Source organism: Triticum aestivum, chromosome 3A (genome assembly GCF_018294505.1).
Source record: "Triticum aestivum cultivar Chinese Spring chromosome 3A, IWGSC CS RefSeq v2.1, whole genome shotgun sequence".
Classification (NCBI taxonomy): Eukaryota; Viridiplantae; Streptophyta; class Magnoliopsida; order Poales; family Poaceae; genus Triticum; species Triticum aestivum.
In genome coordinates, this window is record NC_057800.1 from 750,363,743 (window position 1) to 750,435,831 (window position 72,089).

Consider the following 72,089-nt stretch of genomic DNA (forward strand, 5'->3'; position numbering starts at 1 on the left):
AGCAGTAGACCCCGAACATCTCGTCGTTGGGGTGTGGGTGACCCGAGTCTCCGTGCGCTCCTGCACAGAGTCGATGGTCGCCAGCATCATGGTCGGAGCGTGGTCCGCCATATGCGTCATTCCCGCGCCAACTTGCGCGACATCGTCGGGTCTCGAGGTTGTCGGGGACACCGTCACCGGGTGTGGCTCCCCCACACCCAGGTCTTCATCGCCTCCCAGTCGACAGGCCCCGAGAACGTCATTGTCGCCTGTCACTGGAGTGATGGTTCCCATGGACGGGATCCATGCCTCTCGCACGGAATGGGTGGATGTCGGGGCCGTGGTTGCGAGAGACACTGAGCTTTCCTGCACGGGCTCGACTCTTGACAGCATCATTGCCGGCCCGCCGTCCACGTCAGCATGGACGTGGTTTGCCGTTGCCGCGGCTGCCTCGTCGGCTTTCCTGCTGTGGCAATCCCGGATCCAGTGACCCGGCATGTTATAGTAGCGACACTTGCCACCGTTTCTAGTGCCTCGCCCTGCCTGGTTTGGCTTGCGACCGCGGTTGCCGCCGCCACTCTGGGCGGGCCTCCGCCTCTGTCACGACCCTCTTCTTCCCGTGGGGGCGCCTCCCCCACTGCCGGAAGAGCTGTCGAGGCCATGCTGCTGAAGCTGCGCCTCCCACTGCTCCCTGGTGAGCAGTAGTTCACCGCCAGCACGGTTGTCAGCTTCATCGCCACGCTCCTCGACGACCTTGAGCCTCCCTACCAGCTCCTTGATCGTCGTGGTGGAGAGATCCACCAAGCTCTAAATGGACCAGGCCAGTTGCTTATACTGCCTGGGGGCGACACGGAGGAACATGAGAATCACCATCTTGTTGTCAATGTGATCTCCGAGCATTGCGAGCTTGTTGACGAGACCTTGCAGCCGCAAGGCGAAGTCGTCGACTTGTTCACCGGCTTTGAACCGGATCTCCTCGTACTGGAGGCGCAAGGTCTAGGCCTTCGACTCCCGTACGCGCTCCACGCCGATGCGTAGAGTCTTGATGATGTCCCATGCTTCCTTGGCCGTCTCCTTGGCGCCAACGGTGAGCACCATCTCCGGTGGGACGGAGCACAAGATTGCCTCCATCGCCAACCGGTCCTCCTCGTACTCGACATCGCCGGTATCCACGGCTTTCCACATGTGCCGCGCCTCCATGATGACTTTCATCATGACCGACCAACTGGGGTAGTTGGTCCGCGTGAGGAGAGGGAAGGATGTGCTGGACATGCCCACGTCTCGCATGGAGCGTGGTGCACCCAACTTCTCTCCTAGCCTGCCTCGCAGTGCAAGCGCGTCCGCCGCACGCGCCTCCTCAGCCGAGCTCTCCCCGACGGTCATGGAGCCGTCGCCGGCGACGCCTTCTTTCAGCATATGCTTCGGCCTAACCAAAGGCTCTGATACCAATTGTTGGCCCGAACTAGCGAGTAGCTAGTTGTCTGAAGATCAACCAAGTCTAAACTATAGCTAGAGTAAACTAGCAGAGCACACGGCGCTGCTCACACACACACTAGTAGTGAAGCTGGTACACTCACGAGTAGAGGAGGAAACTAAAGTGGCTTGTTTCCATGTATTTGATCGGAATGGAATGCTTACAACCGGCCGGGGTGAAGCTCCTTTTATAGCTAAGTGAACCGACCTAGTACTGGGATATTTTTGTAGCTGTGACGTGAGCACATATGTCACAGCCTACTACCTACAATAGTAAGCTAGCTATTACCTTAGATAGTAAGGCACGCAAGTATTGCTGCCGACCTGCCCATTACTACCTTGCTAAGTAACAGCTGATGCTTCTGCCGGCATGCAACTATGCATGCATCTGTGTAAATGCTGCTGACCAAGGTTGACTCAACAAAAGCATGGTCAGCATGCTCGTGGTGGCCTTGCTGAACAGCCCCCGCTTGTGCTTGGAAAAACACACATGCCGGGCGTCCTTCTTGAGGATCGAGCGGAGGGCGGTCTTCTTCCAGTCGTTGCCACCCATCCTCATGGCCAACATTGCTCGGTCGCTCAGTGTCGGGGATGAAGGAAGAGGAAAGAGGAGGTGGAGGAAGATCTCTCAGGGTCACCGAGGTTTATATAGAAGCGGCCGGAGAGGAAATTCCTTGGCTGAGCTGGGTACTGCACTGAGAATCATTATTTAGTATGACATTAAAACACATGAGCTGGGTTATGGTTTCATGTTCGACTACCATGGCTCCATCCAAATACATTGGCCCTTGATATCCTGTCAGATTAATTGTACACGAATAACCAGCAATAAAAAATTATTACCATCGTGTAGTCTATTTGGAACTACTAGAATAGTTAGACACCTTCTTGAGAAAGAGTAGCTTGATCGGGTAAACTCAATCAAACTCCCAAAAGAAGCACTTTTACTTCTGGACATCCCTTGCAAGAAACGCTATATTTGGTTAGGCCGTGGATGGCGGTCTCGACAAGACGATATCATTATGTTAAACATGGATATAGCTGTAAGCTTTAACAATTCCATTGAAGGAGATGGATTTGTTGTTTGATATTTAACTAGGTTTATGGGAGCCAGGAGCAAACTGCTCTTTGGAGTTACTGTTCAACTTATATTAAAACAAAGTCGTTGGAGAGGGCATCAATTTTGCTAACATCAGAGGCTTCCCAAAAGTGTTAGTCTAGACTGATTGCCTGGCAGTTCTTAATCTTTGGAATACTTGTGACAATTATTGTTCAGTTGTGGCTCCAATCATTGCAGAAATAGGTCAGCTAGGTCCTGATATTACTACATTTGATTCAATATGTAGTCCGTGCTTCGGCACTCCATCTCATCTTTGTGCCAAGAATCTCTGCACATGTATCTATTTTAACTGAGAGTTGGCTGGCCGAACCATCCAGATTCAGGGTCAGTAGTCTCTTGCATGATGGTCCAGAGAGCATTTGGTCGAATAAATTTCTCTATGTTCCCCGAAAAATATATATATACGGCGCCACTGAGTTTCAGACTTACTAGAGTTTTCGTCTCATTTACTTAATTAAGAGATGTGCTAATCCGATCGTACATACGTATCCAAACTGTAATTTACGTTTCAGAAATTCTTCAAATTTTCATCCATTTTTTTCGTAAATACTGAGTTACACTTTTCTGCCTAGACCTCACAATTCGGCAGAGAGTAGAACAAATCTCAATGCCAATCTGGATTTTTAATGTAGATAGCTCATCTTAGTGATTCATCTCCTATCGCTTGTTATCTACCCACCCCCTACCTCGAGATGTAGTAACGCACTCATCTGCATTGACCTTCTCTATTATTGCTTTCTTTCTGTATGCCAGTCACTGTGCGAGCAATGGTGGCCCCTAATCAGGGGGTGGCTGTCGTCGGAAGAAGACGATCAAGAGGATGCCTAACATACCTGATTCCCCAAGCGCTTGCAGGTGCTCTTCAATAAGTAGTAGAAATCAGTGGCTGGAATTTAATAGATTTGAAAGACTAAATGTTAATAACATATTTTTAAATAAAATAAAAAAACAATTTATGTATAAATGTTCGTGCCATATTTATGAGATGGGTACCCCAAATTCAAAAAACGTGGGCTGCTTATGGGAAAACTATTCAGCGTGTGCGATAAAAGAATTAATTGTGCGGCGAGATGAGTAAGAGGGACGAGAGAATGCGGGGGTGCGATCTAGATGTCCCTTGTTTTGCCTGTCAGGCGACGCGGGGTTCCTGGCAATTTTTTGTGGGTGATTTGAGGTGCGTATATATATTTCATGTGTTGTATCAAATGTGTGCCCAGGAAAAAGATAAATTTTCGCCGGAATACGCTCATTGTTAGGAACGCTAGCTTTTGTGTGAAAAAAATATATACATGTACATTTTTTTATCACGTCCATATCGATTTAACATGTGGGAACGAATAGACTACTTAGGTTTAATGTATAAATGGACGCGGAGTTCCTGACATTATTCTGAGGTGACACGAGGTCCGACGCGGGCTCAGGTACCGGGGTGACGGCGAGCATGAAATGGCGAAGGTCGCCGTAGGGCAAGCAAGGATGCTTGACGGCTCACGCAAGGTTGAAATTATAGGACCAGTTTTTCATGGTCCAAAGCACACCCATCGAGGATGGGCTGTCAAGGAGGAATGTGTTATGTGTGCCTCCTAGTATGGGGGCTAATCGGTCCTCTTTTTTCTGCCCTATCCCCTAAAAATTTCCTTGGGCCCTATTCCGAGGGGACCTCTAGATACGCCTTTACTTATCATCGAAGTCTTGTAGAGTATTCCACCGTACCCTACCCACCAAACCCCCACTCATCAACTTAACTTGTTTGTAGAAGCTAACCACACTATGTGGTTGGGTAACGGAATCCCCGTAGGTTAAGAAGGTAGGGTTGGTTCCCTTGTTGAATAAAAAAAAAACCAATCCATCCATGGTTGCCAAGAGACCAAACGAGAACATACTCTGCCCATTCGTCTCTCGGAAATCTAGATCGTCTATCGCCTCCACCGTATCTCTGCTCCCCTCCTCCGGTATAATATCCCTCCACCCTTCCCCACTCACCTCCCTCCCCATGTCGGAAGTCCAGGACTGCCGGCGCCCTAGAGCGCGCTTCCCCCCTCCATGCCCTGGAGCTTCAGTGGCGCTGCCTTCTCAATTTTTGGCATTGGTCTCCAAGGGACAAGAAGCTTCCGCTTCGGTGCTTGCTTGCTCAGTGCCGGACCAAACTCCTTGAGCCCCACCCACCGTCTAGATCCGGCCCCGGCGGCTGCCCCGGTCCGCTGCCCTTCTCTATTTTCAAAAAAAAATCTGGGATGCACCCGACTAACAGTTTCTCAAAAAACGGAAGCACGTCGTTGTTGCGCGATAAAGTATGTAGTTATCCTTTGACATATAGCTTAGCAAATACCGAATCGAATCTCATGGCCTATCACCACACTTAACGCACGTAGCTCAGTCCTGATTGCTATATAAAGTCCTCTCCTTCCCTTTCTTTGAGCTTAGCCACAGAGCGAGCAAGTAATGGCAGGGCCCAATGGGGGGGGGGGCAGCGGCCGGAAGAAGACCTTCATCCGACGGATCGAGCAGGATGATGCCCCGCACGTCTGATTCTCCAAGGGCCACGTGGGGTTCTTCAGCAAGGCGAGCAATCTGGCGGTCCTGACCGGCACCCAGGTGGCCGCTCTCACCTTCTCGGCCGGCGGCAATGCCTTCTCCTTAAGCCACCCCTCCGTCGACACCGTCGTGGAACGCTTCCTGGTGGGGGAGGGTGCAGGGGAGGAGGGTGCTGCCAGTGAAGATCAGAAGATGGAGAAGCTGCACCAGGAGTTCGACGAGCTGCGCACGGACCTGGTCGAGGTGAAGAAGCAGACCGAGCGCGAGGAGGTCACAGCGAAGGAGTGTGACGCGGGGGAGCCAATAGCGGCTTAGGTCGACCCGAACGTGCGCAACATAGGGGACGAGGACTTGGTAGCCTTCTTTGCCGCGCTAATGCGGGTGAAGGACGTCGTCTCCGAATGCGCAACCTGATTCTCTTGCCCGTCGACGTGAGCCGCATGGAGGAGGTGACCCCACCGCTGCCGCTGCAGCTCTTCATGATCAGTGGCAGTACTTTGGGGCTCGGTATCAGCAGGAGCATCAGATGTTGATGGCGACGCTGCCTCCGCCTGAGATGTTCGCCACCGAGATAAATATGTAGCAGCAGATGTTGATGGAGCTGCCTCTGGCATAGGCAGTCACCACCGGGATGGATATGCAGGAGATGCCTCCACCGCTGGTGTTCGCCGCGGGGATGGATATGGAGGAGATGCAGATGGTGATTCCTCACCTGCCAGGGTTTGACGATGAGATGGGGATGCCTCCGTCACCTGAGATCCCTGCTGGGCTGGAGACGAACGCCGGCTTCCCGTTCCTGTACTGAGATGATGAGCTCTGTCGATCCGTTCAAGTGAAAGCATTAAACAATGGACGATAGTTCATCGATCTACTGTCATCTAGTTACATCTGGATGCAATCTTTTGTCAAATTTTTTGTCGTTTCTTTATTATCAATAATTGATGGCTAAATCTGTATTGTCCTGTCTCTAGCTGCTGGCATTTAATGAAGTACAGGCATCTTCCCGAATGTACTACACACATTAGCTGGCTACAGGATTTTGAGTCAGCAATGTACAAGTGTTGACTTCTTTTCTCAATGGACACACACGTTCAATACTAGGGATGACTTAACATGGTAACAAGCGGACATACAATTCTCTTCAATAAAACGAAGCTTCATTTTATCCATCATAATACGGACTTGACAAGCCTTGAATATATATTAGAATGGGATATAGTAGACCCAAACACTTTTTTTAAAAGAAGGATAACCTCCGGCCTCTACATCAATAGACCCAAACACATGCACCAAAGAGAATGCTTAATACATGCCTGTAGATACCCCTCAAACCAGACTGCGGTGCATCCACAACAACATATCCAATTGTTTCGATTATGTGCCATGGATCAAACACACGAGCTTGTGATACGTCCTCGCGACGTCTTGGGTGGGTGAGTGGGTTATTTCTCTTTTCTCTCGTTAGTACCGCTGATGCCAGATATGCTTCCGTGGATCACAGGTTTTCTATACTGGCTTGGCGATATATAATCGGTCATTGTGTCAAAAGGTATAAGTCGTGCAGAACCAGACAAGGGCACCATTGTGTCAAATAGGCTACATCTTGTTTAAGTGCAAGGGAATATTGGAGAAGAATTCTTATGAATATACAAGGATGAATATATTTGTTGAAAGAAAGAGATAAACATATCATGGCATTATGAAAAATAATGAACAAAATTTTTATTTATGATCGAGGATTTGATCCAAAATGAATAAATTGTAAACCCACTATCTAACTAATGTGAGCCCGGAAACTTCCTCACTGATAATTTCACTCCCATAAAAGAATGCGTTAGAGGCGACAACATGCATATGAGGTGAAAGGACAAGCTAGGTTGTGACTGACCAATAGAGAATGTTGTAGCAAAGATGTTTTCAGCCATAAAAAGGCAATGAAAAATAGCTACAGTCTATGATCTTTTTGGGAGTGAAAATTAATGTCTCAAAAAAATTAAATAACAGAAAGCTAGAATTGCATCAGATCAAGTGATACTCTGACAAAGACAATCATAGTAATTAAGATGAGGATATGACGATAATACAATATTAATCAAATAGACAGTTGTAATACAACCTGGGCTAAGAGGTCATTTGATTCATCAATGAGTTAACAATAATTATAAGCAATTTCATAAAAAATGATTGATCTGAAGATAGGGAAACATATGGATGAGGGCAAATCGAAGAGGAAAAGTGGGTAAAACATATGAAAACCAATGGATTCCACATCGATCCAAAACACCAATTTTATCTAGAGGTTTTTTAATGATCCCTTCTTGAACATTTAAAAGTAGGGTTAGAGGAGAGAAGTCCTATCATAGAATTTCTTGGAGTTGTTCAAAACAAAGGTCTGGTCATATTAGACCTGTGGGAATTTCCAATGGAATGCAACATGCTATAGTACTTTTAGAGGAAAACACACACGATGTATAATCTCCTACTTTATTTACTTATTTCTTGCATTAACATGACCTTAGTAAGTTTCACCTTGTTTCTACAAAATGTCCGTTTTATTTGCCAGACTATTGATGATAGTTAACTTCCAGACCAATATCACGAGGACTACATAATATTAAATATAGCAATATGTTTTACATCTAGCCGCGCAAACGAGCGGGTCACCCTCCTAGTAGGTACTGATATCGTTAACACATTTTTAGGAAAATGTAATTAACACTTTTTAGGATAAATGTAATTAACACTTTTTAGCATAAATGTAATTAACACTTGGCAAATGAAGCTTCATGAGCTATTACTTGGAGGGTCGTAAAGAATTAACTGTGATGGACCAAGAGTGTTCTAATTATGGAGGCTAGGGCCCAGAGAGATAAGCTCTTAATGAACTGTGGATCATGCTCCGCTTTCAAACACAAAACCATCCAGTGCATGCATGGACACTAATTTCGTGAATTTATTGTCAATCTGTAACATATGCATCTTCTAAGTCATGCCATCAATCTTATGTTATATATTACAATGCATCTACCTAGATCTGGATGAAACCTTTCCTCAATCATTAGGTTGTCTCCTTATCATAGTAATAATTAATCAATGGCTTCTCATCGTTGGAATTTAGTTGATATGTAGAAAATGCCTCCGCCAGCCGGGTTGGCCACTGCGATGGATATGGTACAGATTTACATTCCTCGGCCGCCAGGATTCAACACTGGGTGTCTCTTCAACCGCCTCCACCGGAATTTCCCGCCGGGATGGAGATGTTGTAGCAGGCGCTTGAGCCGAACGCCGGCTTCTTGTATTGACAAGAAGATAAGATCCACACCCAGTCTAAGTCATGCTGAACATTTTGTGAATACAAGGTGAACATAATTCATAATGTTGTTGATTGTTTTTTCAAAAATTTCTTGAACAATTTAAAAAATGTGGGAGAATTTTTAAGTGTTATGAACATTAATTAAAATTACACAAAGATTTTCTTCATATGTTACAAACATTTTTACAAAATTGTGCGGGAAAACATTTTATATGTTGTGAACATTTCTCCTATAAACCTCTCTACACTACCCACTGTTCGGGGCACGCATGCAATCTGGCTCACACGATCTGCCTTGCTGGCCTGATTTTACGGCGCTTACAAAAATAAAGAACCCGGGGCAGCTCTTGGAGAAGCAGACGTGATGGGCATCCTCCTGCTCGGTCCGGCAGATGACGGTCTTCTTCCTCCCTCGCTCACAGCAAGGGAGGAAGAGTGTGTGTAACTACGTCTCGGTGTCGGTGGGTTTATATAGCAAGCGGCCGGTGAGAATCGCTTCACTGAACTACGTACATTAGAAGTCATGATAGGCCATGAGATTCAATTCGGTATTCGCTGAGTTGTGTACATTAAAACTCACGGGTCAAAGGATGACAACATGCACCAACTAAAAATTGCTATATCTGAACAACTAGAAAACATAAACTTAAGCATGAAAAAATTGCAAGATATGACCAACTAAAAATCATGAACCCGGGCATTAAAGAAAGCAAGACCCAAACAGCTAAAAATCATGAACTTGTGCATGAAAAACATGCATCTGAACAACTAAAAAGTCACGAAATTAAGCATGAAAAAATTGCAAGATCTGAACAATTGCAGCACTTTAGCCACAAAGCGAGCAAGTAATGGCAGCGCCCAACCGGTGGGGGGGCGGTGGCAGCGGCTGGAAGAAGACCGTCATCCGCCGGATCGAGCAGGACAATGCCCTGCACGTCTGCTTCTCCAAGGGCCGCGTGGGGTTTTTCAGCAAGGCGAGCGATCTAGCGGTCCTGACCGGCATCCAGGTGGCCGCTCTCACCTTCTCGCCCGACGACAATGCCTTCTCCTTCGGCCACCCCTCCGCCGACACCGTCGTGGAACGCTTCCTGGTGGGGGAGGGTGTGGGGGCTGGCGCGAGGGAGGAGGTGTTGCCATCGAAGATTAGAAGATGGAGAAGCATCACAAGGAGTTCCACGAGTGTAGCGACCAGACCTCAAACAGTCTGATCTCTGTGCTCCGGTGTCATCCCTGGATCAGTAATGCTGAGACCACACAGTACTCGGAGGATTTATAGCAGAGTAGCAATCACACACTTATTACATCGAGTGTCTCAAAAGAGAACTTATTACAATAAGTACGGCTTAAGGCCATCTAATAACGATAACAGCGAAAGGCTTGGAAGATAAGTGAGTCCATCAACTCCAACGGCATCACTGAGTATAGAACCACGACCTAAAAACTCCTTAATCGTCGTCTGAAAAGTCTGCAACATTAACATTGTAGCCCGAAACGGGTCAGCACATGGAATATGCTGGCAATGTAACATATAGAGGGTAATGGAATGAAACAGCTATACTATATGCATATTTGGCTGGTGGAAAGCTCTATGGTTACAGTTTTGCGTAAAGCCAATTTTTCCCTACTTCAAAGGAATAAAATTTAATTACTATCATGGTGGTTGTTAAACATTGAGAATGGTTGACAGCATTCTCAATCCCAATTAAGCATCATCATTAACAAAACCCAACAAAATTAATTTAGAGTAACATGTTGAGATTCACATGAAAATCCAAGTACTAGATACTCAAGATGTCCATAACCGGGGACACGGCTAACCATGATTAGTTTATTACACTCTGCAGAGGTTTGCACACTTTTCCCCACAAGACTCGATCGCCTCCGTTTGGTTTCTCGCACTACATGGTGTTTGAGAAGACGGATGACCGAGACATAGTCTTTCAGAAGCGCTAGCACCTTCGATCGGGTAGACCGTACCACCTACATCCCCTACATCTGCTAGTATACCACTGTAAGAGTTCGCACGACTTAGTCAACTATGCTAGAGCCCATAATAGCTTGTGGCTGCACACGGAAGTTTTTAGTATGAATAGTCTCATGATCCCTTTGAGCCTGGGTGGCGGTCCAAAAGAAAACAGGCAAGTCCCGGAATACCCAGGTGCCTCAATCCACCCAGATGTGTGCTTAAGTTGCCACCTTAGATAAACCATTAATTAACAATCTCACATCTGTCATGGATTTCACTCACCCAATCCACGTCTACTAACATAGCATGGCATAATAAGCAAACCTACAAGTAACTCCCAAAGGTTTGATAATAACAGGTAATAGGTACTACCTCATCTACTTCCCATCCCACAATTTAATTAGATCCTAATCATGCAATGTGTGAGGATTGATCTAATGCAATAAAACTGGGAAGTACAAAAGGTATGATCAACGTGTTACTTGCCTTGCTGATGATCCGTGAAACCTAACGATTCGAAGTAACAGGCGGCGCACTCCGGATATTCTATCACAGACAAACAAACAAGCGTACAATAAGTACTCATCTAATGCATAAGTAAAACTCAAATAATAGATCTAACCAGAAGGTTCAACTTAAGAACTCCGGTTGGCAAAAAGAATCAAATCGAACGAAGCAACGAAAATCAAACTGCAAAAGAAAACAACTTCGTTCTAGTAATCTGGATCTAGGGCAAATTTTACAGTAGCAAAATCTTGTTTAAGTTGGTTAAATGGATAGAGGGTTTCGAGACGAAACTCTAGGCGCTTGAATCGCCTGATTCCGATAAACGAGCGAAAAGTTAAACTAAAATGAAAATCGGATCAGGAATCGCGATCATAAAAATCGCGGATTTAATCTGAGAAAAAGAAAAACGACGAACGCCGATTTTTTCTCTCTCTTTTTTTTGGCACGGAAACACAAGGCGCGATGAACCTCAGGCGGGGGGATCGTCGGCGTCGGCGGCGGCGGCTCCGGCGGCGCGCGCGGATCGAGGCGGGGCTGATGGGCTGGGGCGGCTCGGGGCGGCGCTATTTAAAGGTCGCCCCCGGGCGGTGTCCCGCTCGGGTACGGCCCGAAGTCGGTTCGTTTCTTTTTAATTATTCTGCTTGGAAGAAAAATAAAAAGAAATACTAAGTGGACTTCAAAAATTCCGAAAAAAAATTTCATGGGCTTCTAAATCAAGCCGCACAAGGTGAACATTTATTTGGGCCCTAAATTCAATTTCGAAAAACGCACTTTTTCCTAAATTCAAATAAAACACCGAAAAACTCCGAAATAAAATCTTATTTGATTATATTATTAAATCCTCAATATTTCTTTATTTTGGGGAAGTCATTTTATTCCATCTCTCATATTTTTGTAATAGAAATAATTGATGATAAAATAAATAAAATCAAATGATCCTATTCTCAAAATTTGAGAGAACTCAAATATGACAATAACGAAATCCCCAACTCTCTCCGTGGGTCATTGAGTTGCGTAGAATTTCTAGGATCAAACAAAATGCAAAATAAAATATGATATGCATGATGATCTAATGTATAACATTCCAAATTGAAAATTTGGGATGTTACAACGAGCTGCGCACGGACCTAGTCAAGGTGAAGAAGCGGACAGAGCGCGAGGAAGTCACAGCGAAGCAGCATGACGCGGGGGAGCCGATAGCGGCTTGGGTTGACCCAAACGTGCGCGACATGGGGAACGAGGACTTGGTGGCCTTCTTTGCCGCGCTGATGCAGGTGAATGACGTCGTCTCCGAACGCCCCAACTAGGTTCTCTTTCGCGTCGACGTGAGCCGCACGGAGGAGGTGGCCCCGCCGCTCCCGATGCAGCTCTTCGGTGGTAGTACTTTGGAGCTCGGTAGCAGCAGGAGCATCAGATGCTAATGCCGAAGCTGCCTCCGCATGAGGTGTTCGCCTCCGAGATTAATATGTAGCAGCAGATGTTGATGGGGCTGCCTCCCGCACAGGCGTTCACCGCCAGGATGGATAGGCAGGAGATGCCTCCACCGTTGGTGTTCGCCGCGGGTATGGAAATGGAGGAGATGCAGATGGTGATACCTCAGCCGCTAGGATTCGATGATGAGATGGGGATGCCTCCGCCACTAGAGATCACTGCTGGGCTGGAGACGAATGTCAGCTTCCCGTTCCCGTACTGAGAAGGTGAGCTATGTCGATCCGTTCAAGTAAAAGCATTAAACAATGGACGATAGTTCGTCAATCTGTTGTCATCTAGTTACATCTGGATGCAATCTTTCGTCAAATTTTATGCCGTTTCTTTATTATCAATAATTAATGGCTAAATCTGTATTGTCCTGTCGCTGCTGCTGGCATTTAATGAAATACAAACATCTTCTCAAATGTACTACAAACATTCGCTGGCTACAGGATTTTGAGTCAGCAATGTACTAGTGTTGACTTCTTTTCTCAGTGGACACACACGTTCAATACAAGGGATGACTTAACATGGTAACAAGCGGACATACAATTCTCTTCAATAAAATGAAGCTTCATTGTATCCATCGTAATACGGACTTGACAAAGCTCGAATATATAATAGAATGTGATATAGTAGACCCAAGCACATGCACCAAAGAGAATGCTTAATACATGCTTGTAGATACCCCTCAAATCAGACTGCGGTGCATCCACAACAACATATCCAATTGTTTCGATGTTGTGCCATGGATCAAAGACATGAGCTTGTGATACGTTCTCGCGGCGTCTTGGCTAGGTGGGTGGGTTATTTCTCTTTTCTCTCGTCAGTACCGCTGATGCCAGATATGCTTCCGTGGATCACTGGTTTTCTATACTAGCTTCGCAATATATAATCGGTCATTGTGTTAAAAGGTACAAGTCGGGCAGAACCAGACAAGGGCACCATTGTGTCAAACAGGCTACATCATGTTTAAGTGCGAGGGAATATTGCGGAAGAATTCTGATGAGTATACAAGGATGAATATATTTGTTGAAAGAAAGAGATAAACATATCACGGCATTATGAAAAATAATGAATAAAAATGTTATTTCTGATCGACGATTTGATCCAAAATGAAGAAATTGTACACCCACTATCTAACTAATGTGAGCCTGAAAACTTCCTCATTGATTATTTCACTACCATAAAAGAGCGCGTTAGAGGCGGCAACATGCATATGAGGTGAAAGGACAAGCTAGGTTGTGACTGACCAGTAGAGAATGTTGTAGCAAAAATGTTTTCAGCAATAAGGCAATGAAAATAGCTACAATCTATGATCTTTTGGGGAGTCAAAAATAACATCTCAAAAAAATTCAATAACAGAAAGCTAGAATTGCATCAAATCGAGTGATACTCTGACAAAGACAATCATAGTAATTAAGATGAGGATATGACGATAATACAATATAAATCAAATAGACAACTGTAATACAACCTGGGCTAAGAGGTCATTTGATTCACCAATGAGTTAACAATAATTATAAGAAACTTCTTAAAAAATGATTGATCTGAAGATAGAGAAACATATGGGTGAGGGCAAACCGAAGAGGAAAAGTGGGTAAAACATATGAAAAATCAATGGATTCCACATCGATCCAAAACACCAACTTTATCCAGTGGATTTTTAATGATCCCTTCTTGAACATTGAAAAGTAGGGTTAGAGGCGAGAAGTCCTATGATAGAATATCTTGGTGTTGTTCAAAACAAAGGTATAGTCATATTAGGCATGTGGAAATTTCCAGTGGAATGCAACATGCTATAGTACTTCTAGAGGAAAACAAACATGATTTATAATCTCCTACTTTATTCACTTATTTCTTGCATTAACATGACCTTCGTAAGTTTCACCATGTTTCTAGAAAATTTCTATTTTATTTGCTAGACTATTGATGATAGTTAACTTCCAGACCAAAATCACGAGGACTACATAATATTAAATATAGCAATATGTGTTACATCTAGCCGCGCAAGTGAGCGGGTCACGCTGCTACTTGGTACTAATATCGTTAACACATTTTTAGAAAAATGTAATTAACCCTTTTTAGCATAAATGCAATTAACACTTGGCAAATGAAGCTTCATGAGCTATTACTTGGAGGGTCGTAAAGAATTAACTGTGATGGGCCAAGAGTATTCTAATTATAAAGGCTAGGGCCCAAAGAGATAAGATGTTAATGAACTCTGGATGCATGCTCCGCTTTCAAACACAAAACCATCCAGTGCATGCATGGACAATAATTTCGTGAATTTATTGTCAATCGGTAACATATGCATCTTCTAAGTCATCCCATCAATCTTATGTTATACTAGATCATATAGGCGCGCGTTGCCGCGCCCGTCCATTTAAAGAGTTTCAATAGAATTGTTTGAGAAATGTTGAGTTGAACATATCATAAAATTCATATGGTTCAAAATATCATATACCAGAACCTCCAAAAGGGAGAAATAAACTATCCTGCACAATGTAATATACAAAAAATAAATCAATCCTAATGTTTATGTTCCCTAAAGAGAATCTCATTTCTATATACGGGCTATATTTATGTACAATGCACACATGCAATAATATTAGGGATGGGCAAGAGAGGCTCAAATTACCAACAATCTAGGGAGTCGGCTATAAAGGGATTGCCTCCTTTTGAATCTGTAAAATGATGCACGCATACCTTGCTGGAGCTTGCCAACATCATGGTATGCCCACATGACACTAATCTTTTTCAATGTGTAAAAATGAACAATAGTGAAATGCCAATACCAGCACATGGTGAATACTAAGATGAACTAATTGGTTGATGTCTTAAGGATAAAAACCACCTATGCCCTATGTCGCTACAATGCTACCTCTGATCATCCCTGTGGCAGCTACAAAAGGTCCCAATCAAATTGTATAAGGAAAGATAAGATAAACATCATAGAAGTAGAAAGAAAATGAAGTACATACATTCAAAACACAGGTTACCAAGCCTATGAGTGAATATACGCACCATATCTTCCTGTCTTGGCAAGGAAATAGAAAACAAACACTTGAAACAAAGGAAATAGAAAATATTCATTATGAGTAAAAACAGGTAGGGTTCATACTTCATACCTCACGATATATAGGGCAATACATGACATTGATTTTCTCAAAATTGCGCTAGGAGATTTGTGTTATTTCTTCCATGTTAAGTCACGTAGCTGCAAATAAAGTACTCCCCCATTCTAAATTAGTGGTCGCTCAAACGGATGTATCTACCATTAAAATATGTCTAGATACAATTAATATGGATTGGAGGGAGTAACATAATTACCCTCCTTGCTAACAATTTTGTCAGTTTGTGAATGTCAAACTATTGGTTGAATAAAGAATAGCTGAAAATCTGGAATGAATAATTTACCATTGAGAATTGTATTAATCAATAGCATATACATGATATTTTACGACTATGTCTTAGAAGTTAGAATAAATACCACAGAAAATAAAAATACAACAGCAGATCTTAGTTTCTGTAGGTTGCTTAAAAGTTAAAATATGAGATGCAGAGCTGTAACTCTTTTTCCAAACATAATTTTTGAAATAAAAATTACCATACAAATAATGAATTGGTCACTTCTTGAGACAAATATATCTTCCCGCCACTAGGATACCAAGATACAAATGTATATTCTCTCCATCGACTTGTGTGCTGGTCTCACATTTTCAACCAATAGTGTATATGTAACTCCAGAATCATGAGTACAAGATGACGTCTAAACAGCAGATCAGAAGTATTGGATGGTCACTTATCCATGCATTTTGATTACTCTAGGTACCTAAACCTTAATTAATCAAGCACAGTTGATAGCCTAAACAAAAAGATAGGGAAGATGATCTCATTATTTCTTGCAAAAAAAATGAATCAAGGGTGAAGCAGATGCAGTAAATGTAGTCATGTAGATCTACGGCAGTTGGAATATGATACAAGTGCTCACCTAGATCTCAACAGAGAACGGAGAAGAGCAGCACAGTCACTAACATCCCTCATCGCCTGTATCGTCTTGCCATCACAGCAAAACTGTCATGCATGGGAAGGTGAGAAAACATCCCGCCGTTCCCCATTTGTGTCGCTGTATTTGGAGAGAGGGCGCCGACGGCGCCAGCGGCCACCGCAGCTGCCATGGACGAACGCTGCAAGACACGAAATTAAAACCAGTAACGAAGGGCTACGGATGAAGAGTAGGGGGTGCATGGGGGTGCGTAACTGGCGTGGAGGCGTTCACGCAGAAGAACACGGCTGAACGGCGACGCATCAAGGTGGAAAGAGCGACGGCGCATTGAGGAGGGGAACTGCTAGCTCGGTTGGGGAGGATAGCGATGGAGGTGCACAACCTGGGCTGTTAGCGTTAGCATCCAAATGAAAGGACGTGGGCCTTCGAAAGGCCCGGTTACGGAGAGGAGAACCAACTCGGTATATGGAGCAGCAGCCCGTGAGATGTTGCGTGCAGCGCGTGAGCGACCTAGGATGACCAGACCTGATCTGAATCGTAGATTTGATGATCTGACGGTTCAAACTGTCAAATTGCTGTGGAGGCTCCTAGCTAGCTACGTTATACTGTTTCTCAATATTACAATGCATCTACCTAGATCTGGATGAAACCTTTCCTTAATCATTATTTTGTCTCCTTATCATAGTAATAATTAATCAATGGCTTCTAGTCGTTGGAATTTAGTTGATATGTAGAAAATGCCTCCGCCAGCGGGGTTGGCCACTGCGATGGATATGGTACAGATGGACATTCCTCAGCCGTTAGGGTTCAACACTGGGACGGAGATGTAGATACGGCACTTGTTTATGTCTGTACCATCGCCTCCACCGGAATTTCCCGCCGGGATGGAGATGTTGTAGCAGGCGCTTGAGCCGAACGCCGCCTTCTTTTATTGACAAGAAGATAAGATCCACACCCAGCCTGAGTCATGCTGAACATTCTGTAAATTCAAGGTGAACATAACTCATAAAGCTGTTGATTTTTTTTCAAAAATGTCTTGAACAATTTAAAAAACTAGTCGTCAACCCGTTCAACTGCACGGGCTAGCACAAAATAATTTAGAATGCAAGACTATGACAACATATGAAAGTAGTCCTTTGTGACGTACATGGGAAAACAAACAACATTACTGCTGGAATTTCATGAATTACTAATTCACTATGAAAAACATTCAATCTTTAGCAATAAAAAAATGCAGAATAACCGAGAACATGCTATGGGAACACAAATGAGGAGAATAACATTAAATCAGCTACATATAGAGATACTATTTTGCATTGTATTGTTAGGAAGAAACCAAATATAATTGTAACATGATTAATTTCATGAACAAATCTACTTTGTTCTAACCATGGGTTAAGCATATTGAGTAACATATAAGCAACTCGCAGACCAGGAAACTCATCTCTAAAAATAAAGAGTATCGTGAGAGTACTGCTATGATTGATTGTTAGTTTTGAGGATAAGAAATTAGTTCAAAAGTATATATGAAATCTACTTTTTTTCTGATACTCGATATGGTTAAAGGTGTTATTAGAGGAATATTATATACAAATTATTCTATTGATAACCAAATATTAAAAAAAACTAATCAGAACTTGAAATAATTATTTTCTAAGTCTCATATTGAAAGAAATTTGTGTCAAGTGTGAGACGCTTATGTACAATATCATGATAAATATTTGGGCTTGATGCCACTTGTCAACAATAAATGTTTGATGCTTGTCCAAATTGCATAGGAGACGCATATTAGACAAAAAGGACCAAACATTCAGCTACTGAATTCTAAAAAGCCATCTGTTTCTCAATGTATGCAATTAGAATTGGAATCCGGGCTTTGACCTTATTTCTTTAATCTTTTTTCAAGTATAAATGACAAATCTTGATATGGTCAGAAATAGACCAAAAATATTAAATCAATCTATTACTTAATCTCTAAGAGAAAAATACTAAATGAATTACATATTGGGAATAACTAAGTCAGTACATGGCATATTCTGATGCTAAGCCCCCCATGCGTCATGCCGAAACCATCTAGTTCATTTCTCGAACATATTTAATTGTTGTCTGTTTCACCTATAAATTGCTAACGGCTTTAGAGGAAGGTCAATTTACACTATATTGTAAAAAAAAATAGGACATAGGAGAACTGGACATTACCTGGCCGGGAAGTAGCTGGGAAGAAAGGTGTGTATGGACACGGCCTGCCTATATTTCAACTCCTCCATCTGTGGTTTATTAATCGAATTATCCAGATTCAGATAATAATCTGCATGAATAATTCAAATCAAAGTGTGGATATATCTCCATATATACTTTGAAGGACAGAATATCGTACCTTCCTATATGGGATATACCATTAGGACACTGGCTCAATCGTGTGTGACGCTGTGAAGTAGCTTGCTAAACAGTATCCCAATCGAAATTATTCATGACTATTGTTCGTTTTTTATCTTAGTAAATAGTCCCTCCTGCAAGGATCATTTATACACTGGTCTAAAAATTGATTATTTCTTCTCAAAGAGAATCAAAATGTTTGCTAAAAAAATATTAAAGTGATCATTAGTTCCTTTGAGAAAATAAATAAACGTATTGCTGAACCGCAGCAAAATGTCTGATCCAGTCCCAGCCGTCAAAGGAGTTAAGCCTGAAGCAACATGTTAATTTCATAGTGAATATATAGTAGTTAATATCCAATCTCCGTAGCACGTACCAGCGTAAGCATCTGTCATTAAGTTGCCTCTCATCTGCCCGTTGTCCCTACTTCCAGCATGTCCGACATGTTTTCAATTTCCATAAGCGGCTTGAAATATGACCAGTTTATCTACTGATATGATCTAGCGACCTTGAAATAAGCGGCTTGGCTTTGCGCAAATTGTACTTGTAATAATAGAAGAGATATGTGGTGTTACGTTATAGCTAGAGAAAAATCAAGCAGGATAATCAAGGAATTTACGGATATGGTGCTTGCCTATGGAGATGGACAACCCAGAACGAACTTGACTTTGGACAGGTAAATCTCTATGCCGCCAGTCCCTAGTAGGTTCTCGAACGTTCAATACACCATATTTTTTTTCCGAGAAGGTATTCAACACACCACATGCGACAGGAGGACCACATACTTAAGGACAACATCGCTACTCCTTACCCTACCTTGCATGAACCATCACCATCGTTAGATTGCAGCCAGGTGAGAACATGGAATTCAAAGAGATTAGATAGATGACGGATCTGATAGTTGGCTTGATTTAGATCCGAAGCGCTGGTGGATTTTGGAAGCTGAGGGCGGATGAGTAGAAGTAGGCGGCACGGCAGCAGACACGGCGGGTCGACCATGACCATCGAGCTGTAGCTCGTATTGTGCAGGGATAATTTCCTGGACGGCGCAGCAAGCCATATGCATCGGAAGGGGTGATAGACGGCTTCGGTGTTGGCTTGTACGCAGATATTGCAGTCCCGACATTGGAAGATCGGTGTTGGCTTGTACGCAGATTGTAGTACCGACATTGGAAGATCGAAGAGGATTGGAAGGAGAAGGCTTAGGAAGATACTTTCGTGAGTATTTTTTGAGGAAGGACCGCTCCTTTTCCATCGGGAGGAGAGAGAAAGAATAAGGATGAGGGATCGTTGGAATAGTAGATGGGTTGAGATGGCAGTTACGGTTCAATCTCTTTTTTTATTAACTGGATCCAATATTTTTTGTCACAACCTACGTACGTGAGCCTTTTAAGAAAAGTACTCCAACTAAACAACTCTTATTTTCTTTAAAAATATATTAAATATGTATATATTGAACCGCAATTACTCGGTCCCACCGAGATTAACGTTTCCTATTTACTGGTTAACGTTGCAATTTCTAGGAAGTCAAGAATTAGTATACTTAGGTATTAGGTATTAGGTATAGGTATAGGTATAGGTATTAGGTATTAGGTATTAGGTATAGGTATTAGGTATTAGGTATTAGGTATTAGGTATTAGGTATTAGGTATAGGTATTCGGTATTAGGTATAGGTATAGGTATAGATAGATAGATAGATAGATAGTAGATAGACAGATGTGGGAGCATTTTTAAGTGTTATGAACATTAATTAAAATTACACAAAGATTTTCTTCATATGTTACAAACATTTTTATAAAATTGTGTGGGAAAACATTTTATATGTTGTGAACATTTCTCCTATAAACCTCCCTACACTACCCACTGTTCTGGGGTGTTCGGGGCATGCATGCAATCTGGCTCACACGATCTGCCTTGCTGGCCTGATTTTACGATGCTTTTAAAAAAAAGAACCCGAGGCAGCTGTTGGAGAAGCAGACATGACGGGCATCCTCCTGCTCGGTCCGGGGGATGACGGTCTTGTTCCTCGCTCTCTCAGAGCAAGTGAGGAAGACTGTGAGTAACTATGTCTCAGTGTCGGTGGGTTTATATAGCAACCGGCCAGGTGAGGAATCGCTTCACTGAGCTACGTACATTAAAAGTTGTGATAGGCCATGAGATTGAATTCGGTGTTCGCTGAGCTGTGTACACTAAAACTCATGGGTCAAAGCATGACAACATGTACCAACTAAAAATTGCTAGATCTGAACAACTAAAAATCATAACTTAAGCATGAAAAAATTGCAAGATATGAACAACTAAAAATCATGAACCCGAGCAGCTAAAAATCATGAACTTGTGCATGAAAAACATGCATTTGAACAACTAAAAAGTCACAAAAGCATGAAAAAATTGCAAGATCTGAACAATTGCAGCACCTTAGCCACATAGCGAGCAAGTAATGGCAGCGCCCAACGAGGGGCGGGGGTGGCAGCGTCCGGAAGAAGACCGTCATCCGCCGGATCGAGCAGGACGATGCCCCGCATGTGTGCTTCTCCAAGGGCCGCGTGGGGTTCTTCAGCAAGGCGATGGATCTAGCGGTCCTGACCGGCACCCAGGTGGCCGCTCTCACCTTCTCGCCCGGCGGCAATGCCTTCTCCTTCGGCCACCCCTCCGTCGACACCGTCGTGGAACGCTTCCTGGTGGAGGAGGGTGCGGGGGCTGGCGCGAGGGAGGAGGGTGCTGCTAGTGAACATCAGAAGATGGAGAAGCTGCAACAGGAGTTTGACGAGCTGCGCACGAACCTGTTCGAGGTGAAGAAGCGAGGAGATCACAGCGAAGGAGCGTGGTGCAGGGGAGCCGAGAGCGGCTTGGGTTGACCCGAACGTGCGCGACATGGGGGACAAGGACTTGGTGGCCTTCTTTGTTGTGCTGATGCAGGTGAAGGACATCGTCTCCAAACGCGCCAACCAGGTTCACTTGCGCGTCGACATGAGCCGCATGGAGGAGCTGGCCCCGCCGCTACCACTACAGCTCTTCGGTGGCAGTACTTTGGAGCTAGGTAGCAGCAGGAGCATCAGATGCTGATGACGACGCTGCCTCCGCCTGAGGTGTTCGCCTCCGAGATTAATATGTAGCAGCAGATGTTGATGGAGCTGCCTCCGGCACAGGCGGTCACCGCCAGGATGGATATGCAGGATATGCCTCCACTGTTGGTGTTCGCCGCGGGGATGGAAATGGAGGAGATGCAGATGGTGATTCCTCAGCCGCCAAGATTCGACGATGAGACGGGGATGCCTCCGTCACCAGAGATCCCTGTTGGGCTGGAAATGAACGTCGGCTTCCCGTTCCCGTACCGAGAAGATGAGCTCTGTCGATCCTTTCAAGTGAAAGCATTAAACAATGGACGATAGTTCATCGATCTGTTGTCATCTAGTTACATCTGGATGCAATCTTTTGTCAAATTGTATGTCATTTCTTTATTATCAATAATTAATGGCTAAATCTGTATTGTCGTGTCGCTGGCTGCTGGCATTAAATGAAATACAGACATCTTCTCAAATGTACTACACACGTTCTCTGGCTATAGGATTTTGAGTCAGCAATGTACTAGTGTTGACTTCTTTTCTCAATGGACACACACGTTCAATAATAGGGATGACTTAACATGGTAACAAGCGGACATACAAATTCTCTACAATAAAACGAAGAAACATTTTATCCATCATAATACGGACTTGACAAAGCTGGAATATATATTTGAATGGGATATAGTAGACCCAAACACTTTTTTTTAAAGAAGGATAACCTCCGGCCTCTACATCAGCAGACCCAAACACATGCACCAAAGAAAATGCTTAATACATGCCTGTAGATACCCCTCAAATGAGACTGCGGTGCATCCACAACAACATATCCAATTGTTTCAATGATGTGCCATGGATCAAACACACGAGCTTGTGATACGTTCTCGCGGCATCTTGGGTGGGTGGGTGGGTTATTTCTCTTTTCTCTCGTCAGTACCGCTGATGCCAGATATGCTTCCGCGGATCAATGGTTTTCTATACTGGCTTGGCAATATATAATCGGTCATTCTGCTAAAAGGTATAAGTTGTGCAGAACCAGACAAGGGCACCATTGTGTCAAACCGGCTACATCATGTTTAAGGGCAAGGGAATATTGCAGAAGAATTCTGATGAATATACAAGGATGAATATATTTGTTGAAAGAAAGAGATAACCATATCATGGCATTATGAAAAATGATGAACAAAATTTTTATTTCTGATCGAGGATTTGATCCAAAATTAAGAAATTGTGCACCCACTATCTAACTAATGTGAGGCCGGAAACTTCCTCACTGATAATATCACTCCCACAAAAGAGCGTGTTAGAGGTGACAACATGCATATGAGGTGAAAGAACAAGCTAGGTTGTGACTGACCAACAAAGAATATTGTAGCAATAATGTTTTCAGCAATAAAAAGGCAATGAAAATAACTACAATCTATGATCTTTTTGGGAGTGAAAAATAATGTCTCAAGAAATTTCAATAATAGAAAGCTAGAATTGCATCAGATCGAGTGATACTCTGACAAAGACAATCATAGTAATTAAGATGAGGATATGATGATAATACAATATAAATCAATTAGACAGTTGTAATACAACCTGGGCTAATTAAGAGGTCACTTGATTCATCAATGAGTTAACAATATTTATAAGCAATTTCTTAAAAAATGATTGATCCGAAGATAGAGAAACATATGGATGAGGGCCAATCGAAGAGGAAAAGTGGGTAAACATATGAAAATCAATGGATTCCACATCGGTCCAAAACACCAATTTTATCTAGTGGTTTTTTAATAATCCCTTCTTGAACATTGAAAAGTAGGGTTAGAGGAGAGAAGTCCTATGATAGAATTTCTTGGTGTTGTTCAAAACAAATGTATAGTCATATTAGGCCTGTGGGAATTTCCAATGGAATGCAACATGCTATAGTACTTTGAGAGGAAAACAAACATGATGTATAATCTCCTACTTTATTCACTTATTTCTTGCATTTGCATGACCTTAGTAAGTTTCACCATGTTTCTACAAAATGTCCATTTAATTTGCTAGACTATTGATGATAGTTAACTTCCAGACCAAAATCACGAGGGTTACATAATATTAAATATAGCAATATGTGTTACATCTAGCCGCGGAACTAAGCGGGTAACCCTGCTACTTGGTACTAATATCTTTTAACACATTTTTAGAAAAATGTAATTAACACTTTTTAGCATAAATGTAATTAACACTTGGCAAATGAAGCTTCATGAGCTATTACTTGGAGGGTCGTAAAGAATTAACTGTGATGGTCCAAGAATATTGTAATTATAAAGGCTAGGGCCCAAAGAGATAAGCTCTTAATGAACTCTCGATGCATGCTCCGCTTTCAAACACAAAACCATCCAGTGCATGCATGGACGCTAATTTCGTGAATTTATTGTCAATCGGTAACATATGCATCTTCTAAGTCATCCTATAAATCTTATGTTATATATTACAATGCATCTACCTGGATCTGGATGAAACCTTTCCTCAATAATTAGGTTGTCTCCTTATCATAGTAATAATTAATCAAAGGCTTCTAGTCGTGGGAATTTAGTTGATATGTAGAAAATGCCTCCGCTAGCGGGGTTGGCCACTGCGATAGAGATGGTACAGATGGACATTCCTCAACCGTTAGGGTTCAACACTGGGACGGAGATGTAGATACGGCACTTGTTTATGTCTGTACCACCGCCTCCACCGGAATTTCCCGCCGGGATGGAGATACTGTAGCAGGCGCTTGAGCCGAACGCCGGCTTCTTGTATTGACAAGAAGATAAGATCAACACCCAGTCTAAGTCATGCTGAACATTCTGTAAATACAAGGTGAACATAACTCATAAAGTTGTTGATTTTTTTCAAAAATGTCTTGAACAATTTAAAAAATGTGGGAGCATTTTTAAGTGTTATGAACATTAATTAAAATTACACAAAGATTTTCTTCATATGTTACAAACATTTTTACAAAATTGTGCGGGAAAACATTTTATATATTGTGAACATTTCTCCTATAAACCTCTCTACACTACCCACTGTTCTGGGGTGTTCGGGGCACGCATGCAGTCTGGCTCACACGATATGCCTTGCTGGCTTGATTTTACGGCGCTTTCAAAATAATGAACCCGGGGCAGCTCTTGGAGAAGCAGACGTGATGGGCATCCTCCTGCTCGGTCCGGCAGATGACATTCTTCTTCCTCCCTCGCTCAGAGCAAGGGAGGAAGAGTGTGTGTAACTACGTCTCGGTGTCGGTGGGTTTATATAGCAAGCGACCGGTGAGAATCGCTTCACTGAGCTACGTACATTAAAAGTCGTGATAGGCCATGGGATTCAATTCGGTATTCGCTGAGCTGTGTATATTAAAACTCACGGGTCAAAGGATGACAACATGCACCAACTAAAAATTGCTATATCTGAACAACTAAAAAACATAAACTTAAGCATGAAAAAATTGCAAGATATGACCAACTAAAAATCATAAACCCGGGAATTAAAGAAAGCACGACCAAAACAGCTAAAAATCATGAACTTGTGCATGAAAAACATGCCTCTGAACAACTAAAAAGTCATGAACTTAAGCACGAAAAAATTGCAAGATCTGAACAATTGCAGCACCTTAGCCATAGAGCGAGCAAGTCATGGCAGCGTCCAACGGGGGGTGAAAGCGGCCGGAAGAAGACCGTCATCCGCCGGATCGAGCAAGACGATGCCAGGCACGTCTGCTTCTCCAAGAGCTGCGTGGGGTTCTTCAGCAAGGCGAGCGATCTAGCGGTCCTGACCGGCACCTAGGTGGCCGCTCTCACCTTCTCACCCGGTGGCAATGCCTTCTCCTTCGGCCACCCCTCTGTCGACACTGTCGTGGAACGCTTCCTGGGGGGGAAGGGTGCCGGGGCTGGTGCGAGGGAGGAGGGTGCTGCCGATGAAGATCAGAAGATGGAGAAGCGGCACCAGGAGTTCGACGAGATGCGCACAGACCTATCCGAGGTGAAGAAGCGGACCGAGCGCGAGGAGGTCACCGCGAATGAGCGTGACGCGGGGGAGCCAATAGCGGCTTGGGTTGACCCGAATGTGCGCGACATGGGGGACGAGGACTTGGTGGCCTTCTTTGCCGCGCTGATGCAGGTGAAGGACATCGTCTCCGAACGCGCCAACCAAGTTCTCTTGCGCGTGGACGTGAGCCGCATGAAGGAGGTGGCCCCGCCGCTGCCGCTCCAGCTCTTCGGTGGCAGTACTTTGGAGCTCGGTAGCAGCAGGAGCATCAGATGCTGATGGCGACGCTACCTCCACTTGAGCTGTTCGACACCGAGATAAATATGTAGCAGCAGATGTTGATGGAGCTGCCTCTGGCACAGGCAGTTACCGCCGGGATGGATATGTAGGAGATGCCTCCACCGCTGGTGTTCGCCGCAGGGATGGATATGGAGGAGATGCAGATGGTGATTCCTCATCTGCCAGGGTTTGACGATGAGATGGGGATGCCTCCGTCACCTGAGATCCCTGCTGGGCTGGAGACGAACGCCGGCTTCCCGTTCCCGTATTGAGAAGATGAGCTCCAAACCCCTGTCGCTCCGTTCAAGTGAAAGTGTTAAACAATGGACGATAGTTCGTCAATTTGTTGTCATCTAGTTACATTGGATGCAATTTCGTCAAATTTTATGTCATTTCTTTATTATCAATAATTAATGGCTAAATATGTATTGTCCTGTCGCTGGCTGTTGGCATTTAATGAAATACAGACATCTTCTCAAATCTCAAATGTACTACACACGTTCGCTGGCTACAGGATTTTGAGTCAGCAATGTACTAGTGTTGAGTTCTTTTCTCAATGGACACACACGTTCAATACTAGGGATGACTTAACATGGTAACAAGCGGACATACAATTCTCTTCAATAAAACGAAGAATCATTTTATCCATCATAATACGGACTTGACAAAGCTCGAATATATATTAGAACGGGATATAGTAGACACAAACACATGCACCAAAGAGAATGCTTAATACATGCATGTAGATACCCCTCAAATCAGACTGCGGTGCATCCACAACTACATATCCAATTGTTTCGATGATGTGCCATGGATCAAACACACAAGCTTGTGATACGTTCTCGCGGCGTCTTGGGTGGGTGGGTGGGTTATTTCTCTTTTCTCTCGTTAGTACCACTGATGCCAGATATGCTTCCGTGGATTACTGGTTTTCTATACTGGCTTATCCATATATAATCGGTCATTGTGTTAAAAGGTATAAGTCGTGCAGAACCAGACAAGGGCACCATTGTGTCAAACAGGCTACATCATGTTTAAGTGCAAGGAAATATTGCAGAAGAATTCTGATGAATATACAAGGATGAATATATTTGTTGAAAGAAAGAGATTAACATATCATGGCATTATGAAAAATAATGAACAAAACTTTTATTTATAATCGAGGATTTGATCCAAAATGAAGAAATTGTACACCCACTATCTAACTAATGTGAGCCCGGAAACTTCCTCACTGTTGGGGATATAACTATTAGGTCTGACCCGCCCAGGAGGGGCCGGGTTATACCTAAGGCGATTCATGAAGCCCAAGACAGCTCAGGAAGATGGCGGTTTAGTTAAGGGCCCAGGACCCAAAGGTGACTCAAGGCCCGTAGAGATAAACCACCGTATGTACATAACTTGCATTGTAAGGCAGGAATAGTTAGAGACCGAGCCGGTCAATGTTTTTGAGCCAGCCGGGGGCAGCCTCTGTATATAAAGGGACAACCCGGTCGGCGGTTCAGGGCAAGAAAGATCAGATCGAAAGCTAGGTCAAGCGGATTCGGTCCCTAGTCATCGAAACATAAGCAATACCACCTCAAACTGTATTAGGCTTTTACCTTCACCGCAAGGAGCCGAACCAGTATAACCCTCGTGTTCTTTGTCCCGTTTTAACACCTTTAAGCTTCCTAGTTGCGATGTCTCCATGATTAAGTCCTTCCACTAGGACATCTGCCATGACAATTCCATGACAGTTGGCGCCCACTGTGGGGCATGCAAATGGTGGATTTGAGTTCTTGAAGTGCAGCTTCGAAGGGCTCAAGGGATACGTTGTGGGCCGGATGACCAAGAGTCATCGCGGCAAGCTCTACATCGACGATGCAGGCTGGGGCCCCGACGCCGGCTCAATTGAGTACGTGTACCGGGTCCCCTTCGGCGGATTCCACGTCTTCATCGGCCAGATCAGCGAGCCGGGCCTTGAGCCGGACCTGCACCGACATCGCCGAGACGGCTCAGTGTGCGAGACCCACCCGGACTCAGCTTGCCATGAAGCGTGCCTTCTTGGGATGCATCCATGGAGGAGAATTTTCTGAAGGGTCTGTGTTTGGCGGTGAGACGACCGTCTATTCTAATGGCGAGTCGTCCACAGGTGAGACGGATTCATTGTATCAATTGCAAGACGGTGGGCTCGTTGGCTGTTCCAATGGCAGCAGTATTCCGAACCCCTTTGAGCCGCCAAGCAGGGCAAGGATCTTCATTACTGGCACGCAACCGGTCAAAACTCTACGGTTGCGGCAGCGGTAACTTCCGGGTCAGCGGCGGCCGGGGCAGGAGGCCCTGCGCGCCCGCGGGCTCAAGTACTGATGGACCTCATGGATAGGATGACAGCCCTGATAACTGTCGTGGTTAACCCGGCGGATTAGGCGCAACATGATGCAGGAGTGGCACGGTTACATGAGGTGGTAGCACAAGCCAAGGAAAACCTAGCAGCGGAAGACGTCGGGATGGCCGCAGAGCGGGAGGCTTTGGATGCTCGGGCTCAGCAGATTCAATCAAGGGCTTTCCAGCTTACGATGGATTTGAACGCATCAAATGAGGTCATGAGGAGAAGGCACCAGAAAACTCACGTCTGCCTCTGACTTATGATCCTAGAAACCTCATCTGCACACCCAGTGTAGGCCACAGCAACCCGCCGAAGGTAAACCGGGTTGCAACACCCGGGCAGGAACGCTGGTTCGACCACGAGTGGTGGAATCTCCTCGTATGAATACTGCTTCACCTCATTGTGTACCAACACCACCAGGTCATTATTCCAACCCTTTGGAAAACATGATCGTTGCGGCGGCACGATTGGCGGCTCTCCCGGTGGAGGGCCACTCTACGACGGCAATTGAAAACGAAGGGTCAGAGAACTTCTTCAGAAGGCTCTGGCGCAGCAGGAGGCATATTCTTAGAGTCGAGATAGGATTCATTCGACTCCTCGCACAAGCCGGAGCCCGAGTTATAGCAAGCATATAGATTCAGCAGCTATTTCAAGCAACGCCCGGCGCCATGACCAGCCGTGCAGGCATGAACCGGCGCGTGATGGAGCTCCTAATTTGGTTGACCAGGACATGATTCGCGAAGAGGTTGAGCAGGCGGCTCAACAGGCAGCTGAGTAGGCGGCTCAGTAGGCGGCTTACCAGTCTTTTCCGGTCTATCCGACGACTTCTCTTGAAGCAGGCGTGACCACGAGGACTGGAGGTGTCCCTGGCTTGGTGCCAGCGCTGCGTAATGAACGTTTGCGTAAGGATTTCAAGGGCCTCGAAAGGTGCCTAATTACACAGACGATTTACAGCCCGGGGAGTGGATTGAAAGTTATGAGATGGACATGGAATTGCTGGAGGTCAGTGATGCTGCAATGGCCAAGTACTTCACCATGATGCTGGACGGGACGACCCGCACTAGGTTAAAGGGGCTGCCGCCCAATTCCATTGGTTCATGGGCAGAGTTAAAGCCCCGGTTTATTCAGAACTTCAAAGACACATGCAAGCATCCCATGACAATTGTGGATTTGACTAATTGCAAGCAAGAGGAAGGTGAGTGCACGACCCATTGGGTGCGCCGGTTCAAAGACATAATACATTCATCTGATAAGATGGATGCCGACTCTATAGTCTTAATGTTGAGAGAAATTGCCACTTTACGCCTCTGAAACAGAAGCTGGGGCGGCTCAAGCGTGATTGTAATGACATGGGCCAGCTAATGGCGGCTCTAGTCAAGTACGCCAACTTTGATAGTAGCAAGGATCCTGAGTCTAACTATGAGAAGACAGGAAAGGGAAAGAAGAACGGCAATGGCAAGGGTCATCAGCATAACCCAGCGAATCAAGGAGGCAATAATAAGCGTAAGGCTGACGGTAACTCGGAGTTTGTGGCTAACACCAATGCACAGAGAAACAACCAATGACGTAAGGGGAGGCTTTCAAGAATTCTAACATGTTCAACAGAAATCATGGGCCAGGCAGCGGCTCAGGTGGCGGCGGTTTTCATGGCCCGGGTGGCGGTTCAAATTCCAACTTTCAAGGCTCTCACAGAAATCAAGGTGGCTATAGTCAGCAATCTGTCCAGGGAGGTCAGCAGCAGTAGTCTGGATATCAGAGCAATCCAAAGCAGTTGAATAGTGGACAGTATCATGTGTTCACCACCAGTTTGTGCAGACGGGACCAGAAGCTTCATAAGAGGGCTGTAAATGTTGTTGATCGACCGTCCCTCATTATTTGAGATGGTCTGAGCAGCATATTCTGTGGAGTAGGGAAGATCATCATCCCCGGGTTGACAATACGGGTCACCTGTCCTTAGTGGTGGCACCTCAGGTTGGTGGATATAAATTCACTAAGGTACTCATGGACGGAGACAGTAGCATCAACATCCTCTATTATGAGACTTTCCGTCGCATGGGTTTGACTGACAGAAGTCTTAAAACGTCCAATACTGTTTTGCATGGAGTGGTGCCTGCTACCTCTTAAGCACTGCATTGGATTTCCCCGAAGAGGAGAGGATGATGCAGCAAAGTAGCGTAAGTATTTCCCTCAGTTTTTGAGAACCAAGGTATCAATCCAGTAGGAGGCTATGCGCGAGTCCCTCGTACCTACACAAAAACAATAGCTCAACGCAACCAACGCGCTTAGGGGTTGTCAATCCCTTCACGGTCACTTACGAAAGTGAGATCTGATAGAGATGATAAATAATATTTTTGGTATTTTTGGTATAGAGATGCAAAGTAAAAAGTAAAAGCAAAGTAAGAGAAAAGCAATAATAAAGTGATGGAGATTGATATGATGAGAAATAGACCCGGGGGCCTTAGGTTTCACTAGTGGCTTCTCTCAAGAGCATAAGTATTCTATGGTGGGTGAACAAATTACTGTTGAGCAATTGAAAGAATTGAGCATAGTTATGAGAATACCTAGGTATGATCATGTATATAGGCATCACGTCCGAGACAAGTAGACCGACTCCTGCCTGCATCTACTACTATTACTCCACTCATCGACCGCTATCCAGCATGCATCTAGAGTATTAAGTTAAAAATAGAGTAACGCCTTAAGCAAGATGACATGATGTAGAGGGATAGTTTCATGCAATATGATAAAAAACCATCTTGTTATCCTCGATGGCAACAATACAATACGTGCCTTGCTGCCCCTTCTGTCACTGGGAAAGGACACCGCAAGATCGAACCCAAAGCTAAGCACTTCTCCCATGGCAAGAACAACCAATCTAGTAGGCCAAACCAAACTGATAAGTCGAAGAGACTTGCAAAGATAACCAATCATACATAAAAGAATTCAGAGAAGATTCAAATATTATTCATAGATAGACTTGATCATAAACCCACAATTCATCGGTCTCAACAAACACACCGCAAAAAGAAGATTACATCGAATAGATCTCCACAAGAGAGGGGGAGAACATTGTATTGCAATCCAAAAAGAGAGAAGAAGCCATCTAGCTACTAACTATGGACCCGTAGGTATGAAGTAAACTACTCACACTTCATCGGAGGGGCTTGGATGATGATGTAGAAGCCCTCCGTGATCGATGACCCCTCCAGCGGAGCTCTGGAAAAGGCCCCAAGATGGGATCTCGTGGATACAGAAAGTTGCGGTGGTGGAATTAGGTTTTTGGCTCCGTCCCTGGTCGTTTAGGGATACGTGGATATATATGGGAGGAAGAAGTACGTCGGTGGAGCTTCGAGGGGCCCACGAGGCAGGGGCGCGCCCTAGGGGGCGCCCTCCACCCTCGTGACTGCCTCAAGGCTTTCTTGATGGAGGGTCCCAGTCTCCTGGATCTTAACTGATGAGAAAATCACGTTTCCGAAGGTTTCATTACATTTGGACTCCGTTTAATATTTTGTTTCTCCGAAACACTGAAATAGGCAAAAAACAGCAATTCTGGGCTGGGCCTCCGGTTAATAGGTTCGTCCCAAAAATAATATAAAAGTGGAATATAAAGCCCAATATAGTCCAAAATAGTAGATAATATAGCATGGAGCAATCAAAAATTATAGATACGTTGGAGACGTATCAAGCATCCCCAAGCTTAATTCCTGCTCGTCCTCGAGTAGGTAAATGATAAAAACAGAATTTTTGATGCGGAGTGCTACTTGGCATAATTTTAATGTAATTCTTCTTAATTGTGGTATGAATATTCAGATCAGAAAGATTCAAGACAAAAGTTCATATTGACATAAAAATGATAATACTTCAAGCATACTAACTAAGCAATTAGGTCTTCTCGAAATAACATGGCCAAAGAAAGTTCATCCCTACAAAATCATATAGTTTAGTCATGTTTCATTTTCGTCACACAAGAATGATCTCATCATGCACAACCCCGATGAGAAGCCAAGCAATTGTTTCATATTTAGTAATCTCAAACCTATAAACTTTCACGCAATATATGAGCGTGAGACATGGAGATAGCACTATGGGTGGAATAGAAATAATGAGGGGGGTTATGTGGAGAAGACAAAAAAGGAGATAGTCTCACATCAACGAGGCTAATCAATGGGCTATGGAGATGCCCACCGATTGATGTTAATGCAAGGAGTAGGGATTGCCATGCAATGGATGCACTAGAGCTATAAATGTATGAAAGCTCAACAAAAGAAACTAAGTGGGTGTGCATCCAACTTGCTTGCTCATGAAGACCTAGGGCACTTGAGGAGGCCCATTGTTGGAATATACAAGCCAAGTTCTATAATGAAAAATTCCCACTAGTATATGAAAGTGATAACATGAGAGACTCTCTACTATGAAGATCATGGTGCTACTTTGAAGCACAAGTGTGGTAAAAGGATAGTAACATTGTCCCTTCTCTCTTTTTCTCTCATTTATTTTGCGGGCCTTCCCTTTTTTTATGGCCTTTCTCTTTTTTGGCCTTTTCTTTTTTATGGCCTTTTTCTCACTTGGGACAATGCTCTACTAATGATGATCATCACACTTATATTTATTTACATCTCAATACTAGAACAAAGATGACTCTATATGAATGCCTCCAGTGGTGTACCGGGATATGCAATGAACCAAGAGTGACATGTAAGAAAGAATTATGAACGGTGGCTTTGCCACAAATACTATGTCAACTACATGATCATGCTAAGCAATATGACAATGGTGAATGTGTCATGATGAACGGAATGATGGAAAGTTGCATGGCAATATATCTCGGAATGGCTATGGAAATGCCAAAATAGGTAGGTATGGTGGCTGTTTTGAGGAAGATATAAGGAGGTTTATTTGTGAAAGAGCATATCATATCACGGGGTTTGGATGCACCGGTGAAGTTTGCGCCAACTCTCAATGTGAGAAAGGGCAATGCACGGTACCGAAGAGGCTAGCAAGGATGGAAGGGTGAGAGTGAGTATAATCCATGGACTCAACATTAGTCATAAAGAACTCACATACTTATTGCAAAAATATACAAGTCATCAAAAACCTCGGCACTAAGCACATGCTCCTAGGGGGATAGATTGGTAGGAAAAGACCATTGCTCGTCCCCGACCGCCACTCATAAGGAAGACAATCAAATAACACCTCATGTTTCAAATTTGTTGCATAATGTTTACCATACGTGCATGCTACGGGACTTGCAAACTTCAACAGAAGTATTTCTCAATTTCACAACTACTCAACTAGCATGACTTTGATATTATTTCCTCCATATCTCAAAACAATCATCAAGCATCAAAGTTTTCTTAGTATTCAACACACTCATAAGAAAGTTTTATTATTAATCTTGCATACCAAGCATATTAGGATTTTAAGAAAATTACCATGCTATTAAGACTCTCAAAATAATCTAAGTGAAGCATGAGAGATCAATAGTTTCTATAAAACAAATCCACCACCGTGCTCTAAAAGATATAAGTGAAGCACTAGAGCAAAACTATAAAGCTCAAAAGATATAAGTGAAGCACTAGAGCAAAACTATAAAGCTCAAAAGATATAAGTGAAGCACATAGAGTATTCTATCAAATTCCAAATCATGTATGGCTCTCTCAAAAGGTGTGTACAGCAAGGATGATTGTGGTAGACTAACAAGAAAAGACTCAAATCATAAAAGACGCTCCAAGCAAAGCATATATCATGTGGTGAATAAAAATATAGCTCCAAGTAAAGTTACCGATAGAAGTAGACGAAAGAGGGGATGCCTTCCGGGGCATCCCCAAGCTTTGGCTTTTAGGTGTCCTTAGATTATCTTCGGGGTGCCATGGGCATCCACAAGCTTAGGCTCTTGCCACTCCTTGTTCCATAATCCATCAAATCTTTACCCAAAACTTGAAAACTTCACAAAACAAAACTTAAAGTAGAAAATCAAGTGAGCTCCGTTAGCGAAAGAAAACAAAATACCACTTCAAGGTACTGTAATGAACTCATTATTTATTTATATGGACGTTCAACCTACTGTATTCCAACTTCTCTATGGTTTATAAACTATTTTACTAGCCATAGATTCTTCAAAATAAGCAAACAACACACGAAAAAACAGAATCTGTCAAAAACAGAACACTCTGTAGTAATCCGTAGCTAGCGCAAGATCTGGAACCCCAAAAATTCTAAAATAAATTTCTGGACGTGAGGAATTTACCTATTAAACATCTGCAAAAATAATTAACTAAATATCACTTTCCAAATAAAAATTATAGCAGTTCTCGTGAGCGCTAAAGTTTCTGTTTTTTACAGCAAGTTCAACAAGACTTTCCCTAAGTCTTCCCAACGGTTCTACTTGGCACAAACACTAATTAAACACAAAAAACACAACCAAAACAGAGTCTAGATAAATTATTTATTACTAAACAGGATCAAAAATCAAGGAATAAAAATAAAATTCCCAACAAGCGCTATCGTTTAACGCCCCTAGGTAGGCATAACAAGCAAGAATAGATCTAGGTATTGCCATCTTTGGTAGGCAATCCATAAGTGGCTCTCATGATAGATTCATATGGTAATTTTATTTTCTTTTTAGGGAAGTGCTCCATGCCCTTTTTTAATGGAAATTGGAATCTAATATTCCATTCCTTTATATCAATAATTCCACCAACCATTCTAAGGAAAGGTATACCGAGAATAATAGGGCAAGAAGGATTCCAATCTATATCAAGAACGATAAAATCTACTGGCACATAATTCCTATTTGCAACAATAGGAACATCATTAATTCTTCCCATAGGTTTCTTAATAGTGTAATCCGCAAGATGCAAGTTTAGAGAGCAATCATCAAAATCACCGAAATCTAGCAAATCACACAAAGTTTTGGGAATAGTAGAGACACTAGCACCCAAATCACACAAAGCATAAAACTCATAATAGTTAATTTTAATTTTAATAGTAGGTTCCCAATCATCATAAAGTTTTCTAGGGATAGAAACTTTCAACTCAAGTTTTTCTTCATAAGATTGCATCAAGGCATCAACGATATGTTCGGTAAAGGCTTTATTTTGACTATAAGCATGAGGAGATTTTAGCAAGGATTGTAACAAGGAAATAAAATCAATCAAAGAGCAATTTTCATAATTAAATCTCTTGAAATATAATATAGTGGGTTTAGCATCATTTAGGGTTTTATTTCTTTTAATCCCACTTTTATCAATTTCACCATCAAGATCTAAATACTCCAAATTTTTAGAACGCCTTATAGGTAAAGGTGGATCATATTCAGTCCCATCATTATCAAGGTTAATATTGCAAAACAAAGATTTAATAGGGGACACATCAATAACTTTTAGATCTTCATCATTATTTTCATAGGAATCCGGTTTAGCTGCCATCTTATTGACTAAGGTAGCTTGCATATCCGAAATTTCAGCAGTTATTTTTCAAGACGAGCAATTTGGGATCTTATACCATCAAATTCTTTAGACATATCATCGAGCTCTTTATTCATATAACTCATAAAACATTTTTGGTCCTTAAGCTCATTTCCAAACGAATTATTATGCTAAAATTGCAAAACCATAAATTTCCTGACATTGTTTTCGATCTCCTCTAACCTTTTAAGGTGAAGATCACCGAATATAGGAAGAGCCATCGCGACAAACAAGCAATCCAACACACGAGCAAACAAAAAGCAACGGGCAAAAGAGGCAAATAGAGAAAGAGAGGGAGGATAGAGAGAGAGAGGGCGAATAAAACGGCAAGGGTGAAGTGGGGGAGAGGAAAACGAGAGGCAAATGGAAAATAATGTAATGCAGGAGATAGGGATTGTGATGGGTACTTGGTATGTTGACTTTTGCGCAGATTCCCCGGCAACGGCGCCAGAAATTCTTCTTGCTACCTCTTGAGCACTGCGTTGGATTTCCCCGAAGAGGAGAGGATGATGCAGCAAAGTAGCGTAAGTATTTCCCTCAGTTTTTGAGAACCAAGGTATCAATCCAGTAGGAGGCTACGCGCGAGTCCCTCGTACCTACACAAAAACAATAGCTCAACGCAACCAACGCGCTTAGGGGTTGTCAATCCCTTCACGGTCACTTACAAAAGTGAGATCTGATAGAGATGATAAATAATATTTTTGGTATTTTTGGTATAGAGATGCAAAGTAAATAGTAAAAGCAAAGTAAAGAAAAGCAATAATGATGGAGATTGATATGATGAGAAATAGACCCGGGGGCCATAGGTTTCACTAGTGGCTTCTCTCAAGAGCATAAGTATTCTACGGTGGGTGAACAAATTACTATTGAGCAATTGACAGAATTGAGCATAGTTATGAGAATATCTAGGTATGATCATGCATATAGGCATCACGTCCGAGACAAGTAGACCGACTCCTGCCTGCATCTACTACTATTACTCCACTCATCGACCGCTATCCAGCATGCATCTAGAGTATTAAGATAAAAACAGAGTAACGCCTTAAGCAAGATGACATGATGTAGAGGGATAGTTTCATGCAATATGATAAAAACCCATCTTGTTATCCACGATGGCAACAATACAATACGTGCGTTGCTGCCCCTTCTGTCACTGGGAAAGGACACCGCAAGATCGAACCCAAAGCTAAGCACTTCTCCCATGGCAAGAACAACCAATCTAGTAGGCCAAACCAAACTGATAATTCGAAGAGACTTGCAAACATAACCAATCATACATAAAATAATTCAGAGAAGATTCAAATATTATTCATAGATAGACTTGATCATAAACCCACAATTCATCGGTCTCAACAAACACACTACAAAAAGAAGATTACATCGAATAGATCTCCACAAGAGAGGAGGAGAACATTGTATTGAGATCCAAAAAGAGAGAAGAAGCCATCTAGCTACTAACTATGGACCCGTAGGTATGAAGTAAACTACTCACACTTCATCGGAGGGGCTTGGATGATGATGTAGAAGCCCTTCGTGATCGATGACCCCTCTGGCGGAGCTCCGGAACAGGCCCCAAGATGGGATCTCATGGATACAGAAAGTTGCGGCGGTGGAATTAGGTTTTTGGCTCCGTCCCTGATCGTTTAGGGATACGTGGATATATATGGGAGGAAGAAGTACGTCGGTGGAGCTCCGAGGGGCCCATGAGGCAGGGGGCGCACCTAGGGGGGTGCCCTCCACCCTCGTGACCGCCTCATGGCTTTCTTGATGGAGGGTCCAAGTCTCCTGGATCTTAACTGATGAGAAAATCACGTTTCCGAAGGTTTCATTCCGTTTTGACTCCATTTAATATTCTGTTTCTCCGAAACACTGAAATAGGCAAAAAACAGCAATTCTGGGCTGGGCCTCCGATTAATAGGTTTGTCCCAAAAATAATATAGAAGTGGCAAATAAAGCCCAATATAGTCCAAAACAGTAGATAATATAGCATGGAGCAATCAAAAATTATAGATATGTTGGAGACATGTCAGTGCCTGGTAAGTCGGCGTACTCAGTGGGTAAGATTGAACTGAAAGTAGCCTTTGGAGATGAGCATGATTCTAGGGCTGAGAAGTTAACTTTTGAGGTGGTCAAAATCAAGAGCCTGTATAACGCCCTGTTTGGACGACCGGCTGATGCTAATTTTATGGAACGGCTGTATTATGTTTATTTGCAGCTTGAAATGCCGGGTCATAAGGGCACCATCACAGTGCATGGGAGTTGGAAGATAGCCTTGGAATGCGAGGAAGGCGATGCTGCTTATGCTGAATCCGTTTGTGCAACAGAAGAGTTGAAGTTGTACAAGGACAATGTTGACCCGGCGGACATGACGTCTTTGAAAAAGCCGACTACAGAACATGAGTTGGTGCTGATGTTTAAATCGGCTGATGACACCAAGCTTGTCAATTTTGTTCTAGGTGACTAATCTGGATCAGTGCGAATCTGGATCCTAAATAGGAAAGCGCGCTCATCAAGTTCATCCGTGAGAACCGGGACATCTTTGCATGGAATCCTTCTAACGTGTCGGGTGTACCAAGAGTACTTGCTGAGCACACTCTCAATATTGATCCAAAATTTAAGCCGGTCAAGTAGTTTCTTCAGCGGTTCAATGAGGAGAGGTGCAAGGCCATTAGTGAGGAAGTGGCCCGGCTCTTGGCGGCCGGGTTCATTATTGAAGTTTTTCATTCAGAATGGTTGGCTAACCCGGTGCTCGTGCTTAAAAAGAACGGCACCTGGCATATGTGTGTGGATTACACGGACTTAAACAAGGCTTGTCCGGCTGATCCATTCGCTCTCCCTCGTATATATTGATCAAATCATTGATGCTACGGCGGGTTGTGAGCATTTGAGCTTTTTGGATGCTTATTCTGGTTATCATCAGATCAAGATGGCAGTTAAGGACCAGGAGAAGACAGCTTTTATTACTTCGTTTGGAGCCTTTTGCTATGCGTCTATGCCTTTTGGGCTTAAGAGTGCCCAGACAACTTATCAGCGATGTGTTCAAAATTGTCTTCACAATCAGATTGGGCGCAATGTTCATGCATATGTGGACGATATTGTGGTGAAGTCCAGAGAGAAGGAGACCTTGATAGATGATCAAATGGAAACCTTTGATAACCTCCGGGTCTACAAGATGATGCTTAACCCGGCCAAGTGTGTTTTCGGAGTACCAACAGGCAAGCTTTTGGGTTTTCTGGTTTCTAACAGAGGCATCGAGGCTAACCCGGAGAAGATCAAAGCAATCACATCTTTGGCTAAGCTGGCGTGCATCAATGATGTTCAGCGTTTGGTGGGTCGTATTGCTGCTTTAAGCCCGTTCATAAGCCGGTTAGGTGAGAAGGCCATACCGCTGTATCAAATGATGAAGACAGATGATTTTGTCTGGAGTGATGTTGCTAATGCTGCCTTTGAAGCTCTGAAGAGACAGCTCGCTGAGCCGTTGGTCCTTGCTGCTCCAATTGATAAGGAGCCATTATTGTTATATGTGGCTGCTAACACACGTGCTGTCAGTGTGGCCATGGTAGTAGAGCGCAAGGAGGTTGGCAAGGAATATCCTGTTCAACGGCCGGTTTACTACGTCGGTGAGGTGCTTATTGAGTCCAAATAGAGATATCCACATTGGCGGAAACTTGTTTATGGGGTGTTCATGGCGGGCCGGAAGCTTAAGCAATATTTTCAGGGTCATCCCATCATTGTGGTTCGTTCTGCTCCTTTAGGAGATATCACTGTGGTTCGTTCTGCTCCTTAAAGTATGTGCCACACACTGCTATCAAGTCTCAAGCACTGGTGGACTTCATCAACGATTGGACAGAGCTGCAGATGCCTGAAGAGAAGCCAGACAACACATATTGGACTATTCATTTTATGGGTCCAAGCAATTAGAAGGCTCGGCTGCTGGAGTTGTTTTAGCTTCCCCTCGAGGTGACAAATTTTTTATGTGCTATGGTTGATGTTTCCCTGTACTAACAATGCAGCTGAGTATGAGGCCTTGCTCCATGGTCTTCGGATGGCTAAGGATATGATCTTGAGCCTGGTAAGGTGCTTTGGCGACTCAGATTTGGTAGCTTAGTAAGTATCAGGCAAGTGGGATTCCAAAGATCCTCTCATGGCGGCTTATCGCTGTGAAGTTGATACCATTGCTGGACACTTCAAGGGTTACCAAGTGGAACACATTGATCGCAGAAAGAATGAAGCGGCCGATGCTTTAAGTCGGCTGGGGTCTCAGCGTAAGCCGGTGCCACCTAACATTTTCTTAGATGTTCTGCATAACCCTTCTGTCAAGTTGCCTACAGAGGAAGGCTTGGTTGTTCCAGACCCGGAAGCACAATTGGTGCAGGCTCTTCACGTCATCCCAGATTGGACAGTGCCATATTTGGCCTATATGACCCGGGGCGAGTTTCCTAAGGATGAAACCTTGGCTAGACAGATAACCCGACGTTCTAAATCAATGATAATTGCCAATGGTGAGTTGCATCATCGCAGTGTCACCGGGGTATTTCAACATTGTGTCTCTCCTGAGGAAGGTCAAGAAATTCTTCATGAAATCCATGAAGGAGATTGTGGCCATCATGTCGGTTCAAAGTCCCTTGTAGCCAAAGCTTTCCGTCATGGTTTTTACTGGCTGACGGCTCACGATGATGCGGAGGATCTGGTCAGTAGGTGTGGTGGTTGTCAGAAATTCTCACGACAGGCACATGTGCCGGCTCAACAATTGTGGATGATTCCAATTTCTTTGCCATTTGCGGTATGGGGGCTCGACATATGTTGGACCTTTCAAAAGATCCAAAGATAAAAAGACACACCTTCTGGTGGCAGTTGACAAATTCACAAAGTGGGTTGAGGCAGAGCCGGTTAGTAAGTGAGATGCCGTCACGGCGGTTCAATTCATGAAAAAGGTGATCTTTCATTTTGGTTTTCCACACAATAGTATAACTAATAATGGTACTAATCTGTGCAAGGGTGATATGGAGGAATTTTTTGCCAACGTGAGCATATCCGGCTTGATGTTTCATTAGTAGCTCACCCCCAATCCAATGGTCAAGCTGAAAGAGCCAATCAGGAAATCTTGAAAGGTCTCAAACTCCGGCTTATGGTTCCTTTACAATGGACGCCGGGTTGTTGGGTGGAGGAGTTGCCCTCTGTGATATGGAGTATCAATACTACCCCCAACAGGTCTACGGTCATACGCCTTTCTTCATGGTTTACGGAGCAGAGGCAGTCCTACCTAGTGACATCCGTCATGACTCGCCCCGCGTGGCGGCTTACGTTGAGACCGATAACGAACAAGCCCGTCAGGATCCACTTGACCTATTAGATGAAAAGCGTGACTTAGCAGCGGCCCGCTTGGTGATTTACCAATAGGACCTACACCGTTATCACAGCCGCCGAGTTAAGTCCAAAACCTTTCAAGAAGGTGACTTGGTGCTCCGGCTCATCCAGGATCAAACTGATGCACACAAGTTATCCCCACCTTGGAAAGGACCTTTTGTGGTCAGCAGGAACTTGAACAACGGGTCATACTACCTTATCGATATTTGAGAGCACAAAGACTCACGTAAGTTGGAGGAAGAGACCCGCCGGTCGTGGAATATCGCTCATCTTCGGCCCTTACTATACTTGAGCCACCGGCTCTTATTATGTACATATTTTGACAATGTATATATTATGATAAGTAATAAAGTAGGACCTCTCTTCTTTTCATCCTCAATAATCATATGTCTTCATCATTATAAATTCAAAATGACCAATTGGGGGCTGATTGTGTTCAAATCTAGCTTAACCCTTTGGTTCGGCTCATGATCGTATTCGAATCTAGCTGTTAAACCATATGATCATTTGGGGGCTTCCTGTTCAAACATAGGTTGTATTCGAACCAAAGAGAACATAGCTGTCGAATCATAGATTAACCCCTTTTGGGTCCAACTTTGATCAAATTCTAATTAGAGTCGTTAAAAAATTCTCAAGGTCATTTGGGGGCTTCCTGTTCAAACATAGGTCGTATTCAAACCAAAGAGAACATAGTTGTCGGTACCCTCTTGATCGGCGCAACGCCAAAGCCACTGGGGTCTACATGATCGTATTCCAATCCTAGATTAACCCCTTTGGTCCGGTTTACTGATCGTATTCGAATCAGAAGCCTCCAAATTTTTCTTTTTATTTGGCTTGCGTTTTTGAAAAACAATCTTTGTTTCTTATTCTGCTGCTTTTCGTCTAAGATCTAAGTATAAGTATGGGTTCAATTTAACTTGGCTTGATTTTTTGACGATAAATCGCCAGTGTATGACAATCATCATACATATGTAAGTGTTGGCTTCGAAAAGATTGGGTTATCACCCTTATTGTTCGGGTCACATGAACCGGCAGCGCAAATTCAAAATCATAGGTATGATAATGTCGTTGTGTTTTCAAAGTTAAAATTCATAACAGGTTTATCTGTGTCTCTTCATTCAATATTAATGGTCGTATGTAAGCTATTATAACCCACCCTATGGTAAGACACCAATATAATTCAATATCATAGGAATGATATATTTCATGTTGATTATTCTTGCATCCAGCCTTAATTATAAGGCTTATGTTGGTTTCCATGGTTGTGTATTGGGCGTTATGACCCGTCCGGCGATAAACCGCCAGGATAGTTTTTATATATTGCATGCAGGAACAGATTCAACACTACTGATATTGTAAGGGATGTAAAGCATATCTTCACATGATGGACAAAAGTGTTGTACGCAGCACAATATGCACGATGGCATAAGAAGAACATGAAGTTTTAAGCTAGCCTATTACAAGGCGCTTGGATCCCAAAACGATAATATTGTTTTTACTCTCGCACATAGCAGATGATAAACTGGAGCCGGTTCATGAATCCTGTCCGGGTTGACTGGATGGTTGCGACTCATCCCTTGCCAGTTCGTCCTCCTCCGCCATTTGGAAATTGGGTTTGGACCAATCAAAGCCATGAAGGGCGACGAACTCAGCCTCATCATCAATCAGACCAGACGGGTCAATTTCAGGGGCGAAAGTGTGCTTGCGAATCGGCGGGGTTAAGTCCGTCACTCTATATGAAGGAGTGACCATCTTCTTATTTTCTGCATCAAAACCCGGCCGATACTTGGTGAGATTGGTTTCTTCAGCAATGATGGTGGCATGAGGACGATTCTCTTTCACACAAGCAGCAAAGTCTTCTTGGTCGAAGGGACTTCCATCTTCCTTAAAGCTGGGGTACCCCCTGGCTACGTCCGTCGGGTCTAACTCCGGTACCCAGGCTTTGGAGCGGCTCAAAATAAGTTATGGCTCCGGCTCTCGCACAAGCACGCTTGACTTCCTGAAACCTGGCGTGTAAGATGGACAGCTTCTTCAAGACATCACTCAATAGGTTTGGTCCTTGGTTCGCTGGGGAGATAATAGCAAGAGCCCGCTGAGCTCCAGTATACAATTGCTCCACAAGAGTGTAAACCGCCTTGAGCTTTATCAGACTATCTTAACTCAGATTGCTGCTCCGAGGACCTGTGAAGTTTTCCTAATGAGTTAAGTAGGCGGCTTACATTATGGTGCCAAATATAGACTTTGAGTAAGTAATAAGGTGATTTATCGAAGATTGCAGAAACCATCTGGGACACACGGTTCTTTAAAACCGGTGAGTTCAGCGGTAACTTCTTTCAGAGCCACCTCGGCCGTTTCACCATGCTGCGTCAGGGCAGTCTTCTCATCGGCCCAAGCCTTTTTCTCTACACTAAAACTGGTCTTTAGTTTCTCTACTTCAGACACACTCAATTGGAGTTTGGATTCAGTTTTCTTTGTTTCAGTCTCCTGAGTCGACAGCCGGGTCTTGGCTTCAGACAATTGGGATTCCAGTTCTGCGCTTGCAACCTATATATAGAATAAGGTTGTTTAGTTTCATGGCGGATTATAAAGCAAGTCCCAAGTGCTTTGCAAGCAATAACACTTGGCACTTGGGGGCTAATGTCTGTCAGCGCAATTTTATTGTCAAAGGAATTTTATTTTTTCCAGAAGTCCCAAGTGTTTTGCTAGCAAGACCACTTGGCACTTAGGGGCTAATGCATTTTGCTGTTTTTCCTACCAAAGGTAAGCCGGATATGTTATTGATAGCCTCAGCCGGTTCATCAGGATATCTGGTCAAAGTATTTGTCTCTTCCATATTGGCTACTACGACCGCCTCATTCATATTGATTAAACTGGCCCTTCGGGACTACACATGCAAATCAAAAAAATTATCAGCATCTGGTTTGGTTGTAAGCCAGGAATCGAAAGGAGTCTAAGGAAAAAGCTTATATGTCTATTAAAAGTCTACAGATCATTCACTCTTATCATACTCCGTAGACTTGGGGGTTGCCAGGGTACATAACTTATCTAAACCAGAGAACATACCTCATATTTTTGGTACATCTATTTGACCATTTCAATCTCTGAATCACTGCTGGAGTTGACTTGGCTAAGGTAGCCATATAGTAATTCACCAGTACTCAGATGGGCGTAGTGGGAGACATCAAACCTCACTTTCTGCCTCTCCATGACTTCTTGTTTTGCGGAGTGTCTTGCCAGCACAGTTGGATTGCCCGGTTCAACAAATATGGTACCAGTGATTAAAACATCATTGCCGTAAGTCTCTGGCGGGTTAGCTGAGCTTGACGGTTCAGCACTGGATGGATTAAGAATGGTTTCGTCAACAGACGGCTCAGGAAGATCTGATTGAACATTGATAGCAGGGTCTTCCGGTGCTTCAGTTTGTTCCGGGGCAAGAGTCGGCTGCGCCGGTTCAGCGGCTTTTGTATCCTCAGCCGGTTTTGCCACCTTTGCTTTCTTGGGCTTTGCTTGACCAGTAAGAAGAATTTGATGAGTAAGTATAACGATACGGGCATAAAGGTGCAAAAGAAGGATAATTATCTTTACCCGGGGGCGGTCTAAAAAGTCGATAGCTGAGTTTGTGAAGAATCACCAGAGGAGGGACGAGAAATCTCCTGCAAAAGTAGAATTATAGTTGAGTGACTTATAAAAGTGACTCGTTCATCAGAGTTAAGATTTTAAAGAACCTCATTTTGGCGTTTTCGAGGGGTTTTCAGTAAGCCGGAGGGTAACTCATAGTCTCTACTAGTCCGGGTCTGACGACGGCTCTCATGTTGCTGTTGTTTCAAAAGAAAATGAGGATCTAAATAAGCCAAGGGGTTTGAAAACCTTACTTTCCGGGTTACCCGCCGAAGTTTCTGCCTTGGTGAAGGTTTTGAGTCAGAGGAAATAATAGTTACCTCTTCTTCAATTGCCTGGCTGGCCCCCGTGTCCTCCTGATAATAGTCAGTGTCAATAAGGTTGTTCAAAAGCAGGCCAAGAGAGTCAAGGGCTACCTCCGACTCAGAGATGTCGTCCAACTTGAATAAGTCAGAAGTAGTTGTTTTCTTCTTAGATTTCTGGTGGTTTTCTTGGCGGCTATTGCAGCGGCTCTAGCTTTTTTAGCAGCCTCATGATTATATTTGGCCTTCCAAAAGTCAGATTTAGCCTGTAGAAAAATATCATGTTGAAACTCATGCAAATACTTAACTGCTGAGGAAAAAGGATTCAAGAGAATTTACCTCTGGTGTCGGGTTAAGCTTGCAGAAAGGATTCAACCCTACTTTGCCGCAGTCTTCATATTTGCTATTGACAAGGGTGGTCGCCATTTCAACAATAGCTTCTTCGGTCAGACATAGGGAGCTATGACATAATGGATCGTCTGTTCCTCCGGTATAGTTGCACATCAAGTCAGATCGGCGGCTTAGAGGGATGATCCGCCATGCGATCCAACAGCGGATCAAGTCAACTCCAGTTAAGCCATTTCCCAGCAAGGCTTGAACCCTTTTGATTGTTGGGACAAGTTTCTTGTGTTCAGCGGCAGAAAGTTTATCAGGTAGTACATATTTAGCGTCAAGATGCTCAGCGCGATAACCCGGCATTGGTTTTTCATCAGCCAGCAACGTATCTTTGCAATAGAACCAGGTTTGGTTCCAGTCCTTGGGATGGCTTGGCAAGACTTCTAGAGGAAAGACAGCATCCCATCTGCGCTGAATCGAAATCCCGCCAAGTTCCATGTTGGGGCCGTTGGTATACTCATTTTGGCGGTTCAAATAGAAGTATTCTCTAAAGAGTTCAATAGTAGGTTCTTCTTGAAGATAAACCTTGCAGAAAACTTGGAAGTTACAGATGTTTGATATGGAATTGGGTCCAATGTCTTGTGGATGAAGCTTGAAAAAATGCAGAACATCTCTAAAGAATTTTGAGCTAGGCGGTGAAAAGCCCCGGTTCATATGATCAGTGAAGACGATGATTTCATCATCCTTTGGCTGAGGTATTTCTTTGGCCAGGTCCGGGGCATGGTAAGACATGACGCTCTTCTCTGGTAAATATCCGATAGTGACAAAATCCTTTAGAGTATCTTCAGTGACTATGGAAGTGACCCAGTTGCAAATTGTCGTCGTCTTCAGCGGCATGGCGAAAAGATAATCTAAAGGGAAGTAATTTTCCGGCTCAAATTAATTGGTGGAATTACAAGCTAATGACTGCAGTACAGATGTATAATGGCGGCTTAAATAAGGGCTAATGTATATGAAGGAAAAATAAGCTGACATGGTAAGCCGCCATGAATAAAGATACTCAAGAGTTGCCAGCAACGAAAAGTTGGCTAAGTACTAAGATAAACAAGTTTCACAGGCTGCAGCTATTATTTTGGATCAAAGGTTGTTCAGGAAAGGAAAAATAAATCTAGACCTAAAAGTTAGTACAGATGAGTTCATGAGCTTGCACAAGATTTTTCTTCCAGAAAAGGGGATCTATTTATATCAAAAGTAGAAATAAAACGACTACCGCATTGGTTTAACGTCATTTCTAGATCAAAGAAGCTCGTGGTACAGCCTGGAAGATGAACTACGATGAACTACGAAGCACACAGAGAAGCTCGCAAACCCTAGTGTGGATCTAAGGTATGAGAAGGCAGAAACTTACAGCTGTAGATCTGCTGCGGAGGGTCGCCGACGTTGTCTGGGTTGACTCAGGTTGATGCAGCGGCCGAGATGGAGGAAGACGAGGTGCTTTGCAGCGGCGGTGGAGCTCGAGCAGCAGAGGGGTTGCAAGAGAAATAAGGAAGAAGGAGAAAATGGGAGATGGTTTTCGGATCCTATTTATAAGGAGACAAGGTACATGCAGGTGCGAAATACGAGGAGGCCGAAAATATGGTCATCCAGCTACCAGGATGCCTCGATTCTTGGGATAATCATTAAGATAAAGATCCGTTGAGATATGTAGATAAAGTTTGAGGTAATGGCAGATAACATCATGGCGGGCTACAAACTTTCGCACAATAAAGAGGAGAAGATTTCCTATAAGTGTTGAAGATTGACATGAACCAGTTCAAATCAATGTGGGGCCTAATGTTGGGGATATAACTATTAGGTATGACCCACTTAGGAGGGGCCGGGTTATACCCATGGTGATTCATGAAGCGTAAGACAGCTCGGGAAGATGGCGGTTTAGTTAAGGGCCCAAGACCCAAAGGTGACTGAAGGACCGTAGAGATAAACCGTCGTATGTACATAACTTGCATTGTAAGGAAGGAATAGTTAGAGACCGAGTCGGACACTGTTTATGAGCCGGCCGGGATTCTGTTAGCCGCTGGGGGAAGCCTCTGTATATAAAGGGACGACCCGGGCGGCGGTCCAGGGCAAGAAAGATCAGATCGAAAGCTAGGTCAAGCGGATTCTCTCCCTAGTAATCGAAACATAATCAATACCACCTCAAGCTGGATTAGGCTTTTACCTTCACCGCAAGGGGCCGAACCAATATAACCCTCGTGTCTTTGTCCCGTTTTAACCCCTTTAAGCTTCCCACTTGCGATGGCTCCACGATTAAGTCCTTCCACTAGGACATCTGCCATGAGAATTCCACGACACTCACTAATAATTTCACTCCCATAAGAGAGCACGTTAGAGGCGACAACATGCATCTGAGGTGAAAGGCAAGCTAGGTTGTGACTGACCAATAGAGAATGTTGTAGCAAAAATGTGTTCAGCAATAAAAAGGCAGTGAAAAATAGCTGCAATATATGATCGTTTTGGGAGTGAAAAATAATGTCTCAAAACATTCAATAACAAAAGGCTAGAATTGCATCAGATCAAGTGATACTCTGACAAAGACAATCATAGTAATTAAGATGAGGATATGACGACAATACAATATTAATCAAATCACTACTAGGGAAAACCCTAGTAGTAGCGCAGGTATTTTGCCTATTAGTGGCGTGGGATGCCACGCTACTGATGAGGCGCTACAGCTAACATGTAGCAGCAGCACGTGTCATCCAACGCTGCTGCTATACATGGCTAGCAGTAGTGAGCTTTAGTACAAAGTGCTGTTGCTAATATCTGCAGCGCTTTTTAGCAGGGAGCGCTACTGGTAAGGGACCGCTACTGCTAACTTTATTCCCCTTGCTACTGCTAGTTTTATTAGTTCCTTATTTTTTCTGCATAATTTTTTTGTATTTGAATAGGCTTTATACAATAATCTTTAGCATATCATACACATACAAATGTAATCATAGCATATACATACAAATAGTCTCATCAAATCTTGCCATCATCATAATCATCATCCAACACAAAGTGGTCTCTCATCATCACCTCAAAAATAGCGATACAAGTATCGATTACTTGCAACTACATCATCATCCATCTAAACAATGATATACACAAGAAGAGCTATCAGTATGAGTGAGAGCGGAACTATGCAGTACATGAGTTCGTATTCCTCTCTCGCATTAGCGTGAACCTAAACTAACTACTGGGTGTCGCTCATAAACCAGAAACCGGTACACCTGGGTCTGACACTCCGGCCACTCGTCGTATACTCCTGTCATAGCACTTCTTCGCCATCGATGATCTATGCACCTACATCGTCACATGAGTCGATGATATGCAACATATATAGTTGAGCAACAGGAAGAGACAGACTTGGCAAAAATAGAAGCAACATATTGAAGGAAATATGCCCTAGAGGCAATAATAAAGTTGTTATTTATATTTCCTTATATCATGATAAATGTTTATTATTCATGCTAGAATTGTATTAACCGGAAACTTAGTACATGTGTGAATACATAGAAAAACAGAGTGTCACTAGTATGCCTCTACTTGACTAGCTCGTTGAATCAATCATGGTTATGTTTCCTAACCATAGACATGAGTTGTCATTTGATTAACAGGATCACATCATTGGAGAATGATGTGATTGACTTGACCCATCCGTTAGCTTATCATGATGATCGTTTAGTTTGTCGCTATTGCTTTCTCCATAACTTATACATGTTCCTATGACTATGAGATCATGCAACTCCCGAATACCGGAGGAACACTTAGTGTGCTATCAAACGTCACAACGTAACTGGGTTACTATAAAGATGCTCTACAGGTGTCTCCGATGGTGTTTGTTGAGTTGGCATACATCGAGATTAGGATTTGTCACTCCGAGTATCCGAGAGGTATCTCTGGGCCCTCTCGGTGATGCACATCACTATAAGCCTTGAAAGCAATGTTACTAATGAGTTAGTTGCAGGATGATGCATTATGGAACAAGTAAAGAGACATGTCGGTAACGAGATTGAACTAGGTATTGAGATACCGATGATTGAATCTCGGGCAAGTAACATACCGATGACAAAGGGAACAACGTATATCATTATGCGGTTTGACTGATAAATATCTTCGAAGAATATGTGGGAGCCAATATGAACATCCAGGTTCCGCGATTGGTTATTGACCAGAGACGTGTCCCGGTCATGTCTACATAGTTCTCGAACCCGTAGGGTCCACACGCTCAATGTTCCGTGACGATCGGTATTATGAGTTTATGTGTTTTGATTTACCTGAGGTAGTTCAGAGTCCCAGATATAATCATGGACATGATGAGGAGTCTCGAAATGGTCGATACATAAAGATTACTATATTGGATGACTATATTCGGACACTGGATGAGTTCCGGGGGTCACCGGATAATTATCGGAGTGTCGGGGGTTTATCGGAACCCCCGGGGAGAACTAATGGGCCATATCGGCCTTAGTGGAGAGAGAGAGGGTCGGCCAAGGCCGGGCCGCGCGCCCCTCCCCCTCTAGTCTGAATTGAACTAGGGAAGGGGGGGCGGCTCATACGTCTCCAATGTATCTATAATTTATGAAGTTTTCATGCTATTATATTATCTGTTTTGGATATTTATGGGATTTACTAAACACTTATATATTATTTTTGGGACTAACCTATTAACCGGAGGCCCAACCCAAATTGTTGTTTTCTTGCATATTTCAGTGTTTCGAAGAAAAGGAATAACAAATGGAGTCCAAATGTAATGAAACCTTCGGGAGAGTTATTTTTGGAACAGAAGCAACCCAGGAGACTTGGAGTAGACGTCACGGAAGCTTCAAGGAAGCCACGAGGCAGGGAGGCGCGCGCTACCCCCCTGGGCGCACCCCCCTCCCTCGTGGGCCCCTCGTGGCTTCCCTGACCGACTTCTTTCGCCTATATATGTCCATATACCTAAAAACATCAGGGAGCAGAATAGATCGGGAGTTCCGCCGCCAGAAGCCTCCGTAGCCACTGAAAACCAATCGGGACCCTATTCCGACACCCTGCAGGAGGGGGTCCCTCACCGGTTGCAATCTTCATCATCCCGGCGCTCTCCATGACGAGGAGGGAGTAGTTCACCCTCGGGGCTGAGGGTATGTACCAGTAGCTATGTGTTTGATCTCTCTCTCTCTCTCTCTCTCTCTCTCTCGTGTTCTTGAGGTGATACGATCTTGATGTATCGCGAGCTTTGCTATTATATTTGGATCATATGATGTTTCTCCCCCTCTAATCTCTTGTGATGAATTGAGTTTTCCCTTTGAAGCTATTTTATCAGATTGAGTCTTTAAGAATTTAAGAACACTTGATGTATGTCCTGCATGTGCTTATATATGGTGACAATGCGATATCACGTGATCCGCTTGATGTATGTTTTGGTGAACAACTTGTGAGTTCCGTGACCTCGTGAACTTATGCATAGGGGTTGGCACATGTTTTTGTCTTGACTCTCCAGTAGAATCTTTGGGGAATTCTTTGAAGTTCTTTGTGTTGGTTGAATAGGTCATATAATCATACCCACGGATAATTGAGGTGACATTGGAATATCTAGGAGACATTAGGGTTTTGGTTGATTTGTGTCTTAAGGTGTTATTCTAGTACGAAATCTTGAATAGATCGATCAGAAAGAATAACTTTGAGGTGATTTCGTACCCTACAATAATCTCTTCGTTTGTTCTCCACTATTAGTGACTTTGGAGTGACTCTTTGTTGCATGTTTAGGGATAGTTATATGATCCAATTATGTTATTATTGTTGAGAGAACTTGCACTAGTGAAAGTATGAACCCTAGGCCTTGTTTCCTAGCATTGCAATACCGTTTACGCTCACTTTTATTACTTGTTACCTTGCTGTTTTTATAATTTCAGATTACAAAAACCTATATCTACCATCCATATTGGACTTGTATCACCATCTCTTCGCTGAACTAGTGCACCTATACAATTTACCATTGTATTGGGTGTGTTGGGGACACAAGAGACTCTTTGTTATTTGGTTGCAAGGTTGTTTGAGAGAGACCATCTTCAACCCATGCCTCCCACGGATTGATAAACCTTAGGTCATCCACTTGAGGGAAATTTGCTACTGTCCTACAAACCTCTGCACTTGGAGGCCCAACAACGTCTACAACAAGAAGGTTGCGTAGTAGACATCAAGATCTTTTTTGGCGCCGTTGCCGGGGAGGTTAGCGCTTGAAGGTATATCTTTAGATCTTGCAATTTAATCTATTTGTTTCTTGTTTTATCACTCGTTTAGTCTATAAAAGAAAACTACAAAAAATGGAATTAATGTTGCCTCATGTGCTTCATCTTTTTAATGTCTTGCATGAAAATAAGGATTCCGATAATTGTGCCAAAATATTAGAACAAGAATGTATTAAAATGTTTGGCACTAAATATTTGAATGATGAGCATGATTGCAATGTTGTTAGTATGAATTCCTTGAATATCCATGATGCTAATGTTATGCAAAGCCACAAGCTTGGGGATGCTATGTTTGATGAAGTTGATATTTTTTGTCTCCCAAGTTTTGATGAGCAAATTTATTATGATGATAGCATGCCTCCTATTTATGATGATTATATTGATGAAAGTGGGTTTGGAAGAGTGTCAACTTTAGGAAGTAATGATCCAACTATTTTGTAGGATGTTGAATCTTGTTGTGATAATTATAAAAGTTGATTTGGAGAGGTCATGACTTTATTTAGTAATGATTCCACTATTTCGGAAGAGTTTTCAATTGATTATGAGAACAAAGTTGCTATCTATGATGATTATTGTGATGACATGTATGCTATAAAGAACAATGATAACCATGAAACTTGTCATCTTGATTTTAATTTTCAATTGGATTATGCCTCACATGATAGTTATTTTGTTGAGTTTGGTCCCACTATTATTCCAAATGAGAAGAATTTTGCTTATGTGGAGAGTAGTAAATTTTCTATGCTTGTAGATCATGAAAAGAATGCTTTATGTGTTGGTTACATTGTTTAATTCATTCATGATGCTACTGAAAGTTATTATTAGGGAGAAACATATGCTTGTAGGAATTGCAATAATATCAAGTTTCTTCTCTATGTGTTGAAAATCTTGAAGTTATGCTTATTTTACCTTCCTATGCAAGTTGATTCTTGTTCCCACAAGTTGTTTGTTCACAAAATCCCTATGCATAGGAAGAGGGTTAGACTTAAATGTGATAGTCATATTCTTCATGAATCTCTCTTTATGTTTCAATTCTTATCTTTTATGTGAGCATCATTGAAATCATCATGCCTAGCTAGGGGCGTTAAACGATAGTGCTTGTTGGGAGGCAACCCAATTTTATTTTTGTTCTTTGCATTTTGCTCCTTTTTAGTAATAAATAATTTATATAGCCTATATTTATATGTGGTTTTATGTTTTAATTAGTGTTTGTGCCAAGTAGAACCTTTGGGAAGACTTGGGGAAAGTCTTTGTGATCTTGCTATAAAAAATAGAAACTTTAGCGCTCACAAGATTTGCTGCCATTTTTTATGGTGAGTGCTATTTAGTTAATTATTTTTACAGATGATTAATAGATAAATTCGTCACGTCCACAAATTTATTCTAGAATTTTTGGGGTTACATAAGTATTCGAAACCTACAGATTACCACAGACTGTTCTGTTTTTGACAGATTCTGTTTTTCGTGTGTTGTTTGCTTATTTTGATGAATCTATGGCTAGTAATAGAGTTTATGAACCATATAAAAGTTGGAATAAAGTAGTCTTAACACAAATATAAATAAAGAATGAGTTCATTACAGTACTTTGAAGTGGTGGTTTGTTTTCTTTTACTAACGGAGCTCACGAGTTTTCTGTTAAGTTTTGTGTTGTGAAATTTTCAGGTTTTGGGTAAAGATTCGATGGACTATGGAATAAGGAGTGGCAAGAGCATAATATTGGGGATGCCCAAGGCACCCCAAGTCAATATTCAAGGATAACCAAGATCCTAAGCTTGGGGATGCCCCGGAAGGCATCCCCTATTTCGTCTTCGTTCATCGGTAACTTTACTTGGAGCTATATTTTTATTCACCACATGATATGTGTTTTGCTTGGAGCATCAATTTATTTTGTTAGGATTTTCTTGCTGTTATTTATAAAAATGTTTTGCATCTTTTATTTCAATAAAACTGGCATTGATGGACTTTACTATGCCTATTTTACAAGTCTAGATGTTGCTGTTTGAAAGCAGAAAGTTTACCACTGTTGCAAAAATTCCCTAGAAAATTCAGAATGTGATAAAATGTTGAAACCTTTTGCATAATAAGATATGATAAATTTACTACAATGGGAATTTTCGTTCATAATTTTTGGAGCTAGGGAAGTATGGATCTTGCTGCATTCTTCACAGACTGTCCTGTTTAGGCAGATTGCTGTTATGTTTGCATATGTTTGCTTGTTTAATGAATCTATTTGAGGATAGGACTACTAAATATGCGGAGGCATTTAGTATGCAATGTTTTTTAATAATTTTAGTGATTTGCTACAGAAGAGTATGATAAGGTTTTTGCATTGGTTTATACTAACTTATCTCACAAGTCCTTGTTGAGTTTTGTGTGGATGAAGCTTTTGAGATTTAGGGAGACTGTGATATGAGAGGAGTTAAGGAGACAAAAAAGCTCAAGCTTGGGGATGCCCAAGGCATCCCAAGATAATATTTCGAGAAGTCTCAAGTGTGTAGCTTGGGGATGCCCCGGTTGGCATCCCACCTTTCTTCTTCAACAACTATCGGTTAGTATCGATTGATCCTAAGTTTTTGCTTCTTCACATGATGTTTGCTATTCTTAGATGTCATTTTATTTTGTTTTTCTTGCTGTTCGAATAAATTATCAAGATCTGAAATTATTAAATGGGAGAGTCTTCACATATCTAAATAATTATTTAACTACTCATTGATCCTCACTTATATCATTCGGAGTAGTTTGTTATTCATTCACGTGCTTCACATATATCCTATGAGTAAATGGTTGAATGAATTGAATATAATAAATCTGAAATTATATATGTTTCATATGCTTATCCCATGGGGAGTAATGACTTCACATATAAGAGGTAGAGGTTGTAAATTTATTGAAGGCTGGCAAACATTGTATTGGTCACTTGAACATTTCATGAAAAAATATTGAGGGAAGAAAGATTTCACATATAAATATACTATCTTGGACATCTTTTGTAATTGTGAGCACTCATTGAAATATGGCATGTTAAAAGGTTGATGTTGGACAAGGAAGACAACGTAATGGGTTATGTTTTCTTATATCTGAAATAACGTAAATTGTCATGGATCATTGAACATGATGAGCTTGCCTTTCCCCCTCATGCTAGCCAAATTCTTTGCACCAAGTAGAGATACTACTTGTGCTTCCAAACATCCCTTAAAATAGTATTGCCATGAGAGTCCACCATACCTACCTATGGATTGAGTAAGATCCTTCAAGTAAGTCGTCACCGGTGCATGCAATAAAAATTGCTCTGTAAATATGTATGACCTATTAGTGTGGAGAAAATAAGCTTTATACGATCTTGTGATGTGGAAGCAATAAAAGTGACGGACTGCGTAATAAAGGTCCCTATCACAAGTGGCAATATAAAGTGATGTTCTTTCGCATTAAGATTTTGTGCATCCAACCATAAAAGCACATGACAACCTCTGCTTCCCTCTGCGAAGGGCCTATCTTTTACTTTTATCTTCTACCCTTATGCAAGAGTCATGGTGATCTTCACCTTTCCTTTTACATTTTATCCTTTGGCAAGCACAATGTGTTGGAAAGATCCTGATATATATATATATATATATATATATATATATATATATATATATATATATATATATATATATATATATATATATATCCAATTGGATGTAAGGCATCATGAACTATTATTGTTGACATTACCCTTGAGGTAAAAGGTTGGGAGGCGAATCTATAAGCCCCTATCTTTCTCTCTGTCTGATTAAAACTTTGAACCCATAAATATCACGTGAGTGTTAGCAATTGTGAAAGACTAAATGATAGTTGATTATGTGAAGTTTGCTGAATTAAAGCTCCAACATAGACCCTTCCTAAAAATAAGATGAATTGTAATTGTTTGATGACTAATAACACGGTTTATTAGTTTTCAAGAAAGTTTATGATCTATACTTTAACATGGGAATAGTTTGTTACTTGATCATGAGAAGTTTCATGAGTTGAGCTATTGTTATGCTATATAAAGATGCTAGAAAAGGTGATTGAAATTATCATTGATCAAACTTGTGCACCTGCTAGCATTCACACTTCATAAATTATTTCTTTTATCATTTACCTACTCGAGGACGAGCAGGAATTAAGCTTGGAGATGCTGATACGTCTCCAAATATCTATAATTTATGAAGTATTCATGCTATTATATTATCTATATTGGATGTTTATGGGTTTACTAAACACTTCTATATTATTTTTGGGACTAACCTATTAACCGGAGGCCCAGCCCGAATTGTTGTTTTCTTGCCTATTTCAGTGTTTCGAAGAAAAGGAACATCAAACGGAGTCCAAACTGAATGAAACCTTCGGGAGAGTTATTTTTGGAACGGAAGCAACCCAGGAGACTTGGACTAGACGTCAGGGAAGCTTCGAGGAAGCCACGAGGCATGGAGGCGCGCCCCCACCCTCGTGCGCCCCTCGTGGCTCCCCTGGCCGACTTCTTTCGCCTATAGATGTCCATATACCCTAAAAACATCAGGGAGCAGGATAGATCGGGAGTTCCGCTGCCAAAAGCCTCCGTAGCCACTAAAAACCAATCGGGACCCTGTTTCGGCACCCTGCAGGAGGGGGGTCCCTCACCGGCTCTCCATGATGAGGAGGGAGTAGTTCACCCTCGGGGATGATGGTATGTACCAGTAGCTATGTGTTTGATCTATCTCTCTCTCTCTCTCTCTCGTGTTCTTGAGGTGATACGATCTTGATGTATCACGAGCTTTGCTATTATTTTTGGATCTTATGATGTTTCTCCCCTCTACTCTCTTGTGATGAATTGCGTTTTCCCTTTGAAGTTATCTTATCGGATTGAGTCTTTAACGATTTGAGAACACTTGATGTATGTCTTGCATGTGCTTATCTGGGGTGACAATGGGATATCACGTGATCCAGTTGATGTATGTTTTGGTGATCAACTTGCAAGTTCCGTGACCTCATGAACTTATGCATAGGGGTTGGCACACGTTTTTGTCTTGACTCTCCGGTAGAATCTTTGGGGCATTCTTTGAAGTTCTTTGTGTTGGTTGAATAGATGAATCTAAGATTGTGTGATGCATATCGTATAATCATACCCACGGATACTTGAGGTGACATTGGAGTATCTAGGTGACATTATGGTTTTGGTTGATTTGTGTCTTAAGATGTTATTCTAGTACGAACTCTTGAATAGATCGATTAGAAAGAATAACTTTGAGGTGATTTGGGACCCTACAATAATCTCTTCGTTTGTTCTCCGCTATTAGTGACTTTGGAGTGACTCTTTGTTGCATGTTTAGGGATAGTTATATGATCCAATTATGTTACTATTGTTGAGAGAACTTGCACTAGTGAAAGTATGAACCCTAGGCCTTGTTTCCTAGCATTGCAATACCGTTTACGCTCACCTCTATTACTTGTTACCTTGCTGTTTTTATAATTTCAGATTACAAAAACCTATATCTACCATCCATATTGCACTTGTATCAGCATCTCTTCACCGAACTAGTGGACCTATACAATTTACTATTGTATTGGGTGTGTTGGGGACACAAGAGACTCTTTGTTATTTGGTTGCAGGGTTGTTTGAGAGAGACCATCTTCAACCTACGCCTCCCACGGATTGATAAACCTTAGGTCATCCACATGAGGGAAATTAGCTACTGTCCTACAAACCTATGCACTTGGAGGCCCAACGTCTACAAGAAGAAGGTTGCGTAGTAGACATCAGCGGCGCCCCCATTTCCTTCTCTCTTCTCCTCTCCTTCCTTCCCCCTTCCTCCTCCTAGTTGGACTAGGAAAGGGGGAGTCCTACTCCTACTAGGAGGAGGACTCCTCCCCTCCTTGGCACGCCCCAAGGGCCGGACGGCTGCATTCACGTTAAATAGGTCAACCAGAGTAAGATCCGCACCAGAACCTACGATCTATGAGGAAGCGATGATGAACCCAGATTCCGCAAAATGTCTTGAGGCCATGAAATCTGAGATGGGATCCATGTATGAGAACAAAGTGTGGACTTTGGTTGACTTGCCCATTGATCGGTAGGCCATAGAGAATAAATGGATCTTCAAGAAGAAGACTGACGCTGACGGTAATGTTACTGTCTACAAAGCTCGACCTGTTGCAAAAGGTTTTCGACAAGTTCAAGGAGTTGACTACGATGAGACCTTCTCACCCATAGCGATGCTTAAGTCCGTCTGAATCATGTTAGCAATTGCCGCATTTTATGATTATGAAATTTGGCAAATGGATGTCAAAATTGCATTCCTTAATGGATATCTTAAAGAAGAGTTGTATATGATGCAACCAGAAGGTTTTGTCGATGCAAAAGGTGCTAACAAAGTGTGCAAGATCCAGCGATCCATTTATGGACTGGTGCAAGCCTCTCGGAGTTGGAATATACATTTTGATAGTGTGATCAAAGCATATGGTTTTATACAGACTTTTGGATAAGCCTGTATTTACAAGAAAGTGAGTGGGAGCTCTGTAGCATTTCTGATATTATATGTAGATGACATATTATTGATCAGAAGTGATACTGAATTTCTGAATAGCATAAAAGGATACTTGAATAAGAATTTTTCAATGAAAGACCTCGGTGAATTTGCTTATATATTGGGCATCAAGATCTATAGAGATAGATCAAGACGCTTAATTGGACTTTCATAAAGCACATACCTTGATAAAGTTTTGAAGAAGTTCAAAATGGATCAGGCAAAGAAAGGGTTCTTGCCTGTGTTACAAGGTGTGAAGTTGAGTCAGACTCAATGCTCGACCACTGCAGAAGAGAGAGAAAATGAAAGTCATTCACTATGCTTCAGCCATGGGTTCTATCATGTATGCAATGTTGTGTACCAGACCTGATGTTTGCCTTGCTATATGTTTAGCAGGGAGGTACCATAGTAATCCAGGAGTGGATCACTGGACAACGGTCAAGAACATGTTGAAATACCTGAAAAGGACTAAGGATATGTTTCTTGTATATGGAGGTGACAAAAGCTCGTCGTAAACGGTTACGTCGATGCAAGCTTTGACACTAATCTGGATGACTCTAAGTCACAAATTGGATACATGTTTTTATTAAATGGTGGAGTTGTCAGTTGGTGCAGTTCCAAGCAGAGCGTCATGGCGGGATCTACGTGTGAAGCGGAGTACATAGCTGCTTCGAAAGGAGCAAATGAAGGAGTCTAAACGAAGGAGTTCATATCCAATCAAGGTGTAATAGCTAGTGCATCGGGTCCAATGAAAATCTTTTCTGACAATACTTGTGCAATTTCCTTGGCAAAGGAATCCAGATTTCACAAGAGAACCAAGCACATCAAGAGACGCTTCAATTCCATCGGTGATCAAGTCAAGGAGGGACACATAGAGATTTGCAAGATACGTACGGATCTGAATGTTGCAGAACCGTTGACTAAGACTCTCTCACGACCAAAACATGATCAGCACCAAGACTCCATGGGTGTTCGAATCATTACAATGTAATCTAGATTATTTACTCTAGTGCAAGTGGGAGACTGAAGGAAATATACCCTAGAGGCAATTATAAAGTTGTTATTTATATTTCCTTATATCATGATAAATGTTTATTATTCATGCTAGAATTGTATTAACCGGAAACTTGGTACATGTGTGAATATACATAGACAAACAGAGTGTCACTAGTATGCCTCTACTTGACTAGCTCGTTGAATCAATGATGGTTATGTTTCCTGACCATAGACAGGAGTTGTCATTTGATTAACGGGATCACATCATTGGAGAATATTGTGATTGACTTGACCCATCCGTTAGATTAGCACGATGATCATTTAGTTTGTTGTTATTGCTTTCTCCATAACTTATACATGTTCCAATGACTGTGATATCATGCAACTCCCGAATACCGGAGGAACACTTAGTGTGCTATCAAATGTCACAACGTAATTGGGTGACTATAAAGATGCTCTACAGGTGTCTTTGATGGTGTTTGTTGACTTGGCATACATCGAGATTAGGATTTGTCACTCGGAGTATTAGAGAGGTATCTCTGGGCCCTCTCGGTAATGCACATCACTATAAGTCTTGCAAGCAATGTGTGTAATGAGTTAGTTCTGGGATGATGCATTATAGAACGAGTAAAGAGACTTGCCGGTAACGAGATTGAACTCGTTATTGATATACCGACGATCGATTCCCGGGCAAGTAACATACCAATGACAAAGGGAACAACGTATATCGTTATGCACTTTGACCGATAAAGATCTTGGAAGAATATGTAGGAGCCAATATGAACATCGAGGTTCCGCTATTGGTTATTGACCGGAGACGTGTCTCGGTCGTGTCTACATAGTTCTTGAACCCGTAGGGTCTGCACGCTTAACGTTCGGTGACGATTCATATTATGAGTTTATGTGTTTTGATGTACCGAAGGTAGTTCAGAGTCTCGGATATGATCACGGACATGACGAGGAGTCTCTAAATGGTCGAGACATAAAGATTGATATATTCGATGACTATATTCGGACACCGCAGGAGTTCCGGGGGTCACCAGATAATTATCGAAGTGCGGGGGGTTATCGGAATCCCGGGCGGAACCAAGGCAGGGCCGCGTGCCCCTCCCTCTCTAGTCTGAATTGGACTAGGAAGGCGGGGCGGAGCCCCCCCTTTCCTTCTCCCTTCTCCTTTCCTTCCTTCCCCCTTCCTCCTCCTAGTTGGACTAGGAAAGGGGGAGTCCTACTCCTACTAGGAGGAGGACTCCTCCCGTCCTTGGCGCACGCCCCTCGTCTGGCCGGCCACCCCCTTTCTCCTTTATATACGAGGGCAAGGGGGCACCCTAGGACACACAAGTTTATCATTGATCCCTTAGCCGTGTGTGGTGCCCCCCTCCACCATAATCCACCTCGGTCATATCGTCGTAATGCTTAGGCGAAACCCTGCGCCGGTAGCTAGGTCATCACTGTCATCACGCCGTGGTGCTGACGAAGCTCGCCTTCGACACTCAACTGGATCGAGAGTTCATGGGACGTCACCAAGACGAACGTGTGCAGATCGTCGAGGTGCCGTACTTTCGGTACTAGGATCGGTCGGATCATGAAGACGTACGACTACATCAACCGCATTGTCATAACGCTTACGCTTACGGTCTACGAGGGTACGTGGACAACCCTCTTCCCCTCTTGTTTCTATGCATCACCATGATAGATCTTGCATGTGCATAGGATTTTTTTTGAAATTACTATGTTCCCCGACACATATCATAAGCATAAATAACAAAGTTCATCATACCCAAAATGCCCTAACTAGAGTGATCTTCGCGCGCTAGTCGAGGAGGACGGTTTAATTACATCACAAATACAGTTTCGTCATAACTCAAAGTTTCATCATACAAAAAGTATGGACTAAACGGACACATTGTCATATATCGACAATCACTCCAACATGTCGTGCCATCCATCCAAGTCGGGGAGATAGTCCCCGGGCTTAGTGAAAGGCTTCAGGTCAAGACGTTGAGCGGCTACGCGTGTTCGGACGTCTTCCCATGACATTTGTCCTTCTTTGTAGTACATCCCTGTTTTTTCGATGACCTCCTTCATGATGATTTGGGGAAGTTCACGCTGGATGTGATAGAACTCAGCTCAAAGTCGATGATCCTTGATATCTCCTAAGTTCTTTGCCCATTGCAGAATATGGGCATCGCCAGTTCTAGGTGAGATGCGAAGGTTCTAGTGATCCCGTCTGTACTCCAGCATGTGGTGAAGGACATAGAATCCATCATTGAGAGAATCACTCGGTTGTTGGATGCAGCAGAAGTCGGTCTTATGGCCGAAGGCGGGCCTGTCGTCCCTTTTCTTCTTGTCCTTGACCTCTCCACCCCATGCGCCATAGTAAAACATAACACTGTCGAGAACAGACTTGATGTGGGTGTAATCCTTTTTGTTAATGTTCTTTAATGAGTCCAAGTAAAGAGTGTGGGAGTATTGGGGGTAGAGGATGATGAGGACGGCGCGCGCGGGGCTGCGCAAAATAAGTACACCTCCAATTAATTAGCCTCCACCGTGCAAATGAATGATTGAAATCGAAGGCAGGATATCCGCGCGGATGACTTACAGGGGGTGATAAGGCACGAGAATCGCCTCCTTCTCCTTATTGACGAGCATGAAATTGATGATGTATTCCCACGCATATTCACGGTGCTTTGCGCAGACTCCCAAGAAGCCCTCATGCATGAAGTACCGGTCAGCGACACAGATATGAGGTATCTGCTCAACCTCAATGAGGTAGTTCATGTGCAAGGCAGACAAACATAAAATCCAACTTCTTCAAGTGAAACATGTCGAAGATGTAATCGAATCGAAGGAAGAACTTCTCCAATGGGAATGTGTCGACGTACGACAATTGTCGCGGCACGTTAACCACGTAGAGTGGGTATCCTAGATTTTTCGAGGCGATGAGGCCTTTATCTATCTGCAGCACATCGTCATGAAGTCTCCTTAGATCACCGAATTAGGCCCCTAGTGCTGCTTTTGGTAGGATTGGTTCACCGGGGATATGCCATTTTGCCGCACCGGGGATATCTATAAGGTCTTGAACCCGAGGCTGCTGAGGCAGCTGGATCATAGAAGCAGCTTTGTTACCTTTCCTCGGTCTCTTCCTAGAATTCTTTGCTGCTGGAAGGTCATCTATAATACGTTCAGCCTCCGGAGGCGGCAATTCAGGCACCGACTCATGACGCTCAAACCATGAGTAGGTGTTAGTATTGAGATACAGTTGAGTGTCATCGTCATCCTTATCTATGGCGACGTCACCAGCGACTAATGGAGCCTCTTCCTCACCCCGTCCACTATCACCCAGCACGGCAGCCGACGCTAATTGGGTAGGTGGGTTGTTGATGTTCATACCTAACTGTGTGCTCGTGGGTGTGCTCCCGGCCGCCTCCAGATGAAGCAGACTCTTTGGCCACAACAGGACCCACCAATTGCAATCACCAAGACGCCGCGGGGTTTCGTCGTCACCCCCCTAGTACCGGAGGAGCCAAATTCTCATTGTCGGGTTTGACACTGGCCACGGAAACCTTGAAGATGTCCAGGGGGATCGGCCGGCCGTGGAACAATGGTTCCTTCGGCTTCATTATCGTCGCCTTCCCCACGTCTACCTTCTGGTCGCCGATGTTGTACAATATGGTGCACAGGGTTACGTCGGCCTGCAAAGACATGTCTATGACATGAGACATCCGAAAGGCAATGAAAACAAGAGAATATACATTTATTGAAGAGAGCCGGTGTGACAGATATCGTGAGGGCATCGAGCTCAGCCAAAGACGAAGCACCGTCGAGTACGTCCGGTGCCGGAGCAGGTGCGGGAGCCGGTGCAGGAGTAGGTGCTGGTGCAACGCTAGTCGAGCTGCACCCGAAGAAGTCAACAGGGGAAAGTCCTCCGTAATTTTTCTGGATTTTGCCTGCTCCAATTGAAAACGGCCGGAACCAAGACAGTGGACATATCTGTAACCACCTGATTTGCGGCAGCTACCGCTGTTGCGACTGTCTCAGATGATTTCTTCTCAACCGCAATCTCAACCTTCTTGTTGATGTTTTCTTCAATTAACCTCTTTCATTCATTTCTCTCCTCCATGGTCTCACGATAGTACTTCTTCCACGTGGCACCCATCTTAGACACCATGCACGCATCCATAGGACGGCGAGGTCTCCACCGGGAGTCCTTTCAATATGTTCAACGCTCGTTTTAATGGAATGTCCCACATGGGCCTCACCAACGCCTCAGGCGGCGAGTCGCTTTCGGCCACAATCCTTTGCTGCTCTCTCTACAAAAGGAACAAGGATCGTTTACAAATATGACTAACATGCAGTCGAATTGATCAAAAACTAAAATTACCAACTGTCTCATAAACTCCGTCCTGACCGGGTCCGTCTCGGAAACCTTCTTGAGTGAGTCCCAATGGTGACGTGCCCTAAGGACAGCATGCTCCTGCAGGATGGTGAAGTCCACCAAGGGGTCTGCGATGCCTAGACTCTCGCGTTCCGCGTCCTCCTTGGCCCATATGGACCTCTTCCCGCTGTAACCACGGCTTCCGAGGTGGTGGCACCCCATGTTCCTCTATTGAAGCCCCTTCATGTACTTCGACTTTTTTGGCAGCTTCGGCCTCGCAAGCCGCCTTGAATATTTCAAAGTGCTCTTCCGTTATTGTCGGATTATCCTTAACAATCTCGGAGTAGGGTTCCTTTTTGTTCACGATCCGTTGTTTCACCCTTGTTTTCTAGGCGGTCAACGCGTCGTTAAACTTGTACATGGCGTGTTTATTTATCTTCTTCATTGTCGGGTCCTTATCTAGATCTTTATAATCCTTTTCATTCCGTCCCGGGAACAACAATATATGGTGCAGCTTCTTTATGAGGGAGTTTCTCAGATTATCTATCTTCTGTAGTTTCTCATCGGTAATGCTGGTGGTTGTTTGTACGATGCAGCCTATTTGATTGCCGTAGGATGATCGCGCTTCCTCGGGCACTATTGGCTCAAAAATGTCACCGTCCATCTCCGTGACCACCATTCTAGTAGTCATGAGCTGTTTTGGGTGTCATGGCCTCTTTGCTTTCGGTTCTATACTAGCTCCTCTAGTCTCGGCGCCTGTCGGTGTCAAAACTGGCGGATCTCGGGTAGGTGGTCCCGAACTGTGCGTCTAAGGCGGATGGTAACAGGAGGCAGTGGACACGATGTTTTACCCAGGTTCGGGCCCTCTTGATGGAGGTAAAACCCTACGTCCTGCTTGATTTATTCTTGATGAGATGAGTATTACAAGAGTTGATCTACCACGAGATCAGAGAGGCTAAACCCTAGAAGCTAGCCTATGGTATGATTGTATGTTGTCCTACGGACTAAAACCCTCCGGTTTATATAGACACTGGAGGGGGCTAGGGTTAAACAAGGTCGGTTATAAAGGAGGAGATATACATATCCGTATTGCCTAGCTTGCCATCCATGCCAAGTAGAGTCCCATCCGGACACGAGACGAAGTCTTCAATCTTGTATCTTCATTGTCCAACAGTCCGGCCAAAGGATATAATCCGGTTGTCCGAACACCCCCTAATCCAGGACTCCCTCAGTAGCCCCCGAACCAGGCTTCAATGACGATGAGTCTGGCGCATAGTGTTGTCTTCGGCATTGCAAGGCGGGTTCTTCTCCATCTTTCGAACGTTTGTAAAGCAGTGTCCGGTCCCATAAATGTGTGGACCTCTTGGCTTCTGTGCCTAATAAGGGCTTTCTCGCACGCGTCGAATGAATACGAGGCGCCATGGCATTTTTACATTCGCCCCCCTAGCCAGATAAATAAATTGTCTATTAAAGGGATGGGGATCCTTAGATCCGATCCATACCATCCTCCCCCAGCAAGAATCCATCAGAGCGCGTTCCGAAAAGATCCATTCCAGCATGGCCGACCTCCGCAGCTCCTCCTCCCGCCCCCGTAGCCCTAAGCCCGGTGATTAGGAGAGGTGTTCAGTCCCACACAGTCGATTAGTCGAACTGCAGACTAAGGGATTTCTCCCTTCGGCGTATATGGTGCTCGTTCGAGCAGGGCTTGCCACCTACAATGGCGGGGAGCAAGCGGAGAGCTTTCCCTGTCCCTCTATGGGGGAACGGGTCTACCTTGTTCCCTATTTATTAAGGGGACTCGGATTTCCAATTCATCCGTTCCTCCGCGGGCTCCTGGAGTTCTACGGCCTCCAAATACACAATTTCACCCCTGCCTCCATTCTACATATCGCCGGCTATGTTGCTTTCTATGAGTTGTTCCTGGGCTGCGAGGCTCACTTCGAGCTGTGGAAAAGGCTATTTTGCCTCGTCCCTCGCACATAGAGGGGGGTCACTTTATCAAGTGGGCGGAGCTGAAATATGGCGCATCGCCGGTACCGGATACCTGTCCGGTACCCCGAAGAAGTCATAGGAAGACTAGCCTTCAGAATGATTTTATATGGAGGACGTTCCCATTCCGGACCCTGTTCGGCGGGGTCTTCCTAAGTTCAACAATGCTCCTCTGAAGAAACGCCAAAGTTCGCGCCCATGGAGCCCCCAGGTGGAAGACAATGGATAAGTCCTCTATCTGATGAACCGGATTAAAGCACTAGCTCAATCAGGATTGACAGTAATCGAAGTTATGTCGATTTGCATAATGCGGGGAGTGCAACCACTTCAATATCATGGGCACCCCTTGTGGTGTTTTAATGGGGCGGATGATGCCACCCGCTGCGGGCGTAAGGGTCCAGACAATGTTGCCGCTTTAGCGAAAATTCTGTCCGAATTGTTTAAGGGAGAGGAAGAGGATTTCACCCGCATCAAGCCACGGGATGGATTCTCCATGTACAATCCTCCAAGCTGGGTAAGTTATATCTCCTTACTCCCATTTTTCCCGCATTCTTTATCGTAAGTATTCACCTTGCCACTTTGCGGCAGGAACTGCAAAAAGCCATAAAGGAGGTTAGCAGCCCTTCTCCACAACCAGAGGACCCTGACCGGGCCCTCGACTCCGGACTTGAAGAAGATCCGATTATATTCGTGGAGCTGATAGACCGACAGTTCTATCAGTTAAGCTGCGATGATGCCATGGTGGCCATTACGGCCGACTATCCAGGACTGCTCCCTGCATCGCACGTAAGAAAAACCAAAAATCCCAACTCCAAAAACTAGGATCCCCTTTTAGACACTTCACCCGCCATATACATATGGCATTTTTACAGGGAAGGCATTCGGGACGCCCGGCCGAACCCGCAGCAACTCGCCAACAAGAGGCACCAAGGCCGGGTAGGCCAAAAAGGAAGGCGGGCAGGACAGAGACGCCGGCGCAAAGGTATAACAAAAACCCTGCTCCATGGTTGTCGTCTTTCTCGAAATGTAATGACGCCCGTGTTTCTTTAACAGAAAAAACGCTCGCCAGAATATGTCCGGCGATGTTACTAATCACGCTTCCAGCAGTCGGGCGCCAGGACCGGACATAGAGGCGGAAGCTGATATGGGGTGGGCGCCGGATAACCCCCTACAGAGGATGCGGATAGATTATCCGCTACAAACTCAGAAGTAGAAAGCGCCATGAATCATAGGCGCCACCGGGCCGTACTCCGTGATGCTTGTTTCTCACCAGAGGCATTTGGTTCCTTCAATTCTGGAGAGGCGTACCTCCGACCTGCTCAAGATGGTCTAGCCAGAGCCACGGATCAGTATGTAAAGGATGTACGTGTAAGTAAATCTGATTATTTATATGTATCAGTAACCCCTGAGACTTGAAACAGTTAGCAGAACAGATTTAAGGATCATCTTTATTGTGCAGGTTCATACAGAGAAGAATACTAGGCTATCACAGGAGCTAGAGGAATGCAAGACCCAACTGCGGGCCGCTGTTGCCGCATTGCAGGAACCGAAAAAGTCACCCGCTGGTATCATTTACTTTAAAGAATGATGGTTACCATATAGTGTGCGGCGTGGCTGCAGATCTAACAATAGATGTTGCAGATGAATCCGGAGAAAATCCGGAGGACCAGCATGTCGTGCGACAGCTAGAGGCTGGCAAACGCGTTCTGACTGAGGTTAGGAGGGAGAAAAACAATCGCCAATACGCCAATATCAAGCTGAGCGTGGAACTAAAAGACGTTCGAGCCCAGCTTCAAGACTCCGAGAAGGAGAATAAGCGGCTTCGGCATGGCATTTTCAGTAAGTGCTTGAACGAATCCTTTTAAAGGAGTTCGGTGAAGAAGCCGACTAACAACGTTATGTCTGTAGGTATGCTGACGGGTCGTCCTGCGGAGGAAATGCCCGGGTCTGCGGGTGATCTTCTATCCGGGCTCTCACATCTGCACGAACAAGTTCGGCAGGTGATGCAAGGTGTTGCCCAGGCCTTGTGGCCATCCGTCTCCCTCTTAGAGGGCGTTGCAGAGCTTACGGAGAAGCTCAAGGGAGCACGGCGGCACTTCCGATTATGGAAGCTATCAGCCTGCCGACAAGGTGCCAGAGAAGCTCGGGCCATGGTGAAGACGTGGTATACCAAGGCTGACCCAAATCACCTGGCCGAGGACGGACCTGTGGGGCCCGACGGAAAAGAGATCCCCGTTAGCTTAGTTTATGGGCAAGTAGAATTAGCCGCAAAGTATTCCCAACTGGATTGTAGGCTAGACCGCCTGTTGGACGGTATAGAAGAGGAATTTAGTCAGTCTGCATGACTATGTAATTAAAGTGACATGTATAATGCCTTCTAGCCGGATTGTAGATCATTTGTCTTGGCGGACCTTTTCGCTTCAACCTCGGGACCTGATAGTCCGGAGTGTATCCGAATACCCGCTCAGTTATATAAGAACCGGGGTATGCGTGGATACTAGGCGTAGGGGTCATTAGTGCTTGAATGGACAAGTGCCCAACTAGTTATGTTATATTACATGGGTAGTAAGAAACATCTTCCAGGGAGAATAGTTCCGTTAAGGGTTCCTTTCCCTGGGTATACATGCCCTAAAGTGCATGTCCGGACTGCGATAAGAAACATAGGAAAAAACATCTGGGGCAGATATGGAAAATAAAAAAATCATCTTCTGTTCACCGACCGAATATTCCCCTAAGAACGCTATCTTTCAGCTTCACCAGTCTGAGGTACACATCCGGCTGACCCAGCAGTAACAATCGCAGAGGTGCTCCCCTTATGCCCTAGCCGAATTAACGGGAACGTAGGGCATAAATACAAGAGCCATGCAACCCAGCTTGGCCAAAACTTAAGTCATATCGATGCATATACTGGCAAAAAAGGTACATGTGGAAGCATAACACATGTGTGGGGCATGAGGCCCGGATAAATAATTAAGCTTCTGTCAAAGAAGCCCCCGGGTATGACGAGCGTGACTAGCGCATCTATAGTGTGCAAGCGAGGCACAAGTTGGCCCTTAAAGGCTTAGAGAAAGAATAAAAGAAAGAAAGAAAAACAAGACAGATAATGTATATGCAAAAATGGACAGAGGAAGGGGACGAACATAGAGTCCGGCGCTAGGCGTAGAATCTTTGGAGCATGGCCGCGTTCCATGGGTTTGGCTCGAGTCGATTAGTCGATGCATCCCGCAGTCGGTATGCTCCACCGGTCAGAACTTGGTCAATAATGAAGGGACCTTCCCATTTGGGCTCGAGCTTGTTCTTTTCTTATCCGGCAGGCGTAGAACTAGTTCGCCAATGTTATAAGTTTTGGCCCGTACTTCTCTGCTTTGGTATCTGCGAGCCTGTTGCTGATAAAATGCGGAACGGGCTTTTGCTATGCCGCGCTCCTCCTCCAGGGTGTCCGGACTGTCCTGCCGATCGAGCTCGGCTTCTCTTTCTTCGTACATGTGCACCCGAGGTGAGTCATGAATTATGTCGTAGGGCAGGACTGCCTCTGCACCGTACACCACAAAGAAGGGTGTATATCCGGTACTACGGTTCGGCGTGGTCAGCAGCCCCCAGAGTACGGAGTCGACCTCCTCTACCCAGTGCGTGTTAGACTCCGTTAAGGAACGCACTAGTCTGGGTTTAATGCCGCTCATTATAAGACCGTTTGCTCGCTCAACCTGGCCGTTGGTTTGTGGGTGATAGACTGAAGCATAATCGAGCTTGATGCCCATTTTGCTGCACCAGAGTTTTACCTCGTCGGCAGTGAAGTTCATGCCGTTGTTAGTGATGATGCTGTGGGGGATGCCATAACGGTGTACAACCCCGGATATGAAGTCTATCACTTGTCCGGATTCGGCTGTTTTAACAGGTTTGGCCTCTATCCATTTGGTGAATTTATCCACCATGACCAGTAAGTATTTTTTCTTATGGGTTCCCCCTTTAAGGGGTCCAACCATATCAAGCCCCCAAACCGCGAAGGGCCATGTAATGGGCATTGTTTGGAGGGTCGTGGGTGGCATGTGGCTTTGATTGGCAAAGAGCTGGCAACCGGCGCAACGTTGGACCAAGTCATGTGCATCTGCCCGGGCCATTGGCCAATAGAACCTTGTACGAAAGGCCTTGCTTACAAGAGCCCGGGCTGCGGCGTGGTGACCGCTGAGTCCGGCGTGCATTTCTGCCAAAAGGTCCCGCCCTTCCTCTTCGGAGATGCACCTTTGAAGGACTCCTGTAGTGCTTTTTTTATACAATTCTCCCTCGTGGACCCTGTAGGCCTTGGATCGCAGCACTATGCAGCATGCCTCGTTTTGGTCCTCCGGAAGTTCCTGCCTAGTTAGGTAGGCCAGGAATGGTTCTGTCCACGGGGCTATGATGGCCATTATTATGTGGGCTAAAGATGTTATTTCGGTGGCGGAGCCTCCGATCGTGTCAGAGTGTTCGGTATCGGGTATTTTGGTCGGGTCCGGACTATTGTTATCGGGGTCTCCTTCCCATACTACGGATGGCTTGAACAGCCTCTCCAGAAATATGTTAGGGGGGACTGCATCACATTTTGCGCCGATGCGGGCAAGGGTATCCGCCGCCTGATTGTTTTCCCGAGCCACATGGTGAAATTCGAGCCCCTCAGACTGAGCTGACATTTTTAGGACGACGTTTCGGTAGGCCACCATTTTCGGATCCTTGGCGTCAAAGTCTCCATTTATTTGGGATATTGCAAGGTTTGAATCCCCACGTACCTCCAGGCGTTAAATGCCCATGGAGACTGGCATCCGAAGACCATGCAACAGAGCTTCATATTCGGCTGCGTTGTTGGAGTCTGTATACAATATTTGTAGTACTACTGAACAGTATCTCCGGTTGGGGACGTCTGGACGACGCCAGCCCCTAGACCAGCCAGCATTTTAGAACCGTCGAAGTGCATGATCCAATTGGAGTATGCGTCGTACTCTTTAGGGGAGTTCGGCCTCCGTCCATTCGGCGACGAAGTCGGCCAATATTGGCGACCTAATGGCTCGTCGAGGTTTGTATATTATGTCGAACGGGAGGAGCTCAATGGCCCATTTGGCAATCCGGCCCGTAGCGTCGCGGTTGTTTATAATATCATTAAGTGGCACTTCCGAGGCTACTGTAATCGAACACTCTTGAAAGTAGTGTCGCAGCTTCCGGGATGCCATGAATACTGCATATGCTATCTTTTGATAATGTGGGTACCGTGATTTGCATGGAGTGAGGACAGTGGAAACATAGTATACCGGCTATTGAAGAGGGAATTTATGTCCGCCCGCTTCTCGTTCGACGACGAGCACTGCGCTTACAACTTGATGAGTTGCCGAAATGTACAATAGCATTGGTTCGCCGATGTTTGGCGCGGCCAGGATTGGGTTGGTTGCCAAAATGGCCTTTATTTCTTCCAATCCGGCTGTGGCCGCATCCATCCACTCAAAGTGTTCGATGCACCGAAGGAGGCGATAAAGGGGTAAGGCCTTTTCTCCTAAGCGGGAGATAAAGCGGCATAGAGACGCCACGCATCCAGTTAACTTCTGGATTTGTTTGAGGTCTGTTGGGGTAGACAACTATGACAAAGCTTGGATTTTGGCTGGATTAGCTTCAATACCTCTACTGGAGACAATGAAACCCAGGAGCTTTCCGGCTGGTACGCCGAAAACGCATTTTTCTGGATTGAGCTTGATGTCGTATGTTCGGAGGTTGTTGAATGGGAGCCTCAAGTCGTCTATCAATGAGTCGACGTGTTTGGTTTTGACAACCACATCGTCTACGTATGCCTCTACTGTTTTGCCGATTTGTTTCTCCAGACATGTCTGAATCTTGCGCTGATATGTTGCGCCGGCGTTTTTGAGCCCAAAAGGCATTGTTTTGAAACAGAAGGGACCGTATGGTGTGATGAATGCTGTTGCGGCTTCCGCCATCTTGATTTGGTGGTAACCGAAGTATGCGTCGAGGAAACACAATGACTCGTGTCCTGCGGTAGCATCGATAATTTGATCGATGCGGTGGAGGAGGAAGGGATCCTTTGGGCAAGCTTTATTGAGGTCCTTGAAATCGACACAAAGGCGCCAGGATTTATCCTTCTTTGGTACCATCACCAGGTTTGCTAGCCAGTCCGGGTGTTTGATTTCTCTGATGAATGCGGCCTCCAATAACTTGGCTAGTTCCTCTCCCATGGCCTGTCTCTTAGGTTCGGAGAAACGTCGAGGAGCTTGCTTGACCGGCTTGAATCCCTTTAGGATATTGAGGCTATGCTCGGCCAGCCTGCGCGGGATTCCTGGCATGTCTGAGGGATGCCAGGCGAATATGTCCAAATTCTCGCGCAGGAACTCTCGTAGTGCGGCGTCCACGATGGGGTTTAAC

At 43.9% G+C, this 72,089-nt stretch overlaps 4 pseudogenes; all 4 read left to right on the top strand.

Annotated features, from left to right (window-relative positions):
• Positions 1-5,014: 5,014 nt before the first annotated feature.
• LOC123059715 (uncharacterized) lies at positions 5,015-5,912 on the top strand (annotated as a pseudogene).
• Positions 5,913-9,268: 3,356 nt separating this feature from the next.
• On the top strand, positions 9,269-12,586 carry LOC123059716 (agamous-like MADS-box protein AGL62; annotated as a pseudogene).
• An 8,603-nt stretch (positions 12,587-21,189) lies between these two features.
• LOC123057385 (agamous-like MADS-box protein AGL23) lies at positions 21,190-22,141 on the top strand (annotated as a pseudogene).
• A 3,002-nt stretch (positions 22,142-25,143) lies between these two features.
• Positions 25,144-26,361, top strand: LOC123057386 (agamous-like MADS-box protein AGL23; annotated as a pseudogene).
• The last annotated feature ends 45,728 nt before the right edge of the window (positions 26,362-72,089 follow it).